Here is a 72,089-nt window from a genome sequence, read left to right on the forward strand (position 1 = left end):
CTCTAACCCTCTGACTGTCCAGTTTTTCTTTAGAGTACCTACTTGTCGTTGTACTGCACTGTGCTCACTGTGCATGCAACTGCTGTTGATCTTCCTTTCCAATATGGATGATCACATAGTTCCTAGAAAAGTTGGTTGGACTGATAGTAGTAGTTCAGACATTAGCTTTGATCTTTTTGCTGAGGAACTGGAATCAGACCTTCTACCCAGTGAAGAGGAAGAAGTTCCATTTGCAAGACATGGACCTGTTGTAGAGCCTGATCTTGAAGATTTAGCAACACAAAGAGACTTCTGAAGTCACTGTGTGATTGGCTTCCTGTTAGATTACAAAAAGTTCTTTGTTTCACACCTTCAACATCTGATCAACTCTGTATAGAGAATCAAAGGAGAAGTTTCTATTGTTGGAAGAGAATCCTACTTCTATATCTTTCACTTTGAATTTCTGGAAGACTTAATGCACATTTTCTTAGAAGGCCCGTGGGCAGTTGATGGAGCATTGCTGGTTTTGGAACAATGGAGGCCAAATCTGGTGATTGGAAACCTACAACTGGATTTTATCTTAATATGGGTTCAAATACACGGTTTGCCTTTGGAGTACTAGTACCCAGAATTAGCTGAAAAAAATGGGTCAATTGATGGGAATAGTGGAGAGAGTAGATTGGGAAGACAAAATTCCAAGGAACATACGGTTTATGAGAGTGAAGGTCAGAATTGATCCTTGGTTACCAGTGATAGCTGGTTTCATGCTCAGATTGGATGATGGTGATAGAATTTGGATTCAATGTCATTATGAAAGGGTCCACAAGCGTTGTACTAGATGTGGCCTCATTGGTTATACACGTGGCCAATGCACCCATAACATGGAAGAAGTGGAACTAATGCTATTCAAACAGAGGCAACGCATACAGGAGCTGCACTAGGTGCAATATAGATTTGATGCCTTACAACCCCAATTCACAAATGAGCTTAGGGCCTATCACAATCGAAGAAGGAGATGGACCACACAGGTTTGCTTTGGACATGTAGACCAAACACATCAATAGGTACCTTCTAATCCTTCTCAATCAGAACATCCTGACCCTAGTACTCCTAGCACATCACATTCACCACATGCAAGCACAATCCCAAACCCTATCCCACTAAATATCATCACAGTCTCACTGCATTCAACAATACACTTTCTAAACCTTAAACACAGTAGTCTGAACCTATCTAAAACAATGCCCATTTTAAATAATACACTTGCTCCCCCTACCCCAACAAACTCTTTAAACTCAGAGGACCCTAGAACAATCCCAAACTCAAATAACTTAGAATCACACTCTTTTCATGATAACCCCACACCCCCATCCCAGGATTTTCTAAGTAACAGAAATCAAAATGCCTCTTTTTCTTCCAAGCCAACATGGCAACCACCTCAGGAGTCAAACCTTCAATGGACCTGGATTGAAGGTAATGGACCTTATATTACTAAAGGATAGAGCACCAGGCCATACTTTGTAGCATCAAATACCAACAGTGATACCACAACAATCATGTTCAATCTAGATAGTTTGAATGAAGATAGACCTGAAGTCCAATGCCAGGGATGGGATAAGAGTTACATACCTGAGTCCCCTGACTCCTACATAAAGTCGTTGGTACTCTAGTGAATTGGGAGACTTTAGTGATGGGCCTTGACTAATTAACCCCCAAGAAGAGCAAAATGGGCCTGTTCAACCTAACCTGGTAGAAAACCCTTTAGATCCTACTCAACTGAATAGTGAAGGAGCAAGTGAAAGAAATCTGGACCCCTTTGAACTTCTGACCCTAGGACTTGGCCCTTCTTTATTTGATATAAACCTACCTCCCTCAATTCTAACATCAAACTTCTGGTGTAATGAAGGTGGGGACACATTGGTTGGAGACACATCAAAATTGAGCTCAAGAAAAAGAATCAAGAAGGAAATAGGAAAATTTGGGAGAAACATTAAACAAAAGCTACTATGTGGTTTTTTTTGAAAGGAAAGGCAACCACCTCCAAGATGTTTTTACTGTTTCTGATCATAGGACATCTTCTGATGTTAAGAGACCTGAAGGGCTTAGGGAAGTTGGCCTATAATAGCTTCCCCAGCAGCCATGAGGGTCTTAAGCTGGAATTGTAGAGGGCTGGGCACCACCTCTGCAGTTCTACAATGTCAAAAAAAGGCCCAAGAGTATAAGCCTGATATTATGTTTTTAATGTAAAGAAAGTTAGAAAAAGTCAAAGGAGCTGCAATTTTGGAGAAATGTGGTTTTTGGCATGGCTGGGATGTCCCTCGGGAAGGCATGAGTGGTGGTCTGCTACTAGGATAGGTGGGGAGTCAAAGCTTAAGCATTTTGTATAACTCAAAACATCTCCTGCATGCTGATCTCAAGGACAAGAAAGGTACCCCTTTATCCATTTCTTTTGTATATGGACATCCAAATAATGCTAAAAGAGATGAAGTGTGGACTGAATTAAGGAATAATAGGAATTTAGTTCACAAACACTGGGTATGTATAGGGGATTTCAACCAAATCTTATCTCAGGAAGATAAATTTGGTTTTAGTCATAGGAAAATAGAAGGTGCTGAGGTGTTTAGACAAACTCTATTTGATTTGGGTCTTTGTGATCTCAAAGCAAAAGGGCAACACTTTACCTGGATGAATGGTCATAGAGATGAATCATTTGTCATGGAAAAGCTGGATAGAGCCTTTGCCACAGTAGATTGGATCAACTCAAATCCACACTATGCTTTAAGGAACCTTCCTATCCTAAGATCTGATCATGGTCCCATTATCCTAGATTTTGAGTTTCAACAACCCTTTAGGAAAAGACCTTTCAGATTTTAAAAAATGTGCTTAACTCATGATGGCTGTAAAACTCTGATCCAGAATGCTTGGAGTTTTTACTCGCAGGGATCTAGAGCTTTTTAGCTTCAATAGAAGCTAAAGAATGTTAGGAAGGAGCTTTGTAGTTGGAATAAAATAGTTTTTGGTAAGGTGGATAAGGAGATAAGAGAAAAACAAAAGACTCTGCAGGATTTACAAAACTCAATCAAGACTGTACAAGACATTAGAGTGGAGAAAGAGCTTAGGGAGGATATTGAAAATCTAATGAAAATTAAAGAAATTATGTGGGCTTAAAAGGCTAGAAGTACTTGGATTATCCAAGGTGACAGAAATACAACATTCTTCCAAACTCTAGTCAAGCAAAGGAGACCTAGGAACAGAATTTTGCAAATTAGGACAACTGATGGGAGTAAATTAAAGGAGTTAGGGATATTGAGTACTACATATTGGAGCATTTCAAAAATCAATATAGTGAAACAAGTACAAAATCAGTACAAGATCTAATGAAAGAATTGGAAAACCTTAAAATCCCTAAGCTTGGTTTTCCCCAAAGAAATAATCTTGATAGGCCAGTGTCTAATGAGGAGATTGAAATGGCAGTTTTCCAATTGGAGCCCCAAAAATCCCCTGGTCTAGATGGGATACCAGCCTTCTTCTATCAAGATCTATGGAGCATAGTAAGGCAAGATATTTTTAATTATGTCCATGCCTTGTTCCACTTTGGTACTCTTCTAAAATCTCTCAACCAGACCTATATTACTCTCATTCCTAAAATCAAAACCCTGAAAGAGGTAGCTCACTTTAGGCCCATCAGTCTTTGTAATGTCACCTACAAAATCATCTAAAAATTTTTGGTATCTAGACTTAAACCCTTTATAGATACTCTTATTACTCCTTACCAAAATGCTTTTATTAAAGGTAGGAACATTACAGACAACATTCTCTTAGCACATGAGATTTTTGATATGCTAGGGAAAAAGAAACATCATAAGATAGGATATGGTGCTTTGAAAATTGACATGTCCAAGGCTTATGATAGAGTCAACTGGAACTTCTTAAGGCTGTTCTCCCTTCCATGAACTTTAGTGAAAAATGGATTGATTGGATTATGGAATGTGTGACTTCTATTCAATATTCTTTGCTTATAAATGGTAGCCCAACTAAAGCTTTCATTCCTTCTAGAGGTTTAAGACAAGGAGACCCTATCTCCCCTTATCTTTTTCTTTTCTATGCTAATATCTTATCCATTGCCCTTTCCAAGGATGAGAGTTAAAACAAGATCAACGGAATCATAGTAGGCAGAAATGGTGTACCCTTCATTCACCTGCTCTTTGTTGATGATTCCCTCTTCTTCTTCAAAATTGACAAGACAACCCCATCTAACCTAAAGAAGACTATTCCTTGATATTGTACAATGTCTGGTCATTGCATCAATTTTAATAAATCTGACTTGTTTTGTTCACTTAACACACCCCAGGAGGTTAAGGAGCCCCTTACTCTATCTCTTTAAGTTAACCTTGTTCTTAACCCCTGCAAGTATCTAAGGATAAACTTCAAACTAAAGGGTAACAGGGTAGTTGATTTTCAAGATATCATAGATAAAGTTTAAGGAAAGCTTCAAGGTTGGAACGCCAAAATTTTATCTCAGGCCGGTAGGACTACTTTGATAGCTTTTGTGCTTCAAGCAATGCCTTTCTATATTTTTTCTTGTTTCAAAGTTCCTGAGGCAGCTTGTAATAAACTTGATGCTATTGTAAGGAATTAACACGAAATTCCCAAACCTATGAAAAATAAAATAGAGAAAAACGCACGCCAAAGAAAAATAATCACACGAACAAGACAGTATTTACATGGTTCGGCAAATTTGCCTACGTTCACGGAGTTGCAAGGATTTCACTATTATCGAGAAAAAAATACAAAGAGTGGCAATACCATTTTTCTCTCTCTCAAAAACTACATAAAAAAACCCTAATCACCAAAACAACGGTTTATATATCCTGCGCACAGGATTCACAATGGGCTACAAAACAAGCCAAAAAATTTTCTATGGCTTGGGCCTATCAGCCCAAGCCTCCGCTCCATGGACTAAGTCTCAGAAAATCTCCCATTAAAAACCACGCAACATTATTTCGAGTTGGGTCGTCATCCAGATCAAATACGACTAGGCTCCACAAAGCCCAACAAATCTCCCACTTGGAGACTAGTTCAATCACCAACATCAACTGCAATCCTCCAAAAACAATCCCTCATCCCTACAACTCATCCTCCTGTCCTCAAGTTAGAAGACCAACTGAAGCTACACACAGCTTCAGCTTCTTAATAGTGACACCCTTAGTCAACATGTCTGTCGGGTTCTTAGATCCATAAATCTTCTCAAGTATTACCAGCTCATCTTCAACAAGGTAACAGATAAAGTGGTATTTTGTCTGTATATGCTTCGACTTTGAATGAAAAGATGAATTTTTAGCAAGAAAAATTGCACTCTGACTATCACTGTGTAGAATGCCCATCTCCTACTTCTTACCCAATTCATCTAAGAAGTCATGTAGCCAAATCATCTCATTTCTAGCTTCAATTGCTGCAACATACCAAGATATAGTTGTATCACCCAAAGGAAAAACAAACCTAGTAGTACTCTTTCTACTATCAATATTACCAGCAAAATCAGCATTTACATAACCCTGTAGTTTCAAACTTGCACCTGTGAAGCAAAGACATTTATCTGATGAACCCCTTAGATATCTTAGAATCCACTTGACTGCCTCCCAATGCTGCTTTCCAGGCCTACTCATGAATCTACTCACAACTCCCACTGCATGTACAATGTCTAGCCCTGTACACACTATAGCATACATCAAGCTGCCAATAGCTGAGGCATAGGGCACCTTGCTTATATGGTCCCTTTCTTCTTCTGTCTTCGGTGATTGTTCTTTGCTTAGTTTGAAATGACCACCCAAGGGTGTGCTCACTGGTTTAGCTTCATTCATGTTGAACCAATTAAGAATTTTCTTCACATACTCTAACTATGAAAGCTTCAATGTACCATTAGCCTTGTCTCTAATGATTCTCATACCAAGGATTTGCTTTGTAACTCCCAAATCTTTCATTGCAAACTGTTTTGACAATTGTTTCTTGAGATTATTAATCTCCTCAATGCTAGACCCTGCAATGAGCATATCATCCACATACAACAATAAAATGATGTAAGAATTGCCAAAGAACTTACCATAGCAAAAGTGATCAATTTCACATCTCTTGAACTCAATTCTATGCATAAAACTGTCAAATTTCTTGTACCACTATCTTGGAGCTTGTTTTAGGCCATACAAGCTTTTTCTCAGTTTGAAGACTAGATTCTCTTGTCTCTGAACAATTAACTCTTCTGGTTGAATCATGTAAATGTCTTCCTCCAAGTCACTATGAAGGAATGCGGTCTTCACATCTAACTGCTCAAGATGTAAATTTTCTGTAGTTACCATTCCTAGTACTAGTCTAATTGTTGACATCTTCATAACTAGAGAAAATATTTCTGAGTAGTCAATGCCCTTCTTCTTCTAGAACCCTTTGACAACTAATCTGGCCTTGTAACGCTTGCTATCATCATGCTTATTCTTTATTCTATATACCCACTTGTTGTGCAAAACCTTCTTTTCTACTACAATTCAATCAATTCCCATGTCTGATTCCCCAACAAGGAATCCATCTCATCCTTCATGGCTGACTTCCACTTACTTGAATTTTCATCCTGTAAGGCTTCATCATAACATTCTAGCTCACCTCTATCAGTCAACAGGAGATAATTTAGAGTAGGTGAATAATGTTGTGGAGGTCTAATGGTCCTAAAAGATCTACGAACTTCAGTTACAGGTGTACTCTAATCTACCTGTGAATCTACATTCTCTTTATCTTCTTCACCCCTTTCTGGACAGTACTTTCAATCAATTCATCTAAGTTGACAAACTTAGATTTCTTTTGATCTATCTCTGAAACATTTGGCACTTCAGTTGACCTATCCTTGTACATAACATGTTCATTGAATATCACATTTCTACTTCTGATGATTTTTCTGTTTTGTTCATCCCAAAACTGATTGCTAAATTTTTGATTACCATAGCCAATGGAAAAACATATTTTAGACTTTGCATCAAGTTTACTACGAGCTACAGAATCAATATAAACATAAGAAACATAACAAAAAACTTTTTAAGTAGGAAAACTTTACCTCTTTACCACTCCAAACCTCTTCAGGAAGTTTGAACTCCATAGGAACTAATGGTCTTTGGTTTATCAGGTAAGTTGCAGTACTAACAACATCAGCACAGAAAGTTTTTAGTAATCCAGCATGCAATCTCATACTCCTAGCACACTCATTGAGAGTTTTGTTCATGCGATCAGCCACATCGTTCTGCTGTGGTGTCCCAGGAATAGTCTTCTCCATCTTGATTCCATGTGCAACACAATACTCATTAAACCCTCCATCTATGTACTCTCCTCCATTGTCTAACCTCAAACATTTTACTTTTAAACTTGTTTTTGTCTCAACCATAGCCTTCCACTTCTTAAAAGTCTCAATTACATCAAATTTATTTTTCAGAAAATAAACCCATACCTTTCTGCTTAAGTCATCAATAAAAGTTATGTAATACCTTGAACCTCCAAGGGATGCAACCGGAGAAGGCCCCCACAAATCAATGTATACTAACTCCAATTTTTTAGCCTTTGGTGTCCTGCCAATTTTCAAGAAACTCACATTTTTCTGCTTTTCTAAGATGCATCTTTCACAAATGTCAAAATCAACAGACTTCAATTTTGTTTGTTTCCCTTTTGATAGCAACATCTTCATCCTTTTCTCACTTATGTGATCAAGTCTGTGATGTCATAGGCTTGTATCAGTACTTGCTTCAACAACTGCAATTGTGTCTCTTGGACTTAAGGACATATATAGAGTACCTGTCTTCTTTCCACGGGCCAATACTCTAACTCCCTTTGTAACCTCCAAGTACCACCAACAAACAGTATTGCATGCCCTTCATCATCAAGTTCTTTAACAGAAATCAGATTCCTCCTCAAGTTAAGAATATGTCAAACCTTCTTTAGTAACCAAACAGACCCATAGCCACAACATCCAAGGCTATACCATCAGCCAAATACATCTTACCAAAATCACTTGTAACATAGTTCTGTATGATTTCTTGGTGTAGAGTGGTATGAAACGAAGCTCCTGGGTCCAAAACCTAATCATCAAGTGGATTGCCTACTGTTAGAAGTAATGCATCCTGTACCTCTTCTGTTACAGCATTGACAAAATCATTTTCATTCTTTTTCTTAGGACTTTTACATTGCCTCTTAAGGTGACCCAAATCCCACAGTTCTATCATTGTACTTGTTGGTTTGATCTAAATTTACTTCTGTTTCAATTAGAATTTCTGGATTTTGATCTACCCTGATTTGAATTTCTGTCATTACATCTGCCTCTTGTCTTAAGGTTTAGGGCAGAACTAGATCTTGAGGTTTCACCTGCATCTCTTCTGCGAATCTCCTTAACTAGAATTAAATCTTGTATGTCATTGTACTTCCAGCTTTTCCTTTCCTGTAGAATTGCTTACTACCATCCTCGTTGCCTCCCAACTGTTTGGCAGAGAAGCCTAAACGATCAATGCATGGATCTTATCATCAAAATCAATTTTTATAGACGATAATTGATTTGTGATAGTGTTAAATTCATTCAAATGTTGTGCTACTGATACATTCTCTGCCATCTTCAAATTGAACAGTTTCTTCATCAGATGCATCTTGTTATTTGCTGACAGCTTTTCATACATACTAGACAAAGCCTTCATCAGATCTGTTATGATCTTCTCCTTTACAACATTGTGTGCAACAGACCTAGACAGAGTTAACCTGATGACTCCCAATACCTATCTGTGAAGAAGAGCTCGTTCCTCATCCTTCATAGTTGCAAGTTTTTCCCCTAGAAGCGGCAAATGCAACTTCTTTCCATAAATATAATCCTTGATTTGCACCCTCCAAAATCCAAAGTTTGTGCCATCAAACTTTTCTATTCCAAACGTCTTTCCTGCTTCCTCTACCATTACTCCCACTCAAACCTAGTCCTAAGCTCTGATACCAGTTGTAGAGAATTAACACAAAATTTCCAAACCTGTGAGAAACAAAATAAAGAAAAACACATGCCAAAGAAAAATAAACATATGCACAAGACAGTATTTACGTGGTTCGGTAATTTGCCTACATCCACAGAGTTGCAGGGATTTCACTATTATTAGGGAAAAATACAAAGAGCGGCAGTACCATTTTTCTCTCTCTCAAAAACTACATCAAGAAACCCTAATCACCAAAACAATGATTTCCATATTCTACGACAGGATTCACAATGGGCTACATAACAAGCCAAAAAATTTTCTATTGCTTGGGCCTATCGGCTCAAGCCTCTGCTCCATGGACTAAGCCTTAGAAAATTTTCCATTAAAAACCACACAACATTATTTCGAGTCAAATCGTCATTTGGATCAAACACAACTAGGCTCCACAAATTGCAACAGCTATAGCTAGATCTTTTTGGTGGGGACATAAGGTTGGAAATAGAAAACTTCACCTAATCAAGTGGGACACCATTTGCCAACCAAGAAACAGAGGGGGTCTAGGTCTGAAAAAGTTTAAAACCATCAACCAAGCTTTGTTAGCTAAGCAATATTGGAGACTACAGCAATCCCTAAATTCCTTCATTACTAAAACTTACAAAGCTAAATACTTCCCTAGGACTACCCTAAAAGATCATAAGACTAAACCTCATCACTCATGGATCTAGAGAAATGTGGCTAATCCAAGTCTAGCCTCTTTGAAAGAGGATCATTGGGTGATTGAAGATGGTCGTCAAATTTCCCTCACTCACCCTGACTGGTTCCAATGCTTAAATCATAATCTAATCAGAAACAACCTTCTTGGAGGTACAGTGGCAGACCTCATCAATCAGGGCTCAAGAACTTGGAATCAAACTCTAATTAGGAAACTATACTAGCCTCACATCAGTAAGGGAATCCTACAACTCCCTATTCCTAGAACCATTGGCTTGGAAGACAAACTCTTATGGAGACACTCTAACTCAGGAGAATACAAGGTCAGCAAAGCTTACTCAATGATTCAGCAAAAACATTGCTCTTTAATGGGGCAAGAAGAAAGAAATCATGTATTACCCCATACAGTTTGGAACCTTCTCTGGAAAGTTAAACTCCCTTATAAAATTTTGACTTTTATTTGGAAAATCTTACATGGGAGCCTTTCTATTTTTGAGACTCTAAATAAGAGGGGTATAAGAATCACTAACCTTTGCCTTATGTGTAATGAGGAGGAAGAATCAATAGACCATCTATTCTTAAACTGCCCTTTTGCAAAAGCTATTTGGCATGGCTCCAATCTAGAAGTCAGAACCTTAGATTTAGTTCATAACTCAGTTGATTTTTGGTTGTCTTCTTCCATTCTGCATAATGTCAACAGGGACAATGATTGAATGTTTTTCCTTTAATCCCTATTCACTATCCTATGGGCTATTTGGAACCATAGAAACAAGGTTCTTCATCAGGGTAAGTCTCCAAACCCAATGGAAGTTATGCTAACAGCACAATCCCTTGCTTGCAAGTATCGGGAAGCATTCCAAAATGATCAATCACAACATCTCAAATTTTCAAATCATCCTCACTAGGTGCCTACTAACTAGGGATGGCAAGTCATCATCATGGTAGCAGCTTTCAAAAATAGAAAAACTAAAAGGAGTGGTTGGGCTATGAAGTGAAAGCAATGGATGGTACTGTTATTCTTAGGGGTGGGGAGAGCAATGGAAAGAAGTCATCCTATCAGTCATCTCAAGAAGCTATGAAGGAGGCTATTTTCAAGTCCAAGGAGCTGGGATTCTCAAAAATGTTAATTCTCTGCAACACCAAGAGGCTTGTGCAGATATGCAATCAGAGGAGGAACCCAAATTGGCTCGAGCAAACCTTCATCTTGGATTTGGACATCTTCAACAATAAGGCCTGATCATTACTTCTCTTTTTGTGCCTAAGGAAGTTATTGCAGATATTTTGTACTTGGCCCATATCACTACTTGCTTCCTAGTCCATTATTGTAGGCTACGGCCAAACTTAACTCTATAGATTTTGTTTAACTACTTTCTTTAATGAATGAATGATGTTTTATTTAGTATCAAAAAAAAAAAAAAAAAAGAGAGTGCTTTAAATTGTTTTTTGTTGCAATATAATCCTACTAACTAAGGATATATGTTGGATCACTCACTTTGTTGTTGTTGTAATGTTATCTTATTGTATTATATACATATATCCAAGATGATGTTCAACTTTATAGCTAATTTCCATTAACTTTTAAAATGTAAAGCTTCTTTTGTATCAGTACCTTATCTTGTGTAATTCCCATTAGCTTTGTACTAATTCTTAATATCCGTGATGTTAAACCATACTAGCTAATTTTTATAAATTATATTGAACTTCATGTCTAATAAAGTATTTGTTCAACTTGAGAACGAAAAATATTAATGAATTTTTAGGAATAAATTAATGAGTTAATTCATTTCAAATTACATAGAATTTTTAAAGGATTTGCACAAGACTAACATAAATAAAGAGAAATTTCAAATTACAATAAAGACTAACAGCATAAAAAATAATGCAAGCATGACATTAAAATTAGATGATCTTATGATTCGCTATATTGTTGCCATAAGTGCTTCACAAGATTCGATTGGGGTTGAGAGTGAGTTAAAAAATATGATAGTGTTGATGCCCCAAAAATCACAATCACAAGCCCAACTCGGGGAACTAGATCATGGGCCTTATGTTAATACAAAGGATGCATTGTTCTATAAAGAAACTCTTGTAAAAGAGGTTGAAGAACCATGAAGAATGGGGTAAAAGCATTTTAGTAAATAAAGAGAGAAAATGGCCTTGAAGAAGGTGCAATGACCCAAGAAAATGGTCATCGAAAAGGGTCCTTGGAAAGTCCAGCAAAAATAGGGCAAGTCCAAAGGAGCCTACCAAGGAACCAACCACTAGGATCGAGTTCCTTGGTAAAAGAAGAAAGAAGGAGATGCATTGTGCTCCAAAAGGTATTGAAACCTTGGAATTAAAAATTGACTACTCAGTAGGAAAAGATTCGAAGGACCTCGGTCAGAGGGGGAAAGTAAAAAGAGAAAGATGCTTGGGAGGCTTTCAGAGTTCACCCATCTAAAAAAAAAAACATTTATACTACTTTTTAAAAAAATGAGCCAACAAGAGAAGTTGCTACCAACCTAAGGAACCTTCAAAATGTTTTTTTCTCAACCTTGAAGAATAAGTCATTTCCTTGTTGAACTCAAATGGCATCTGATTTACAACTTTTTATGAAGAGAAAATAATTAAAATACTTTTAGATGTGGGTTCCCAAAAGAACAAAACAAGAGTGGAAAGAGGAAAAAAGGCCCACAAAGCTCCTTCAAATTCATGGCAGGAAGCCATGGTTGATCCAGCGGATTAAAGACTACACTGTTTCGAGGAACCGAACCATACCCACTATAGAAGAACATCAAGTAGAAGAGAAAAGGGGAGAGACTCAGCATCTAAGATCTGCACAGTATCAGGAAAAATAAGCAAGAAACACCAGCTCAAGTTAAGGACCTTAGGAAGAAATATTGTGTGAAGAAAAATTTCAACTTGTAGAAATACTTGGGGGCTCCACACTGATCTAAGGTTCTAAATCTCACATGTCTTGTAAAGTCTCAAGGACGTACTTAAGTTTGTGAAGTTTGGGATTTATAGGCTTTGTGGACTTTTTCCTTAGACTCTTTAAGAAAAAGAAGCATTGTAGAAAGGAAAATCTATACTTATAGAACTTGTATTTATGAAAACTACATTGATCTAGGCATCCAAGTCTCACAAGTCTTGTGGATCCTAAAGGGTTTGTTGAAGTTTGTGGAACTTGGGATTTAAAGGTCTTGTGGTTCTAGGAACCAGTATTTCGAGTTCCATAGAAAATAATAAAGTTCATCGAAGCATTCACTTTATTTTAAACTTTTCTTAGTTCCTTTATTTATATATATGTATTGTTGTGTCTTGGGTTCCACGAATTTGAAGGCCTTGTGGCTCTGGGAACCAATATTTTGGGCTTCACAAATAAATAACAAAATCCATTAAACTATTCATTTTTCTCTCTAACTCTTTTAGTTCCTTCATATACATATATGTACTTTTCCTTCTTGGATTTTTGAACTGGTGTTTGCACACAGGTTGGTTTTGAGAAACGAATTTATCCTTTGCAGTGGAACCAAACCCAACTCACCCATAACTCTATTATGGCCTTGAAGAGCCCAAGCTTTAAAACTAGAGCATGGACTTGACTAATGACAAAATATCGGCCTTCAACAAATAGTTTATTGTTGGGAGATTTAAAAATATAACTGTAGGAAATTTGAAAAATATAGTAGTTGGGAATGAATAGATGAAGAATAAAGAAAGATTAAAAAAAGAATAAAGAAATATTAAAGAAAGAATGAAGAAATAATATTTAAATGAAACAGAAAAATAATAAAGAGTCTGTTAAAAAGTATATTTAAAAAAGTAGGTAGGTAAAATGTAAAAGATATTGTTCACTCTCCAAACAGAACAAAAATTGGAAGAAGTTGTTCGAGATGCTTAATGTTTTATAGGTTCACTCTTTACAATAGAGAGGATTTTGTGTTTAGGTCTCTTGTTGGAGATGCTCTAAAATTGCATTTTAAGCATAGTTTTTATCTTCCAAGTCGAATCCTATTGCTAGTCTTCCTTTAAAGGGTAAAACACCCATTGATGAAGCAGAATTTCACCTCGTCAGTATGTTCCTCATCAGTATGATGGATGACTTAGAGCTCGTTAGTATGTTCCTCATCAGTACTATGGACAACTTGGAGATCTTGTACCAAAGTAAGCACTAAGCAAATAATGACACCGGTTTGGGGCTTGCCAAAGACCCTCCAATGCTTAAATTAGCTTAAACTCTTTAGAAATTTGTAATCTGTAGAGTAATTTGTGTGTGTTCAACATGTCCCCCTTACTTGTCTCTCCTGGCTTTATATAGCCTTTTTATGAATAAATGCTAAATTTACTGGCCCTTCTAACGTTGTACCACAGCTGGAGGATTTATGGCCTAATAATGACTATTTATCCTTAGCCCTTTAACGTCTGTAACGGCCATTAAATGCGCATAATTGGACAGTAGTAATGGCTCTGTGCTCATTTATCATTTGGACATTAAATGCTATTTGGAACTAATGTGTTTACGCTCGTCCATACTTTTACTCGTCATTAACATGGATAGTTTGCAATATAGATGCGTGTTTTATCACTATCCATTAGTTATGGTTGGGCTGGAGGCTTAAATGCTCATTTAATAGTCATTTAACTTCCCCATTCAATGTTCTATAATAGCTATGTGATGATCAATTTGAGGTAGTTGTAACAACTGTGAGTTGGTGGCTGGAAAGGTTTTACGTCTATTACACTTGCTCCATTTAAGTGAGGAATTTATATCTGAGCATTAATATGTGCTTACGATTGTCCTTAGTAATGAGAGTCGTCCTTAGTAATGATGGTCGTCCTTAGTAATGACGGTCACTTTATAGACAACTATTTTACACTACTTGTCAATTGCCCCCTTTATTCCTTTGTCGTCCTTTGTTTGGATGAACATAGGAATATGAAAGGTTTTTGGTGGTTCAATCTCCCCTTCGTGTTCCGAGATTCTCGTCCCATCACATTTAATGCGAGGCGACTTTCTCATCAGGTGATTAACACGTGCCTTCTCTTCATTGGTTGCACGTGCGAAGTTTTCTTGAGCTTTCTGTGCACCTTAATTTTTGTTTTCCTTCTTAGAAAAACTGCTCGTTGGTTTTTAACCATGCAAATTTAATCATATGACTTACTCTCGTTTTGAGAATTTGATTGTCATTATGATTGTGCTCGTCAATTTTTAACCATGCGAATTTAATCATATGACTTACTCTCGCTTTAAGAATTTGATCATCATTATGATTGTGTTCGTCGGTTTTTAACCATGCGAAGTTAATCATATGACTTACTCTCGCTTTGAGAATTTGATCGTCATTATGATTGTGTTCGTCGGTTTTTAACCATGCGAAGTTAATCATATGACTTACTCTCACTTTGAGAATTTGAACGTCATTATGATTGTACTTGTCGGTTTTTAACCATGCGAATTTAATCATATGAATTACTCTTGCTTTAAGAATTCGATCGTCATTATGATTTTACTTATCCAAATTGAAACTTTTGTGACAATTTTATTCTTATCAAGATTTTTATCGTGTACTTGGTTTTACTTGTTGGACTTTCAATGACGGGCTTTCTTTTCAATTTTTTTTTTTTGTATGATAAATAGTACTCTCAGATCTTTCAAGAGAACGACATTTATTCATGTGGGGAAAAATGCCCCCTCATTCATTCCTGCTTAGAGAACAGTTTGATGAAAGAAAATTGAAAACGTCATCTAACTAGCGATAATACCTCTTGAAGTGCTCTACATTCCATGGACGAGGTAACTGTTTGCCATTTAGTGATTCAAGGTAACAAGTTCCTCTTTTGGAATACTTGTTGATCTTGTATAAGCCTACGTATTTTCATTGTCATTCTTTTGACTGGGGGAACGATCCTTCTTCTTCTTCTTTTTGTGTTGGAGCTCGTCGATTTCTTCCATCCTTCACTTGCCATCTACTCCATTTGTCGTTAATGCATCCTCTCCATTCATGTACTTCTGGGCTTTGAACAAGAGGTCTATCATTGTAGTTGGCGGAGTCTTCCCTAGAGAGAAGACGAGGTTAGGATTGTTCAACCCTGCTTGGAAGGTCGTCGTTATCACCTAATTGTTTGCCTCATCAATTTCTAACACTGCTTTGTTGAAGCGTTTTACATACTCTCTCAGGGTTTCCCCTTCCTGTTGCTTCACAGTTAGCAGTTATGAGGTGGACATCTTATGGCGTCGGCCCCCAATGAATGGTGGAAAAAAGAGTTGCTCAGCTACTCAAAGTTCACAATAGATGTCGTGGGCAGCTTGCTAAACCACACCCTTGCTGCTTCTCTGAGGGTTGCTCGGAATGATCTGCAAATTACCTCGTCTAGGGTATGCTGGAAGTTTAATATCATCTTGGATTCCCCTATGTAATCTAGGGGATCCTTAGTGCCGATGTAAACCTCCAGCTGTGGGAGACGAAATTTAGGAGGTAAGGGGCACTCCAAAACATTGGCAGTGAAAGGTGAGTCTGTCCTTTTGATCATGCCATCAAGATTTATTGCTGTCTTTCCCTTCATGGCATTCTTGACTTCGTCTAACTTTTTCCTCATGTTTTTCATCATCTGAGCATTGCCATGAGTCAATTGTGCAGTGTGCTTAGAAGTTTCTCTTCTACTATTTCCTGGACTATGGGCTTCATTGTCATTGTCATTGCGATTACGCCGTGACTGTGACGTATTTGTGCCATTTGAACGCACTCTCCGCTTCAAGTCTTCATTTTGTTTCTTCAATTCTTGCACATTGGCTGTTAGTGCTTGGATTTGCTAAGCCATCACCATCGGGTTCGGCAGCGCAGTTGTGGTAGAGCCCATCAGTTCTAAGGAACTTAGTCAGTAGAGAATTCAATGGCTTATTGATTGATAGCCTGTCGTTTCCCACAGACGGCACCAAACTGATGAAGTAGAATTTCACCTCGTCAATATGTTCCTCGGCGGTACAATGGACGACCTAGAGCTCGTCAATATGTACCTCATTAGTACGATGGATGACCTAGAGTTTGTCACTATGTTCCTTGTTAATACTATGGAAGACCTAGAGATCCTGTACCAAAGTAAGCACTAAGCAAATAATGACACCGGTTTGGAGTCTACCAAGGACTCTCCGATACTTAAATTAGCTTAAACTCTTTAGAAATCTATAATCTGTAGAGTAATTTGTGTGTGTGTTCAACATGTCCCCCTTACTTGTCTCTCCTGGTTTTATATAGCCTTTGTATAAGTAAATACTCAATTTACTGGCCTTTCTAACGTTGTACCACAGCTAGAGGATTTATGGCCTAATAATGACCATTTATCCTTAGCCCTTTAACATCTGTAATGGCCATTAAATGTGCATAATTGGACAACAGTAACGGCTTTGTGCTCATTTATCATTTGGACATTAAATGCTGTCTGGAACTAATGCATTTATGCTCGTCCATACTTTTACTCGCCATTAACATGGATGGTTTGCAATATGGACGAGCGTTTTATCGCTATCCATTAGTTATGGTTGAGTTGGAGGCTTAAATGCTCATTTAATAGTCATTTAACTTCCCTATTCAATGTTCTGTAACAGCTGTGTAATGATCAGCTTGAGGTAGTTGTAACAGATGTGAGCTGGTGGCTGGAAATGCTATATGTCCGTTACACTTGCACCATTTAAGTGAGGAATTTATATTTGAGCATTAATGTGTGCTTACGATCGTCCTTAGTAATGATGATCGGCCCTAGTAATGACGGTCGTCCCTAGTAATGACAGTCACTTTATAGACGACCATTTTACACTACTCATCACCCATTACTACTCTCTTTTGCTACATAACATCATGCGTCTTTCACGCAATCTACAGCTTCACAATTTCCTTAAACACTATTATCTCATAAGAGCATTTGTATTGGTGGGGGCATATAGTTAAAATTCTAAATTTAGCAACTAGATATAATAAAAGTGGCACAAAAAGTTATTGCATTGGTGTAGTTATAGCCATATCATTTGGTTGTTGTGCTACAGTGCACAACCAAAGATCGCTGTGCACCGTAGTTAAGAAGGTAAAAAAAAAAAACACTTTATAGACGACCATTTTACACTACTCATCACCCACTACTACTCTCTTTTGCTACATAACATCATGCGTCTTTCACGTAATCTACAGCTTCACAATTTCCTTAAACACTATTATCTCATAAGAGGATTTGTATTGGTGGGGGCATATAGTTAAAATTCTAAATTTAGCAACTAGATATAACAAAAGTGGCACAAAAAGCTATTGCATTGGTGGAGTTAAAGCCATATCATTTTGTTGTTGTGCTACAGTGCACAACCAAAGATCGCTGTGCACCGTAGTTAAGAAGGTAAAAAAAAAACATTTTTTTTATTAAAAGATATATTATTTTATAATGTTAGTGGTGGTGGTAGTTGTTTATTATAGTAGATATATTATTTTATTGTATTGAATGCTAAAATAAAATTACTGATGTTAGGTGTTTTGTAAAGTAAGTAGTAAAATAGATAAAATAATTTTTTGTGGTGTTAAATTATTAAATTTTTTAGCTCCACCAATATAGATAGATAATAAACCTGTGGTATTGCCATATTGGTCAATCTTATAGGCTGACTTAATTTTGAATCCGTCAAAGATGAAAATGGATTATTCCATCAACTTTTTAAGAGTAATATATACAAATTCAATAAATAAAAAAAGGAATTATATTATATTACATTTCAATTGGTTCAATTTCATTCTTTTCCCCTCTTTCAAACAAGTGAGGATATGTGTTTCACACTTCTCTCACCAATTCATCTCTCTCTCTCTCTCTCTCTCTCTCGCTCTCTCCACTCTCTTTCTCTCTCCGCCATTTCTGTTTAATTCTTGTGAAAATCTGAAGGTTCCATCGGCCAATTTTTCCCTTCCAAGCAAAATGGTAAAAACACTCTTCTCTCTCTCTCTCATTCGGTCTTACACGTGTAAATCTTTGATCTTTTTGATTCTGCATTTATGTTAGTCAACAATGACAATCTTTATTTGTCTTTTCCTTTAGAAAGTAAAGGCAAATATAAAACTCTCTAAGTTTTGAGTTTCAAAGTGCATCATTGATGGTGTTCTTTACATCTTGTTGATGTTGACTAGCTTTCTTCATCTATTGGTCAGATTATTACTTTACTGGGCTTTTCAGCTTCTGGGTATTTTTTTTAGACCGGTTGATTGTTTCTTGGATGACCCAGTTTTGTGCTTCATGTTTAATTTTCATATGAATCTTTATTTGGTCTTGAAGTAAGGCCAGGACCATAGGATCTTATTAGTTATCAACTGGGAAATGAGAACTGTATCTGTATTTGTGTCATTGTTCTTGAATTCTTGTGATGATGATAAGTGAAAATAAGCACAAAGATTCGATGTAGATAAAATAAATATGTAAGTAGGCACTTGCAATTTAAGCTGCTATTGAAGTTCATGTTCTTCACTTATAAAGGTGTCTCTTTGCTTTGTCTATGAGCTTTGGTCATTTGATTTCTTTAATAGATTTGGGGCACATTGCTTGTCCAGTGGATAGCAATAAAACTTAGGGACAGTTCCTTAGGTTAGGTTTCCCAATTGAATCTATTTAGCAATGCAGCAAAAAGGGTATAATCTTTTACAAGGAAAATTAAATATATTCAACTGTGTAATTCATTGGTCAAAAGCAACCGCATAGTTGGATTTAATTGGGGAACCTAAGGTACAACACCTAAAGACTTGTACTTTAGTTTAACCGTGTTTTATATGATGTTGAGTTACCTAAATTTGAGATTCAGCACCATAGAACAGTGATGATTTTGGTTTAACTGTTGAAGCATTTAATTGTTATTTATGATGCCCTCTAAGGTAAGTGGTTTTGAAAGTTTTAAGGGGAGCTGTTAAGCCTGTAAAGGGTGATAATAACAGGAGGATGATGATTGGAGAAGATGATGTTGTATCTTCTTTAAAGAATATCTACTATACAGATTGAGGAACATTTAGGTTTTAATTGATAGATATGTTAATAGGGTGAATGTTTCTTCGAAGTTGGTGTTTTGAGGGCTGCGTACGGAATATGTTGGATCTGAAGTTGATGTTTCTTCGAACCTTATTTGAATGGATGGTTGCACCCAGTTTTTTTTTTTTTTTTTTTTTTCCCTAATCTTTTTGGATTTGGTTGATCATTGCAATTTTAGAATTTAATTGTGGATGTACCTATAGTATACTCCCTGTTGTTTTCCAGCAGTGGAAGCTAAAGTGTTTGTTTTGATGAAATGAATGATACTATTATGTTCCAACATAAAATTCTGTATCATCTTTTGGTAGACCTAATTCTAACTTTTAGTTTTTGAGTCATTTTTCAATCAGATGATCACTCGCTATTGGATTGCTTTCATTGTGGTGCTTTCATGTCTTCTTGGAGTTTTAGATGCTAGCGCAGGTGATGCCGATCCACGTTATAGGTAATTTTGCTTCCATTTTCTCCTAAAACTTTTTTGAAGGTATAATGGTGCTTGCTGAGCTCCAATGTAAGAGTTCCCCCCTTACATGCAACCGTGCCCTTGTTTTTGTGCATTTCGTCCATGCCTATGTCCTTAACCATGTTATTCTCTAGATTTAATCAGAATAACAGGGTTGATATTCTCACATGCTGTCATCAATCCTTCAGAACATCTGGCCTGACCCTTCTCCAACCAGATGACTCAAATTTTTAGGAAATTGCTAAAAACTCAAGTATTGGTTGGCTTGATTGCCAACTAAATAGAGCATGGGGAGACCAAGCATCTTTTATGGAATAAATTAACTCTAGTAATGGAAAGATGCAAGAAAACTATCCCAGACACTTAAATATTCCATTTTTGCTTAATTACAAAGATTAGCTCTTCCTCTATTTCATGAAAGGTAGTGACATAAATCGAATTGTTAACCGCATTAAATGATCGACCTTACTGAGTGAAGAACAAAAAGATGCATTGGGATTTGATCAAAGTGTATCCACTTCTTTCTTTCTTTCTTTTTTTTTTTTTTTTTTTTGGGGGGGGGGGGGGGGGTTGTGGGAGGAGAGGATGTAATATGCGTCCATGATTACTAATCTTGCAACTGGTTTCAAGTATCAATTATACTTATTTGAAGAATATTTTCCCCGTTGATAATTTACTTATTTGAAGAATCATGCATACCATTTACTGAGGCTAAACAAACTTTAAGTGGAGTGATGCATTTACTTTTTAGTTTTAACTGTCTTACTATAGGCATCCACAATTGCTAATCTTGCAACTGGTTTCAAGTTTCAATTATAATTATATTTGAAGAATCATGCAAACCATTTACTGAGGCTAAGCAAACTTTAAGTGGAGTGATGCATTTACTTTTTAGATTTAAATGTCTTATTAGGATGTCAAGTTAGTGGTTGCTTTTATGAAAATATGTATATTCAGCTTCAATCTATATCTAACTAATAACTGGCTTATTCGTCATTGCAAGACAGGTGGTGGGGGGGTGGGGGGTGATTGGCTAGAGCCAACTCAAACAATTTCAATGGTTACTTGTGCATGGTTGCATTTTAGTTTGTGCAGATACAATTAGGAGAAGCTAGTTTGTTCAGATGATGTGTCCTCTGCCTTTTGTGTTTCAAAATCTATCAATTTCTAAGTGATTTGCTTTTATACACAGAACGCTCAAGGAATATACACTATCTCCATAGTTTCTGATAATTTAATAAAAAATAATAATAAGAGGAATAGGAGAATGAATTTTGTCTGTACTGACTAGAAACGTATAAATCTGATCCCCTGATTGCTTCCCCTGTTCACTCTCCGGCTATTGCCAATCCTTGATGAATAGTTTAGCTTTAGTACTTGGGTATAGATATGAATGTTCATTGCCTCCAAATCGGTTCTGATTCTCTAAAATCCTTGAAAAAGTTGGTAAACTATTTCCTGTGCTTTCTTTGAAGAAATTTGTGGGTTTCTTGTTTGAAGCATTTGTAGTGGAAGGTGGGACAATTGATTTCTCTTTAATGTTGTGGACATTTTATTTTCTTTATTTGTTCCACTCTTTCTTGTTTTGTTTTTTAATCCTCATTTGAAGATGGACTTTGCTGTTCTCTTTGAGGACAAATGAAATCTTCTGAAGTGACTTGAATCATGTAACTTACAAAAATTATGTGCTAGTAATAAGTTGTGTGGTTCTCTTGGAAGACTGCCAAGTTGCCAGTTAGGTACTTAGATTTCGTATGACAGTTTAGAACTGTTCATTGGACTGGATGAAGAGAATATGAAGAAAGAGTGAGTACTCTATTGATGTTTGAAGAAAGAAACAGGTGCTGCCAGTAAAATTATGGAACCTGTTTTCTTGAAGAATAACCCTTCTTTGCCTTGTATCCATTAGTCTACACCACCAACCTCAACCTCAACTACAAAGTCGACCCTTCTATGTGAGTTCGTCAAGCAGTGAAATAACCGCATATTGGAGTCCCCTTCCTGCAGCCATTGCGCCCTAGACTTCTATCACCAATTGATTTCCTCTAAACGTGCCACCCTTGCTAGTTTAGATTTTAAATCCTGCATGTTCATTCTGTTCTCCATTGATAGCATTTCCCTCTTTTCCTTCCTATCCAGTGGTCTTAGTTCTTCCAAAAAATTCTTCTTTTCCACATTTTCAAGGGCTTCTCCATTCCACTCTTGAAGATCATCCTTAAAAGCCCATAAATTTTTAGTTAGCACAAAGCAAGGCAAGCCTTGAAAACTGTAACACTCCCACTATGTTCGAACTGAATCTAAAAAAATTTCCATCTTTCAGCCACATGTTCTTAAAGTGGAGGGGCCCCTTTCCCCTGAGAAGACCACTTCAATCCTGTTAGAATTATGGTTTATTCACTTAACCATATTTCTAACAAATCCAACAGCAAAGGGCTATGACCCAAGGTAGCTCTTGGTAACAATCTTTGAAAATCATCACTAAATGTTCTTTCCACTCAATTGAGATCAAGAATCTATCAGTACAAGGCATAGATGGTCTTTCCTGGTTATGGGACCAACTATGTATGCCTCCTTTTAAAGATAAATCCACTATATTCATCTCACCAATAAAACCTGAAAATTCCAGCATAGTAGTTGTACATCTATCAGCTCCATTCCTCTCACTAGGAAATTGTACAATGTGAAAATCTCCAGCTAAGCAACAAGGGGCACCAACATTATATGCTACCTCTTTCAGCTTGAACCAAGATTGCCTCCTCTCCCTATTATTGTTGGGACCATATTCTCTTTTTTTGTTTGTGTGTGTGTGTGTTTTTTTTTTTTTTTTTTTTTTAAAGTATCATTGGGACCATGAACTCCAGTAAATAACCAATCAAAGCCATCTTCTACATTATAAAAGAGACAAAAGATAGAATAAGGTCCCTGCCAGGAGCCCTGTTTCCCAAAACTCGTCTTTCTCATAACACAAGGATCCCTCCTGCAGTTCCATTGTCCCCTAGTTCCTCCCACTCTACAAAAGGGCCTCCCCAAATACTCCCCACCAAACCATCTGACACACTATCAAACATGGTTTCCTGCAAGCAAATGATATCTCCCTTCCAATCTCACAAAGAGTTTCTCTCTTCTGAGGGTGATTCAACCCCTAACATTCTAACTGATGATCTTCATCTTCATTAATGAAACTGTATTAGCCCTGCTCACCTTTTGCTTTCTGATATCTTGCTGGTTCACTCCTAGCATCATAGTATACTGATGGTAATGGGATCGTAAGCTCCCTCAATCCTTTTGTGGAAGAACTTGAGATTTTTTGCCTTTCCTTTTTTTTTTTTCTTGATAGGTCACGAAAAATTTTATTAAGAAAAAAGAGCCAACCCACGTACATTGGGGATGTACTATGGGAGCAAAAATCAAGAACCAAAATTACAATGATCAAGTAAAACAATAAGGGAAAAACAAGAAAAATGCGACAGAGTCATACTTCATCTGAGTAGAGTATGAAAGAAAGAAGACTTAATCTCTAACAAGGACAATTCGCATCCCTCAAAGAATCTAGCATTTCTTTCACTCCAAATACACCACATCAAGCAATGTGGCACAAGTCTTCAAAAATCTATATTGTGATGTCGCTCGAATTTACCTTGCCTAGACTCAAACAGCTAAATTACCTTATGTGGCATAACCCAATGAAGTCCAAACAAACAAAACACCAAAGACTACAGCTCAAAAGCTGCAAGGCAATGAAGCAGAAGATGATCCAACGACTTGCCACATCTCTTACACATATAACACCAATAGAGAACAATGATATGCCTTTTGCAAAGGTTATCAGTAGTAAGAATCTTACCTAAAGAAGCTAACCATGAAAAGAAAGCCGCCCTTAGGGGAACCTTTGATTGCCACACCAACCTCCAAGGAAAAGAGAGAGTATAAGGGTAGAAAAAAAGATAAAAACCTCCAATCTCAAAACCTCCACTCCTTGCTAGCTTCCAACAAACTTTATCAGGACCAACCCCCAGCACTTTCAAAGAATAAACAGCGTCCATAAATCGATCAAAAGATTCTTCCTCCCAATCTTGCGGTGGATGACGAAGATGAAAATTCCAATGAATCCTCCCACTAGCCCAACACATAACCTCCGCCACCAAAGAGTCCTTTGTCCTATTGAGACAATAAAGTTCTGGAAAAGTCTCTTTGAGAAAACTTCACTCTATTACCATCACCCACATCATACTGTAGGAGTTTATAGAAGTTCAACCAGCCACTTCTAATAAACCTCCAAAGGCTAACACCGTACGCACTAGTCACCTTTTTTGTGCACTAACCACTCTAAACATTCCCATATTTTGCCTCTATAACCCTCCTCCATAACGCATCTGTCTCTAAACCATTCCTCCACAGCCACTTGCCCAACCAAGCAGAGTTAAAACTTCTCAATCGTCTTATACCTAACCCCCAAACCTGTATTGGCTTACAAACCTTAGCCCGTTTCACCAAATGTAATTTAGAATCACCACTAATACCACTCCAAAGAAAATCTCTCCATAATTTCTCAATGCGATTAGCAACCTTTCCAAGTATAGGAAGAATGGAAATGAAATAAGTAGGTAAGGAGGAGAGGGTACTTTTAATAAGAGTTACCTTACCCCCCTTAGATAAATAAAGTCTCTTCCATCCTAATAGTCTTCTCTCCATCTTCTCTAATATAGGATTCCAGATTGACTACTCCTTAAATTTAACGCCCAGAGGAAGTCCCAAATATTTCAAAGGAAGGGAAGAATGCTTACAACCCAACAGCCCCACCAACACATCCAAATTATGTACCTCCCCAACTGATACCAACTCTGATTTCCCCAAATTAATTCTTAAACCTGTCTGTAATTCCCTTTTGGCTCTCTATCAAAGCTATCCATCAATTGGCACCCCAAGATACTCACTGAACGATCAGTTTTTCTCAATACCCATTTCGAAACCTCTAATTTGCCAAGACCTCCCATGCCCTACAAGTAGCACCCCACATCAGTAATCGGGTCCAAACACAGTAACCATTCACACATGCATGCAAGGATTAACTGCAGAAAATTCTGACTGAAGCATCATCCCTCATATATTACCACCAGATTTCTTCCTTGACTCTAACATTTATCTAGAAAGCATTAATTGCAATCCTCAATGAGAAATATCATTTTTTTTTCTTCTTTTAATCACATGTGCACCCAATGGGTTTGGAATCCATAAGCTCACCCTGGCCATTTTTATTGGCCAGAAATATCAACTTCTATGTGATATTAAGAATGGTTTTATAACCAAAAATTTTTTCAAATTCTGATTGCAAGGTGCTTATACCATTTTAGGATTCTTGAGCAATGCAAACCGGAATGTGTTTACAGTGTGCTACTGTATTATAGAAAAAACAATTTCATACATTTTTTTTTTTGACTGTCTGAGTTTGATATACTTGTGAATCCGCATTCAGACACAAGGTCAGATCAGTTTAGGGAAAATGGCTGTGCAGATTTAGCAAAGTTCTTTTCCACCCCACACTTGAGCATGGCATCAAACTGATAGATGGTGTTCCTCACATATCATGAGCATCAAACTGATAGATGGTGTTCCTCACATATCATGAGCATCTGAGCATTTCATTAACAATTGCTATTCTTCATGCATTTCATTAACAATTGCTATTCTTCATGACAATTTATTTTTTTTCTAACATTAAGACTAATTATTGTTTCTGTCCTTTTTTTCTATCTATGCTTTATAGAACTCTTTTGTTAACTCTATCCTTGTTTTTAAAAACATAAAACTTTTCTTTAAGTTTGTTAGAATTATGTGGTTAAATGATTAAGGGTCCGTTTAGATACAGCTGAAAACTGAAAACTGAAAACTGAAACTGAAAACTGAAAAATACTGTAGCAAAATAATTTTTAAATGTGTAAATAGTACTGTGAGACCCATTTTTAATGAAAAAGTTGCTGAAAAGTGAAATTTGTAGGTCCGTGAACAGTACACGATGTGCATTGATTGGCTGAAAAAAGTTTGAAAAGTCCAACTTTGCAGCTACTGTTCATTGAACAGTGCATGAACAGTAGCCGCAATCTCAAAAATGCGTGAAAAAAAAAAAAGGAAAAACGCAGACGCACGTTTCAGTTTCAGCCGAATCCAAATGTAGCTTAAATTTATACTTATTAAAAAAATGATTAAATATATCATTTCCTAATAGCTTAAACTTTTGGGACAATTGGTAATTTAACACAATATCAGAACAGGAGGTCCTGAAGACAATTTTTAAGTTTTTGGGATATGGTAAATTTAATCATTTAACCACATACTTCTAACTAAGTGTAATGTATCCAAACCATTTGTTACCTGTTGAGCAGAAGCCTGCTAGATGGTAATTGATATCCTGGTTATTTTAGCAGATTTCCTTCTTATCTTGCATTATTGTTCCAATGGCCATGTGTTGTAAATAGCTTCTTTCAATAATCTTTCATATTGAGAGCCAGTTCACATATTTCAAAACAGACTATCTACTAGCCTTTATTTCTGGATTATTTCAAATGTATATTATTATTAATACTTAATACTACTTCTGATCAGCAATATAAATGAGATGCTGAAGCATTGAAGTGTTTCTATGGTTTTTTTTTCTTCCACTCTTTAGATGTTTATAATTTTTCATTGCTCTACAGTTAAGTTGTACAACTGCCTTGAGTATGAGTTATTATAAAGATAACTGGCTCTTTACATTATGATTGTTATATTATAGACAAATTTTCCCTTTTCTACCTATGCAACTGATATATAATTTTTTATTTTTTTTTATTTGATATTTAGAGCTTGTGTGAAAAAATGTGAAGAAACTGGATGTATTGGGCAAAGATGCTTTCCACAATGCAAGTTCTCTTCAGAAGGTGTCTCCATTGAGGGTCCATGGTACATGCAAGAACCCTTGTACATGAGGTGGAAACAATGGGATTGCCAAAGTGATTGCCGGTACTATTGTATGCTTGACAGAGAGAAAGAACGAGAAGCATCTGGTAATGGCCCTGTCAAGTATCATGGTAAATGGCCATTCAAGCGTGTATATGGGATTCAGGTTTGCTTTCAGAGTACTTATTTAATTAATATATCTTCTATGGGTTTGGTTTTAGACGTTATTCAAGTTGTATGTTGACATGTTACACAATCAATTAGGAGCCTCTTTCTGTAGCTTTCTCTGCACTCAACCTTGCAATGCATTTTCATGGCTGGCTATCCTTTTTCATCCTTCTGTACTATAAGTTGCCTCTGAAACAAGATAAGAAGGCATACTATGAATATGCCAGTTTGTGGCATATCTATGGGCTTTTGTCGCTGAACTCCTGGTTTTGGAGTGCTGTTTTCCATAGTCGGTAAGCACTTTCGGTCTTCATTTTCTTTTCTCTCTTCTTTTTGTTTATTTTTTATATATTCCTAAAATAAATACATTCCTGCGTGTGTTTTGCTTTCCTGTTCAATCACACTGGGAAGGATTTTCTGGCTTAGCCACCCTTGAAGTAGGATGATGAATTCCTAGCTACCTGGATAATCTGTCTAGATATTTTTACTTTATTGAGGCTTTCAGTAGTCAATGCAGAAATAAAACTTGGTTGAGTTGGGATGACCACCATAACTGTTATACATCAAAGTGACATGTATTAAAGACATCACTGTCAGTCCTACATAAATCTGATGTGCCTACCTTGTCAAAGCTTCTAGAATAGAACTGTAGGAGTTCGCTCATTAAATTGCCATATATTCATGATGGTAATGCTAGAAAGATGGATGCAGTATATAATATTGTCAGGGTAAGAACTTTTTTTTTTTTTTTTTTTTGATAGATAACTAAAAATTTTATTAATAAACAAAAAAAAAGAAACCAACCCAAGTACATTGGGAATGTACTTTGGGGGCAAAAATCAAAAACCCAAGTTACAATGATCAAGTAAAAGAGGAAGAGAAAAACAAGAAAAATGCGACAGAGCCACACTCCAACCAAGGAGAGTGTGTAAGAAAAAAGACTTAATCTCTAGCAAGGACCGTTCACATCCCTCAAAACAGCGAGCATTTCTTTCCCTCCAAATACACCACATCAAGCAGTGCGGCACAAGTCTCCAAAAATCTATATTGCGATGCCGCCCAAATTTACCTTGCCAAGATTCAAACAACTCAATAACCTTAAGAGGCATAACCCAATGCAGCCCAAACAAACAAAACACCACTGACCACAACTCCCAGGCTAAAGGACAATGAAGCAGAAGATGATCCACTGACTCTCCACACCTCTTACACATGTAGCACCAATCAATAACAACAATACGCCTTTTGCGATGGTTATCAGTTGTAAGAATCTTACCTAGAGAAGCTGACCATGAGAAGAAAGCTACCCTTGGTCAGGGTAATAACTTATATTGGGTTTTTTTTTTCAAGTGACATTTATAACTTGCTGTTAGATTTTCCAAAAGAAAATTGAGCAAATATCATTGAGAGGGTTTGTAACTTTGTATCAAATGTTTGATCACTCATAAGAGAAGAGGAACGTAAAAGAAACTTCACTAATTTCCCTACTCACCTACCATAGACAAAATGGCAGCCAGGCTTTACATCAACAACATGCAGTGGTGTAGGTTTTCGGGTTTTTTGCTTTGCTTTCTCTCTTTTTCTTTTTCCATATAATCACTGACTATTATTAAGGTTCTGTTTAACTGCAGGGATGTGGATTTGACAGAGAAACTGGACTACTCATCTGCAGTGGCATTACTTGGGTACTCCCTCATTCTGGCCATCCTAAGAAGCTTCAATGTGAGGAATGAAGCTGCCAGAGTCATGGTTACTGCTCCACTGCTTGCTTTTGTGACCACCCACATATTGTACCTCAACTTTTATACCCTAGACTATGGTATCATCACTATCTTTTACATGCCCATCTTCTGGGCATTAAAGTTAAATTTTAACAAACACCATTTCTTCATATAATTTTATCTTCCTGAAAGATATTTGTTTACCTTGAGATATCAGTATATAATTGCTCATCACTTGTAGTTTTTCTCGACAACTGATTTCACACATCCTTCTTAGCTGTTTAACTAGGCTTAAGTCTGATGGTAAGTTTATAGTGGAAATGACATATTCCTACTGGGTTTTAGCTACTGTTGTCCCTTTACAAGGGCAAAGGGTGCTTCTAGTACCTCCTTTGTAGTAATCAAATTTATAGCACACATGGTGTGGGGAAAGAGGGAGAGAGAGAGAGCGTATGAATGAAGTGCACTTTTAACATTCATTTCCTGTTTTTATTTTTTTATTTTCCCTGTGACATATGGTTTTGACTTTTTGTTGTGACCTTGACACTTTTATTCAACACTTGGCAGGGTGGAACATGAAAGTGTGTGTTGTCATGGTTGTGGCCCAGCTTCTCCTTTGGGCAATTTGGGCTGGCGTCACCCACCATCCTTCTCGCTGGAAGCTGTGGGTGGTGGTTGTAGCTGGTGCCCTTGCAATGCTCCTAGAAATATATGATTTCCCTCCATATCAGGGGTTTCTGGATGCTCATGCTCTTTGGCATGCTACTACTATCCCCCTAACCTACATTTGGTGGAGTTTTATCCGAGATGATGCTGAGTTTCTATCCTCTAACGTGCTGAAGAAAACAAAATAGTTTGTTGTAGACATGTAAGTATGAACTCAAGGCTTTGACCACACTAAGTCTTGTCTATGTTGAATTTTTTTTTTTTGGTTAGAACAGGAGGATGCTTAGCTTGAAATCCTACTGGGGTAAAAAATCATTTTTTTTGTTGGGATTGGACTGTGTAATGGAACACAAAGTTGAGCAAGTTGGTGATTCAATTCTTTATTAGACACTGCTGCAAGTGCAACTCCTGGATAGTGTATTCAGATGAAAGTATTGTATGAGATCTCAATAGTGCCAGATATCATCATCTTGATTGATCTCTAGTTAGACCCAGGGATGGGGGATTACATGTGTCCATGCTTGGTCAGGTGCTCAAAGAGTCCAAACACCTCATCATAAGCAGATTTGGGGGTTTGCTTTTAGTGTTTTGTGATATGTGGGGTTTTCCTTCTGCTGAATTGAAGTGAATAGCAGCATGTAAAACATTTTTGATATATGGTATGGAATTTTTCTTCTCTACTATATTCAAAGATAAAGATTCAAATTACCAGGAAATTGTATTAAGCTGAACTGCTCTTTCATGTGGAGTAAGACAACCCCATCACAGAAAAGACTGATTGTAAAACAAATTACTTAATAGAGAACAAGTAATGGTGAATCAATTTCAAGAAAGGAAGAGAAGAATAAAATAAACTTTCAACATACAATCCTTAGAAATTAATTTCAAGAAAGCAAAGCTTTGAAGGATGTGGTGATGTCGATGACAACTGTGGCCATTGGTGGTGTTTGGTGGATATGGTAGACTCAGTTCTTCTAGCTGTAGCAAGTAGCAATGCCTGTTTGGACCATTCTATGATATGTGATGCATTGAGGTTTTTTTTTTTTTGAACAGTGGATATACATCTCTTTAAAACCTCAGTTTTCTGAATATAACTATAATTTTACCAACTTTCAATGAAATAAGCTAATAATTTCAGTAAAAAGCTAATCTAAATACATAAATATGCCAAAATCTTAAAGTTATCATTCTAAAAAGTTGTTTCTCAAAAAAAAAAAAAAAAAAAATCATTCTAAAAGTTCAAAAGTCATAGCATTTCAAGCTTAAATTCCCAGAAATAAATAAATTGAATATGAAACTCACTGTCAGAGTTTTAAATTATACTAACATTTGACCACGTAACTAACCTATGATTTATCTACGTAATCCATGATCTAAAGGTTTGATTGTTGGACAAGTTTCAAGAACCTTTTTCCTTGAGGTCAAGGAATTAAAAGATATTAAAGTAAACTAGTGATATCGTATTTCTTAAGGCGTGTTTGGGATAACTGAACACACACAAGAAACAAGAAATTAATTATTTTTTATAAATTTGATTTTAAACAAGAAATTAATTATTTTTTATAAATTTGATTTTTTTTTTTTATAATAAAATTTTGATCTTAAAAGTCATAGTCATGATTGTGGTTGAATCCTAATTAGAAGTTGTGGTTTAACCAAGTAATTATCATTCTTTTAAGACTTGTGGTAAATTATACAAGGATCCGGTTAACGGGTGTCTTTAGGATATTTGTTAATTGACCATTTTAAGAAAGTTTTTATACCACATTCATAGAAGAAAAAAAAAATCCTCTTTTTCTCATAAAAAGTTTTTAAAAATAATTCCTAAATTAATACTCTTAATTAAAGTATCCGATAACTTTTCCCATTATATAATTTTCCTATATTTTTTGGTGATTTCAAATTTAAATTTAGTAATTTGTCCACAAGATCCCTTCTTTCAAGGGAATGCAATGAAGGACTTTTGTCTCATAGTATATATAATATGAGACAAAAGTCCTTCATTGCATTCTATATACTATGAGACAAAAGTCCTTCATTGCATTCCCTTGAAAGAAGGGATCATCTCCAATCTAGTTAAATAAAGTCTTGTAACTTACAAAATTTATGTGCAATTTCCCTGTACGGTTTCATGACTGTTTAAGAGTACTGTTAAAAAAATAAAAAATAAAAAGTACTGTTCATTATACACAATGAAGAGGGCATGGAGAAAAGTGACATTTCTAATGTATTTACAGATTTGGAAAGCTGCCTATGATATCCAAAAATATTTGAAGAAAGGAACAGATGCTGCTAGGAAAGTTCTGTAACCTATTTTTTTTAGAAGAATAAAACTGTTCCTTACATTGTATTTTATGTTTTAAATCTATAACCCAAAGGTTTATTATTGTTGGACAAGTTTCAGAAGCAGAGGTCAATGAATCAAACTAATGAGGTTCTTAAATTTTTTTTTTTTTTTTTTTTTTTTTTTTGTTTTCTTTGTCATAAAACAAGTGTTACTTGCAACAATTTGATGGTACACACTTATAGCTAATAGGTTTGTTAGAAATTTCTCGCATTATACTTTGACCTTTGGGGTGCACGAAATTGGACAAATAAACAGAAGGTATGAGCCTTGCGTGTGTGTTTGACTGTTTGTTTCTCCCCCAAAAAAAAAAAAAAAAAAAAAGAGTAATAAAATGTACAATCTTCTTTACCAAAAAAAAAAAAAGAAAGAAAAGTACAATCTTAGCAATCTTTCAATGAAGATAATATTGACTCTTTCAAGTAAAGGGGTAATTACGCTAAACTTACATGTGGTTTGGGTGAAAATCACTTTACCTATTTGTGGTTTGAAAAGTATCACTTAACCCACTTGTGGTATGTTCTGTTTGTTTTCTGTAACCCATCTTTGTTAAAATCAAGGATAAATAGATATTTTTGCTCAAATTTTATGTCTCTCTCCTCTCAAAACCAAAAAATAAAAAATAAAAAATAGCACAAAAATGAAGGAGAAACAAGATCAAAAAGTGGTTTTGGTATACGATTTGGACATCATCTTTAACCACTTTTTATAGATAGTATAACCCCCAATCAAAAAAAAACCTCACAAGATCTCAAATTTCTAAACCAAACCCACAATTGCTTTTGTCCCAAAATCACTATAACTGACCACGATCTAAAATGGGTATCACTGAAAAATACATCATTACAATTAATTTCACAAAAACGAATATTTTTCAACCAAAAAAAAACCCTATTCCTAAAAATCAAAGCTTTAACACACGTAGCTTTTTGACATCCAAAAATAGCAAAAGATCTATGAACACAACACTCCCATATAATAACAATCTGAATGATGAAAATTCAAAACCAAAACAGAAGTAATCTGGATCTTCCTCAGCTTCTCCTTCATCATGTACAACAAGTACATCCTCAACCGCAAGCTCTACAACTAGCCGTTCCCGATCTCACTTATCATGATCCACATGTCCTTCCGTTCCTTCCTCGCTTACCTTCTTGTCAAAGTTTTCAAGGTCGTGGAACTCCCATCCACCATGACTCTTGACCTTTACCTCAAATTTGTAGTACCCATTGGAGCTCTATACTCCCTTTCCCTCTAGTTCTCTAACTCCACCTACATCTACCTCTCTGTCTCCTTCATCCAAATGCTCAAGGCTCTTATGTCGATTGCGGTTTACTCCATTGGGGTTTAGAATACAGGGAGAGGTGAAAACAAAGGGGGTCTTTAGAATATAGGGTCCAAACATACGAGTTTTGAATACAGGGAGAGGTGAAATTAGGAGTTTTGAATATAGGGTCCAAATATTAATTTTCACAAAACCCTCCCTTTTGATCTTGTTTCTCTTTTATTTTTGTGCTATTTTTTGTTTTAGTACTTGAACAAAATTTGAAACCCTAAATCGAGAATAGACACAAATACCTTGATTTTCTTTACCGAAACTACCTTCCCTATCTTTGATGTTGTGAAACTTGTGTTTTCTCTCCCTCCAGACACTCTAAACCACGAAGAACACGTTGATCTCACCACAAATCTCTCTCTCAAAAAGTTTTTGAGTTTTGGGTGTTTTGATTCGCGTTATGTTGTGTTTTGGGGTTAAGAGGTGTTTTTGTAACGGCTGGGCTTAAGGTAGGTTACGGAGATTGACGGAAACATACCACAACTGGGTTAAGTGATACTTTTCAAACCACTGGTAGGTAAAGTGATTTACACCCAAACCACGTGTGGGTTATGTGTAATTACCCCAAAAATAAAAATAAAAAGATGATATTGACTCTTTGGGTGCACGAAATTTGAAAGGAAAAAAAATTAAGAAAAAATAGGGTACATAGGACTAGAAGTATAATATTTATAGGTTTCTTATAAATTTTTGTCTTAAAAAAAAAAAAAAAAAAAAAAACCCTAGTTTATAGGTTTCTTATAGTTTTTTTTTTTTTTTTTTTTTTTTTTTTTTTTTTTTTTTTTTTTTTTTAAGTTTAAAAAAATTGTACTTAAAAAAAAAGGAAAAAAAGCTAAGCTTCTTTTATTAAAAAAAAAAAAATGTTTTTAGAAAGTACAGTTCCAAAATTAGAGGTGTCAATTCGTGTTTGCGTGTCGGGTTCGTATTGTGTCACTTCATGAGTATTCGATGATATAGGTCAACACTAACCTGACATGTTTATTAATTGAGTCAAGATTCCTTAACCCTAATACGACCATTTATTAAACGGGTCAGTTATGTCGACCTGTTTATCAGATTTTATCAAAATAAAAAAAAAAAATTATGAAAAAAAGAACAAATAAATTTTTTTAATATAAAATTCAGAACTAACGAGTAATTGCATCACAAATAATCATTCAAAATTAAAACATATCACAATATTACAAATAATCAATCACAATATGTCAAAAAAAAAAAAAACCACAACAACTAATAAGTTTATATACCTAGAGTTTGAAGGGTATATTGGTAAAATGTCATTTAATTAAACGGGTCAGATGGGTCAAACGGGTTCTATATGTTCAACACTAACCCAACCTGTTTATTAAAAGTCGTGTCAACTCGAATATGACACAAACCCATTAAGTCTCAGCCCATAATCTGCTAATTTTATGTCGTGTTATGTCAGGTTCGTGGGTTGTGTCCAATTTTGCCACCCCTATCCAAAATACTAAAATAAACATATTTGATTCTTTTTCAATTATCTAGATCTATCAAATGTAGACAATCAATAAATACAAAAATAAATTCTTTTTCATAAAGCCAATTCTACATTAAGTTTTGCATTTAGTTGCTTTTGGTACTAAGATTGGGTTGTTATTGTTGAGATAATAAGGTATTCCAAAATTATGAATAAAATTTTTCTTAAAAAAATGTCCCAATACCACAAAAGGAATACTCCAATTCTTACATCTTGTTTGAGTTTGGGATAAAGAAATGAAAATGAAGGATTTCTAAAGAATATTTTATATGATCCCTTGTTTGGAAGATTTTTAGGTTTCATTTTGGTTAAAAAATTGAAAAGGTAAGAGAATATAAAATATAGAGGATAGAAAAGTATGAGCAAAGAAAAAGATCTTATTTTTCTTCATATGTTTGGTAAAAATTATGAAAATGTGTGATTATATAAAATATATATAAACTAGAAAGAAAAAAATGAAAAAATAAAAAACTATAAATTTTATGTATTTACAATTATGCCCTTATATAAATCCCACTCTTTATAATTTTATTATTTTCCAATACACTCTAAATTATGGGATAATAATAATAATAATTATAACTAGTTGCTAACCCGTGCAATGCACGGAAAATTTTCATAGTAATGCTAAAAGATAAGCACATCAAATGCATTTATGTCAATTTTGCAAGAAAAATAATTTTAGTGCTAATAGTGCTTTAAAAAAAAAAAAATTTATCTCACAAAGAAATATACATAATTCTTAATTTGGGTAGGGCGACCAAGGTTGAAAGTAAAAAATATGTACATGGTGTGATTGTCATGTATTTCTTGATATAAAATAATATATAATTGATATAAAATATAATTGTTACCCCAATGTCACCAACCATAACAATACAAAGAAAATTATATAACTTGCAAATTCAAGAATACTATATTTTCCTATAGAAACTGGTAATAGAAATAGAAATAGCTATCATCTGAAGCTTAGATAACAGATTACCAATGTAAATCCCTACACTATGTTAGAGCATCCATAGCAGTGGAACTAAAAATTTAGCTATTTGGCACCACAAAAAGTTACTTTATCTATTTTACCTACTCACTTTACAAAACATCCAACAACAATGGATCTATTTTAGCTTTCAATACAATAAAATAATATAAACATCACAATAAAATAATATATCCACTCCAATAAAATAATATATCCACTACAATAAACAACAACCACTGAAACTGCTATTGCTGCCACTACTGACGCCGTTGCCATTGACTCTTCCACCGCCGCCACCAATCATAAATTATTCTATAGTTTTTTATTTATTATTTACTAAAAAGGAACCAAAGCCACAACCACAAAAATACACAATCTCAAACTACGTCTACAAATTGCATAATACAGACTTAATCCACATACAAGTCTAGAAAATTTAGGTTTACAAATTGCACAATTCAAATCAAAACCCTATCTTTTGCCCAGAATTTCCTAAGCAAATGACAAAATGAACCTTCTCAATAACAAATTTTCAATTTCACAGTAACGGATTTGAAGTAACTAACCTCCCTCCTTTTATGTGTTCGAGTCCGAAGGTTTGACACGTACGGTGGCAGAAGAGGCAGCATTGTCGAGGAAGGAGAGGAATTTGGAATTCGCTGGCTCTTGATCATCAAGAAAGAGATCCTCTTGAACTCTAAATGCACCGTGAGCGCACACGATTGCGAAGCCGAGCATCAACACTGAGATAAGGAACGATCTAATGGTGGTGAGGAAAATGATGACAACAATTAAAAGCGAAAGACCGATCTCACAATCAGAGAACGTGCAGCCGAGAATGACGAGAGGTTGATCGTAAAGTCTAGGCAATGAGGAGAGAGAGAGAGAGAGGCTGAGAGGGGAGAGAGAAAGTGAGAGACAATTTTGAGAGAGTTTGAGGGAGTTGAGAGAGTTTTGTCTGAGGCTCGCACGATTGGAGAATAAAAGAACAAAAAAAAAAACAAAAAACAAAAAACAAAAAAACAAACGAATAAATATTATTTTAATCGGATGGAGAATAAAAAATGAATTTTTCTTTTTAGCTCTCAGCTACGGTGCACAGCCATATATAGCTGTGCACTGTAGCAATGAAGGTAAAAATTTTACCTTTAGCTCCACTATTGCAACACTCTTTTTTATATGTAGTGGTGCTAAAAATAACTTTTTAGCAACACTATTGCTAGTGCTCTTATATATGTAAACCTTATATATATATATATATATATTATTTTATTTATCAAACTATTTACAATTTCATACTAAACTTAGGCAGGAAAAAGAAAAAGTAAAGAGAAGTTCATAAACAAAATAAAAATCACCAAGAAATTATTAGCTCGTCGATCCCCACTCCTGGTCACTCTTTCTAAAATCTAAACATCTCACACTAAATTATGAATCTATGTTCTGTTATGAAGTGAAGTAGTTTATAATATATTCTTTATAGAAAGCTTCAGGTATCTTTCCAACCAAATTGAAAGCATAAAAGTTAAATAAGGAATAGGAAGGGAACCCGAGTCTCACGATTCTTTACTGCCACAATAGCCGAATAGCTCACTTAAACAGAGACTTCTATATAAGCGGTGTCTCCCTCTGTTAATCTTTTAGTGTGTTATGTTTTGTGGAGGAAGAACGTTGTATACTGCTAAGATAATTGCTAGAGTTTTGAGATAGGAAGAGAAGAGTCCTAAACATGAGTACACATTATTTTGAAAATAGCCAAAGTCAATTTTTTTTTTAATCTTAAAAAATATATTTTAAATGTTGTTTTTTCAGAACAACTTTTGAAAATACCCTGATTTCAAAGCACTTAATGGCTACAACTACCTGGTGTCTTCACTTTCATATCCATTGTAGGGTTAAGGGCCCAAATTATATATTGGGCCTTGGGTCTTGGTCGAGAGCATGTGTAGTCCGAGGAGAAATGAATGGTAATGAATGGTTTAAACCTAAGACTTAATGAGCAAAATACAAATGGGAGTGTGGTTCGAGGAGGAATATCTCCTCGGACATGATAAATACAGCTCTAATATGTATCCCTACAATCAGGGTAACCTTCCAAGAAGCTCTAGTGATAGGGACATGCATCATGAACATACGAGAAGGAGGGGAACCTAAAAATATCTAAAGGATAGCTGCTACCACTCCATTGAATGCACTGTAACTACTTTTCTGGCTGCATTTATGTGGAGAAGACCCCTAAACAGTACTACCTTGGCTACCATAACTTACAGAAACCCAAAGAGGGTGTCTGATGGGACAGATACTCAAGTAAGGGCTCAAATGATCAACAAGTGTAGAATCAAGATGGTCCAAAGAGAGCTATATAATGTAAGAGACCCTCCATAAAGAAGGGATCAGAAAAAGAAGAGAAACACTGTAGCAATTAGGAATCAAACTTGTAATAAAGCTTCAAGACCAATTTATAGGAACCAATCTCCTCGAACGTTGCCGAGGATATCTTTCCTTAGTATTAATTTGTTATTTTCCTTTCTTTGTCATTCAGATCTATTTACTCACTGTTTAATTCATTAGAGTTTAGTTTTCCAACCCATTCTCTATAAATTTATTGTTTTGGGTTTTTTGGGCCCAAGTCTATATAACTTTTGAGCTAGGAGTTTAAATCAGGTCCTTACATCCATAATATATATATATATATATATATAGTATTAAAAATTCAAGAAGTAATGAATAAAGGAACATGTTCTCTGAGAAAAGGTTCGATTGGATAAAAAGGAGGCAAAGGAGAGAGATCAAGATGTTGTTGGGTGGGTTTTTATTTACTCAATATTATCATGTACGGTTACACTACCTTATCCCCTCTTCCCCACAATATATTTAAAAAAACTTGTAGAAAATATTACAATTAAAAAAATAATAATAATGATGTCGAAAGTTTTGGAGAGGTCAACAAAAAGTGTATAATAATAATAATAATAATAATAATAACTTTTTTACTATATTTTAGCTGCAGTAAATTAGATTCTTTAATTAAATTCAAACACATGGTTGTATTGAATTTTATTGTCCTTGGAAAATAAAACAGTGTGTCTATTTCATTGGTTAATACAATCATGTGATTGAATTTAATTGAGAAACCTAATATACTTCACTTAAAATATTATACCCAAGTTTTGTATTATAATTAATAATAATTTATATAATAAATCTTTCCAAAAAAAAAAAAACTCCCCTCACATGCTCGACCCTCTTGTACCTCACCAATTACTTTGTCATTCACTATTTAGTCTAAGTTTTTTTTTTTTTTTTTTTAATTTATTATTATTATTTTTTTATTTAATAAAGATAATCACCATTGTATTTAGTTTTTTAGCAATAGTTATTAGTTATTACACACACTAACACATACATACCATACACATACATATATTTATTTTTAATTGAAATCGTGACTTGAATTCACGATTTAGTTTAAAATATTTATGTGAAAACGTTTTAAACTGAAATCATGATTTCAAGGTGTGTGTAAGAGTTATTACAGATAGTTTTTATTGATTTATTCCTCAACCTCTATTGCTTTCTCCCTCCATTGTGAGCACCATAATTAAAGACAAAGTGCAAAGCAAGATGATGTATAAAGACGAACCTCATCATGATCCCAGTCGGCTATGTCTTAGTGTCCGTAACCTCTCTTCCTTAATTTGTCTTAAACATCGTTGGTATATATATATATATATATATATATTAATTTCTGAACACTTTAAATTTTAGTAATCACTTGATTAAACCTCTTTTCTTTTTTTCATAATTACCTTGTGTTTTATTTTTATTTTCTGAATTTTAATTATTTTTTTGATGAGCACGACGAAGCTATGAAGGCATACTGTGAACTTGATTGGCGAAATTGATACATTAGGAATGGTTACATGAGGGGCAAAATCCTCAAGGAGTTTTCTTTCCATTTTCTTCTCTCTCCTCTTTCATTTTTAATACTTTGAAAATATTTGATTGTACTATTTTCTATTCTCTCAATTTTCTTTTATACTAAACATGGGAAAAAAATTAATTTCTCCTCATTTATGTATTTTCATTTTCCCATCTTCCTCCTTTTTCACCAGAAACAAACACCTGAAATGAAACAGATAGGAGGAAATGTCCATTCCATTCCATGTTCTCCTAATGTGAAATATTGATTGTCTTTAAAAACCCCACACACTTGGCTTAGTGACCACTCGTGCCGTTATAGGACTGGCATAACAATTGTGGCTCATAGATCCTTGGCTTGCAAGAGCTAGCAAGCAGAATGCTACTATAGTAACATCAAGATAGAGAAGTCATTGTAATCACACCCCCTACCCTATTCAAGAAAAAATATTAAATAGTCTTATATCAAATAAAATAAATATGCAAAAATATTATATTAAATAAAACCAATCTTATGGAAATAATAAAAAAATAGAATAAATATAGGGTCAAATCAAGTTATAGTTTGGGTAACTTTATATAATTACTACTTAATGACTTTTTATTGTATTACTAATATTTTGAAATTTTCACCATTGGATTACATGTTTTTTATGTTCTTAACATGCAAATGTTATTTTATACTTGATCTATTAACTCATTTTTTATGCATATTTTTAATATATAAAATTTGAAATTTAAACATTTTATATATCAAATAACTATTGATCTTTGGTCATCTCAAGATTTTACAAGTGTTGATAGTATAAGAAAAAGATGTAATAAAATTGTGGATTTTCAAAATTCACATTCAATAAAAAAATATTGTGTAATGTAATATTACTTAAAATTAAATTTGGTGTAACTTAAATCCAAATTTTTATTAATAATATAATAATATATAATAACTATCCTTGTAGTCAAAAAAGTTTGTTTAGTTTTTGTTTTTGTTTTTGTTTTTTTTTTTTTTGAGGGGAAAGAAAGTTTGTTTAGTTAAGCAAACTATTTTCTTTCTGAAAATGTTATTAATAATATAGCATAATATGAGTTATTAATGACTCGTTATAATAACTAGCCTTTTTTTTTTTAATTAAAAAAATGTGTTTTTATTTTATATATACAATTTTTATTTTGAAAATCTAATTTATAACTGGATAAAACAATTTGAAATCAACAAGAGAGTGACCCTATTTTTTAGACAATGTTTTAGTGGGAGTTAGAGTTATATTTTTACCAGATTGTTTTTTAGTTTTGTCTCTATTTAAACATAAGGATGTACCTTTCAAAAAAAAAAAAAAAAAATGGATGTAGGAGCTTTTTTTTTTTTTTTTTTTTTTTTTTTTAAAATGAGGGTCCCAAACAAGGGAAACCTCTTAAATAGTAGTATAGATGAGACATGATTGTAATATTGTTATAAAATAACTCCTATTTTTTATCCTTAGCGGGAGAAGATAATTTGTACATAAATTATTCCTATAAAATAAGATGAGGAAATACAATATTAATTACAAGCTCTTAATCCCTCTGATTACTTATAATACCTCCAACAAAATTATGTTACATTTCGTTAATTTTTCTCACGAATATCCAAATGAGACTTATTTCCATTCTCTTATCACTTTAATATTTCATTCATGAAAAAAAAATTATAGAGTACTTCAAAAATATAACAAATACGTATCCTCTCTTCTCACATGAATACTCAATTGACTATATAGGTTTTTCCATGAATTTAATTAAGGGTCCAGTTAATAGATTCCTTTAGGATATTGTCAATTGACAATTTTAGAAAAATTTTAATATTACTTTTAGTGGAAATATAAAAATATGTATAAAAAAAAAAGTTAGTTATTTTTTTCATAAAAAGTTTTTAAAAATATTTCCTAAATTAATACCCTAGACTACGTTTGATTGGAGTGAAAATAGGGAGGATGGAAAATGAAACAAAGAAAATAGGAGAGATTTTGGGAGAGAGAAAATGGAAATTACCCATCTACCTTTTTCCCCAACCCCTAAATTGAATGACATTTTTTTTTTCTCCTTCATTGTTAAACGTTTGGTTGTTTTTTTTATTTCAAAAATAAAAATTTTAATTTATAAAATATTTATAAACAAAATTATGAAATACGGGTATGAGTAAATTTATACATACTTTATTTTCTATATTTTCACTTTTCTACCGTAAACTAAACACAAATGAGAGATTAAAATATCTTCTATCCGTCTACTTTTCCATCTCCTTCCTATTTTCTATCCCCCAACCAAATGAACTCTTAGAGAATCGGTTAACTTTTCCCTTTAATTAGTATGATCTATTATTACGTGAAGTGAATACATATTTATTATACTCCAAAACCATTCTATAATTACCTTACATTAATTTTCATTCATTTACAAACTCAACTTGAGCAGTTAAAGTGATGCAAATAATCATAAAAAACCTTTAGGATTCGTTTGGTTGGAGGAGTAGAAAAGTGAGAAGATAGAAAATAGTGGGAGGATGGATAAGTGGGAGGATAGAAAATATTTTAATTTTTCACCTTTTTGTTTGGTTGGGAGTGGAAAAATGGAGAGATAGAAAAAATGAGTTTATATAAATTTACTCATACACCCTTATTAAAAAATGATGTCCAATTAAAGCAAAAAAATGACAAGCAACCAAAAAAAAAAAAAAAGCAATCACCCAATTTATTAAAAAATAAAAATCATGTCCCAAAAACATGTCTAGTTAAACAAAAAAAAAAGAAAAAAAGAAAAAGAAAAAGAAAATAACTATCAGACCCACAACCCGGAAAAAAAAAAGAAAAAAAAATAGAGGCAACGTGCCACCCCTTGCCAGGAAATCAAAAAAAGAAAAAATGATAGGAACTGCACATAGTATTTTTTCTAATAAAGTGCTCCATTTTCTTCCTTCAGTTTTCTCTCTATTTTGGACATAAAATTTTTTAGTAGGCCTAGAGAGAAAACATCTAGACCCCATCATTTATTTTCTTTCCTCCTCATTAAATTAAACACACTCAAAAAAATTTTCCTTCTCATTTTCTCTTTCATCCACCTTATTTCATCTCCAAATAAACACACCCGTAGTCTTTCTCTTTTAGATTAACACGTGGGAGAAGTGAGTTTCTAGCCGCAACCAGTTTCATAAAGCATACCATTATCTAAACTCGAGAGCAGCCATAATAGGAGTATTTAACAAATAGATTACATGGGCTAGTAGTAAAAAACCCACTAAAACTTGGTGCAGAGCCCAGCCCAAATGGAAAAACCCTAGCTGAAGAGCATATACCCTAGCACTCCTAAATATATTCTCTTCTAAACACATCAATTTGTCAGCCTCACATTTGCAAACTGCTGAGCTGAGGCTGCGCTATCTCCCAAACCCTCTCTTGCTCTCTCTCTCTCTGCGTTCCTTAACAGAGCAATATCACTTTCCTTCTCTTTTGCTCCAAACCCCTGGTTTTTTTTTAAGGTCAGTGTTTCATTTCTTGTACTAGATCACTGACTCTGAAAAGGAAATGGATCTCAAATTTTCCTTTTTTGGGTTTTGGTATCTAAATATAGCTTTTATTTCTGCTTTTCTGATTTACTTTTTCTAAGATCTGGAACTGGGTGTTTGATATCTTGTAGTTTCTATATAAAGATAAGTTTTTTTATGCTTGATTTGATTGTTTTGCTCATATGGGTCAGCTGGAACTAGCTTGTATTTGTTAGCTGACATGTTTATAGATGGGTGTGCTTCGTTTTTTGATGTTGAATATATTGTTTTATAGCTTTTTGTGCATCTGGGTAGTATCAAGTTTAATCATCTATAGCAGTGGATTCGATTTTTTTTTTTTTTTTGTGTGAATATTTGTTCCTTTATTATTATCAATAAGTGTTCGTTTATGGTTATCAAGTTCAATCATTATAGATGAGTTTAATGGTTTCGATTATTTTTGTTAATATGTGTTCTTTTATTATTATAACTTGTTCATTTATGGTATGTCTTTTAAAAAAAAAAAGGAACTACGGTTGCTGATTTAATTATTACATGATCTATTGTTTTGGGATTGTTTCCATTTAATGAATTTAGGGGTTACGTATATTTATGATGTGAATCTAATATCGGATTATTGTGGATCTTAATTGGAAATTATTTTTAAAAAGACTGCAGTTTTAAAATAATTTTTTATTTTTTTATTTTTTATTTATAGCATGGAGAGCGAGAATCAAGCAAATCTAATGTTGGATTATTGTGAATCTTAATTGACAATTATTAAAAAAGATTACAGCAGCTTTCGTAAAAGAAAAACAAGTTTGCGAAACTTCTTTTTTTATTTTTATTATGGAAAGTGAGAGTTAAATTGGCAAAACATTGTTTTGAGATCATGGAGACTTGCATAAATAATTTCTCTCTGATGCTTTTATTGTAGTAAAGTGTTTGTTTCTCTTTAGTTTTTTATGGTTGCTGATGAACAGGAAGGGTACCGGTGTAGAGCATTTTATGCAGATTTATAATTGAATATTTGACTGTTTTGGTGGGCAGGTGTTCTTTGATTCTTCAAGAAATTTTTGATTGTGTCATTTAAAGACTAGTCAAGATGGTTAGTGCCCTTTTGCTCGTCAGGCTACTAAATTTTCCTTTTGTTTGCTTTGTATGGTCTGAATTGAGAAATATTCTTGATACTTGCAGGTGAAGTTCACAGCTGATGAGCTCCGCAGAATTATGGACTACAAACATAACATCCGTAACATGTCTGTCATTGCCCATGTTGATCATGGTATGAGGTTTCATGCATATTTTGCTTCTTACTTTATAACCTGGATGGTGCCCCATTCAGGGCATGCTGCATGTTGATCATGGTATGAGGTTTCACACATATTTTACCCATATTGATTCATGGGACTCTGTCAAGGGAGTAAATTGTGTTTATGTTTTTCCGTCACTAAGAGCAATAAAAGTTGTGTAGTGGTGACACATTAGGGATGTATTGCATATTGTGCATACGTTAATGGCATTTTCATGTTGTGCGTATATGTATGGCATATGAATCTAATTACAGTATCCTTAAGGTTTTTTTCCCCCTGGTCTTTTTACGCATCTTATACCAGTTCCTGGTCCTGAATTCTCTTAGATGTTTGTGCATTCGCTCTTATTATGTCTTCGATGATGGTTCATGGTTGGCATAAATTGCTATACTTATCTAGGAGTCACTTTCATTGGGTTGATACAAATCCTGAGTTATTCTTTTCCAATGTTGCAGGGAAGTCAACACTTACCGATTCTCTTGTGGCTGCTGCTGGTATCATTGCTCAAGAAGTTGCTGGTGATGTCCGTATGACAGATACCCGTGCAGATGAGGCAGAGCGTGGAATTACCATCAAATCCACGGGTATCTCCCTCTATTATGAGATGAGTACTGAGTCTCTAAAGAGCTACAAGGGAGAGCGTAATGGAAATGAGTACCTGATCAATCTCATCGATTCCCCCGGACACGTTGACTTCTCATCCGAGGTCACAGCTGCTCTTCGTATTACTGATGGTGCACTCGTGGTCGTTGACTGTGTTGAAGGTGTTTGTGTCCAAACAGAAACTGTGCTCCGACAAGCCTTGGGTGAAAGGATTAGGCCTGTCTTGACTGTTAACAAGATGGACAGGTGTTTCCTTGAGCTCCAGGTTGATGGAGAGGAGGCTTACCAAACATTCCAGAGGGTTATTGAGAATGCTAATGTCATTATGGCTACCTATGAAGATCCCCTCCTTGGTGATGTCCAGGTCTACCCCGAGAAAGGAACTGTTGCTTTCTCTGCTGGTTTGCACGGCTGGGCTTTTACTCTAACCAATTTTGCCAAGATGTATGCTTCCAAGTTTGGAGTTGATGAGTCCAAGATGATGGAGCGCCTCTGGGGCGAGAACTTCTTTGACCCTGCTACCAAGAAGTGGACAACTAAGAACACTGGCTCTGCTACCTGCAAGCGTGGTTTCGTTCAGTTCTGTTATGAACCCATCAAGCAGATTATCAACACTTGCATGAATGATCAGAAGGACAAACTGTGGCCCATGCTGACAAAGCTTGGTGTTACCATGAAGTCTGAAGAGAAGGACTTAATGGGGAAGGCATTGATGAAGCGTGTCATGCAGACCTGGCTCCCAGCAAGTAGTGCTCTCTTGGAAATGATGATCTTTCACCTTCCATCCCCTTCCACGGCCCAAAGGTATCGTGTTGAAAACTTGTATGAGGGTCCCCTTGATGATGCTTATGCTACTGCTATCCGGAACTGCGATCCAGATGGGCCTCTCATGCTCTACGTATCAAAAATGATTCCTGCCTCTGATAAGGGTAGGTTCTTTGCTTTTGGCCGTGTCTTTGCTGGCAGGGTCTCTACAGGTTTGAAGGTTAGAATTATGGGTCCAAACTTCGTCCCTGGTGAAAAGAAGGACCTTTATGTTAAAAGTGTGCAGAGGACTGTTATCTGGATGGGGAAGAAGCAGGAAACTGTTGAGGATGTGCCTTGTGGTAACACAGTTGCTTTGGTTGGATTGGATCAATATATCACCAAGAATGCTACTTTGACAAATGAGAAGGAGGTTGATGCACACCCAATCCGAGCCATGAAGTTTTCTGTGTCACCTGTTGTCCGTGTGGCTGTTCAATGCAAGGTTGCATCTGACCTTCCCAAGCTTGTTGAAGGTCTGAAACGTTTGGCCAAGTCAGATCCTATGGTTGTATGTTCTATTGAAGAGTCTGGAGAGCACATCATTGCTGGTGCAGGAGAACTCCACCTTGAAATCTGTTTGAAGGATTTGCAGGATGATTTCATGGGTGGAGCAGAAATTATTAAGTCTGACCCTGTTGTGTCCTTCCGTGAGACAGTCCTTGAGAAGTCTTCCCGTACTGTAATGAGCAAGTCACCCAACAAGCATAACCGTCTGTACATGGAAGCACGTCCCTTGGAAGATGGGCTTGCAGAGGCCATTGATGACGGCCGTATTGGTCCAAGGGATGATCCTAAAGTTCGTTCCAAAATCTTGGCTGAGGAATTTGGCTGGGATAAGGATCTTGCAAAGAAAATCTGGTGTTTTGGCCCTGAGACCACTGGACCTAATATGGTGGTTGATATGTGTAAGGGAGTCCAGTACCTCAATGAAATCAAGGATTCTGTTGTTGCTGGGTTTCAGTGGGCTTCTAAGGAAGGTGCACTGGCTGAAGAAAACATGAGAGGTATCTGTTTTGAAGTCTGTGATGTCGTGCTTCATGCTGATGCCATCCACAGAGGTGGTGGTCAGGTAATTCCTACTGCCAGGAGGGTTATTTATGCTTCCCAGCTGACTGCCAAGCCCAGGCTTCTTGAGCCTGTGTATCTGGTGGAGATTCAAGCTCCTGAGCAGGCACTCGGTGGTATCTACAGTGTTCTTAATCAGAAACGTGGACATGTGTTTGAGGAAATGCAGAGGCCTGGTACTCCACTCTACAACATCAAGGCATATTTACCCGTCGTTGAGTCTTTTGGATTCTCAAGCACTTTGAGAGCTGCAACCTCAGGGCAGGCTTTCCCACAATGTGTCTTTGATCACTGGGACATGATGTCTTCTGATCCGTTGGAAGCTGGTACACAGGCTTCGCAGCTTGTAATAGACATCCGCAAGAGGAAGGGTTTGAAGGAGCAGATGACACCGTTGTCTGAGTTTGAGGACAAGCTATAAACATTTAATCTTAGTATTGTTGATCATGTTGGTTTACTTGAGCAAGACATCAACACACATCAGCAGACAGGTAAGATTGCATGGGGTTGTCCCCCTGCCTCGTTTTTGTTTTCTGTTTTTGAAATGTCATCATGTTTTAGTAGTTCCTGGATCCCTATGGGAATAAACACTCAGTTTTATTATTATGTTTGGTTGTAATGTTCCATTCGAGGACAATATGTAACGTTTTATTGTGTTAGATCGTTCTGTTAAACTATTCCATTTGACGGTGGTTGAGGTTTTCTATTTCTGTTTTAGAAATGGTGGTGTAAGTTATTTTTTTTATTAGGCGTGATAAATAGGTGTTTCTTGGATGCAAATTGACTTATATTTGGTTGAGTACGCCATATTTTCATTCAACCTTGTCATTGATGGGGAGCATTATTAGGCTGATTAATACTGTTCATGTTTGTGATTGACACCCTTTTTAAGTTTAACTATCCTCTGCACTGATGGATTCTTTGATGTTGTTACCGACTATTTTTGAAGACTACAAATTAGTTTCTTGGACTTCTTTTCTTTGTTAGTCTTTGTTGTGATTTCAAATAATTGTTGGTTATGTAATTTTTGCTTTTGGCTACTTGCTTTTGTTGGAACTTAATCTATAAATTCTGTGAGTTACAGTTGAATATGAGTAATGTGAATCTGATTGTTTTGATTTGAAATTGTCAGTGGTGAAAAAGCCATTGCTGGATTATTTATGGTTGATTAGGGTGGAAAAAAAAAAAAAAACAGAAAAACATGTAAAACTGAAACGAGTATTTAGTGTCTCTGGGTATAAATTAATGCAAGAAGAGAGATTACATTTTAATCACATCCAGCCAATTAGGTGTTGCCAATTTATATTCTTTTGTTCTCCTCGGTACTCCATTGCTCTCAATTAGGTGGTGCTAGGTTAGCAATCTTTTGCATGATTTAAGGGCAAAAAATATTGTACACAGGCTCTGGTACATGGCACTTGTATTTTCTCATATTTTGTTGCCCATGAATAATGCAATCGGGACAGGATTTGAAAAATGTTGAACAGTGTTGTGGTTATGGTATTAAGTAAACTGTTACTTTAAACATTGAATGGGCATGACTAAGATCTTGGCCTCGTGGCCTGGCCTTCAAAGAAAGTGCTAATGACTGATGATAATTTTATTCAGATACAGCAGTCTTACAAAGACATTAATCCTAAGAGATAAAATTTATATCCCAATCAAAGATATAATTCTAAGATAAATCTTGAGAGAGAATGATGATCATTGACATTTTTATCAAAACAAATAATGCATATAGCATTCCGGACCCCCTTAGAGCATCTCCAGGATTTCATATCTCATCATTTCAAAAAACTATTTTATTAATTATACCATATCATTTTACAATACACTCAGCATTTTAAAATTCTATTTTTTTTTTCAAGTTTATGTAAATATTCTTCTTTATTATATTTTTACCGTTTCTTTTTCTCTTTTCCTTTTTGTCTCTCTCCCTCAACCTTTGGCGCAAGAACAAACAAGAAAAAAAAAAAAAAAAAAAACAACCAGCAAGGTCTCTCTAGGTCTAAAACATCACCACCACCGTAAAACCATTGTCACTCACATCCCAGCAAACCCACTATGCCACTAGCTAGCAACCATCACGCGATCGCTATGCCAACCACTAAAACCCATTAAAAAAACCACCAAACCCACCACCAACAACAACCACCGCAAGAAACAGTCACCACAAAAACCACCAAGAGAAAAAAAAGAACACAAAGAAACTGCCAAAAATCACAACCAACAACCACGAGAAACAGCCACTACAAGAACCACCAAAGAGAAAAAAAAACACACACACACAAAGCCGAACCCAGAAACCCATGGCAAAACCATAACTCCCATGGCAAAACCACCACATTAGCGATTTGCAAAACCCACTTTAAAAACCACCCACGGCAAAACCATAAGCCCCACAGCACCGGCGACTGCACGGACTCAACGTGTGAGCTTCGATCTGGCGTGAGTTCCGATCTGGCTTGGTGATTCGGAGAGAAAAGTGGGCTTGGTGATTCGGTGAGAAAGAGAGAAGCTTGACAATGGCGAGAGAGAGAGAGAGAGAGAGAGGGGTTGAGAAAGAGAGAAGGAAGAGAGAGAAAAGAAAGAGAAAAAATGAGAGGAGAGAGAAATTGCTCGGTTAAAACAGTTTGAGAGTATTAAATTATTTTATTTATTTATTTATTTTTTATCCTATTCAGCTACAGCACTATCTTACATTTGAGATGGTACTGTAGCTATATGTCAAAAAAATTTTGGCTTTTTCCCATTTGGCCTTCCCGTTGCTGGGATTTTTTGGGTCTATATGCCAAATGTATCTTACATTTGGCATATACAAGGCCGGCTGGGGATGCTCTTACAGTCAAATTGGGAAGCTAACCCATCATTTGATCATTGACATTTATCTCAAAAAAACAATTTATTTAGCATTCCTGGCCCTTAAAGTCAAATTAACAAGCTATCAACCACTTATTGGTGGGATTAATGGGGGCGGAAAGTATTAAGCCTTTTGATTTTTGCAAAATTGTTTTCCACTTGATATTGGCTACATTTATCTCAAAAAAACAATTTATTTAGCATTCCTGGCCCTTAAAGTCAAATTAACAAGCTATCAACCACTTATTGGTGGGATTAATGGGGGCGGAAAGTAATAAGCCTTTTGATTTTTGCAAAATTATTTTCCACTTGAAGTTGGCTGCACGCATGGGTTGTGTGATGTTGAATAATTTGATTTTGTGGAGTTTCCATGGTCTTATTACGTTCGGGAAGACGATGCTCATGATAACTTCTCGTGATCATAGCCATGATGAGCAAACACAAGTGTTTTGCTTTGCACCTGCATCCAATATTTCAGTGGCGGAGAGCCATTAAGGGCTAAGTAAGTCTGGTTCCACAACTTGGCCACATGGCTTTTGTAAGTGGTGGAATTGTAGATTCATGTGAATCCATTAATTTTTTTCTACTATTTACATCTTGACACATAGGCAAGCTATGGTTAAAGTTGCGAAAATTGTTGTGAGAGTAAACTTATTCTCAAGGGCTAGGAGAGCCATGAATGGCCAAGTAAGTCTGGTACCACAACATTGCCATAACTTGGTCACGTGATGACTTGTGAGTGGTGATGTCACGCCCCGAACACAAGAATAAAGACAAGCACATGACAACTGCTGCACACTTATAAAGTAAGTACCCTACAAGTGTGCAAGGCCTTCTTAGCAACTAAAATTTATCCTCAAAAATTAAATCAATTAAATCCAAAATACCTCAACAATTTCTTATGAAATAGACCTCTAATAATTTTATAGGAACAAAATCCAAATCTCATGTACATAATGCCAATTGGCCAAAAATATAAAACTATTAGAAGACCATCCAATCCCAAAATCACTAAGCTTCTTTTCCTGCTCACAACATAACATCAAAACTCTCAAAATTTGCTATTCTTCACAATCTGAAACTGGAGGGGAAAAAGGGGGGGGGGGGGGTGAGTTGACAACTCAATAAGTAACCAAACTCTTAATAAATTCTATCAAGCAATAGATCTGTAAAGTAATAAGATGTAATATGGGTCTTCAAAAGTTATAACATACTACGTTTTTTTTTCAAAATAACTGAAGAAGATTCATAGTCTTAAAATAATAAGTTACACAAAGATCACATATTTTAATCTTATAAATATATCATAGATGGTTTAGAAAATAGTCAGTTTTCCATATACGAAAGTCTATAACTTACAATGGGTTCCAAAACACATAAGCAGTTTTAGTGACTCAAAATAGTTCAATTACATCAAACATTGCCAAATCACATATGTAGTTTTAAGGACTCAAAATAGTTCAAAACTTCAAATGTAATTCATATTCTTAACAATCTTATGACTATGGTCACGCTATATCCCCGTGACTGGGCATCAGAGTACCAATGAATAACCCCCATTGGCTGGGTATCAGAATACCAATGAATAAACCCCATTGGTTTGGGTATCACAATACCAATGAATAACCCCCATTAGCTGGGTATCAGAGTACCAATAAATAACCCTCATTGGCTGGGTATCAGAATACCAATGAATAACCCCCACTGGTTTGGGTATCAGAGTACCAATGAATAACCCCCATTGGCTGGGTATCAAAATAAATTCATAGTCAGATTGTTCATAATCATATAAATGAAATCATAGTTTCTAACAAAAATATATCTTATTCAAGCTTGTATATAAAAATCATATACTCAGTATTAAAATATATTTGTAATAATCTTTTACTTGAAATCAGTAATACATTAGAAATAAAAATTCTATGTATCAAAGTCAAAACATAGTCAGATTGTCTAAAATCATATATATCAAAGCATAGTTCGAACAAAAACATATCTCATTCAAATACATATATATAAAACTATATACTCAGTACTCAATATATTTGTGATAATTCTTCATTCTTTACTTTAAATCAATGTAGCTAAAAAAATTAAATAAAATATTGACAATTATAAACAAATTTCAGTAGATAAAATACAGTAGTATAAGCAAAATAAAACCAATTAGGATAACGTTACTTACTTCCAAGAGCCATAACAAAATGACACCAAAATTAGTAGTTCAACCTAGACTTGGGCAAGCCAAGACTGTCGATGCAATCCTTTCTCAATTCTGAATAAGAAGCTAGAGCAAAGGGTCGGTAAATGGGCAAGGCCTAGAGTTGAAATTCGAGGACAAGCGATTGTGATTTTCTGCACCCTTATTCTAGTGATGGCACACTATAATATCTACGAAAGTTTGGTGCCCAAATATTGATCCCATAAGCCAGATCTCATTCAATCACATCTCTTCCATTTCACAAAGGTTATCCTCCAACTTGAAAGGGTTGTCAAACATATCACGCTAAACACTATCTGATTAGACCACTCCAAGAAAATGATTTCATATTCCAACAACCATTATTTTATTCACCATCCTCTTAGAAAACATATCCAGGTTTTTTTTTGAGAAAGTGAGAACAAGAGAGAGGGTTGTATAGCCAAGACGTGGTTCAATAGAAATTTTTAATCAAGAATGTTAACTAAGCACGAGGAGTTAAATAGTTCGGCTGGTATATATGGATTGGCTAGGGTTTTTTTTTTTTTTTTGACATAAGGTGTATATATGTATTGCTAGCCCCAATATCAAAATTACTAAGCTGCCCCTATATATATATATATATAAAACTCCTTTATTTATTTATTTTGGAACCGGGTATTACAATCTCCCCCACTTATAAGAATTCAGTCCTCTGAATTCAATCCAAAGTGAATGAAGCCATTATGCTTCCACTGCATAAACACCACTATAAGATCTCTTAATCAATTACCCATAGTTTAAGAACAACCTAATTACGAAAAAAAAATGATAAAATTTTAAGGTACATATATCTCCGGTCTAAGTAGTTCATAAGTTCCTTTCAATATGATAAAAGTTCTAGGCCCATTCGTTTAGATTAACCCCAATAACTGATTTCCCATCAATTATTAATTTCAACAATATTTCAAGGCCTAAGTAGTCTCCAAAAATTACAACAAGGGAAAATCCACAATTGTGAGATTAACCATAGACCATTGAATGCCGGCATCCATTTAATTATATACCTCAAAATTAAGTAGTGCATCCAAATTAAAGTTCCAATCTTTCATAAGTTCAAACTGATTTACAATATACGCGTATATCTTTTCTTCTTCAAGTTTTGGTAAAATAGAAATTCCAAAGTCTCCATAAATAATCAATTGAGCATTGATATAAGGGTTTGTCATCAAACCTCTATCTTAATCACAAATTATCTTCGCAAATAAGCAACATTTATTCACCTTTAACCTCTAGATGATACTTGGGCTAGTGCTCATTGAAGAGTTGGGTTCCTCATAAATATATTTCCTATTATGAAATCGTAATCTTTAAGTGTACATCATCTAGAAGGGAAAAGTCCATGAAGTATCTCAAACCACTATTCTTTCTCTTTTCTTTTTTTTTCTTTTTACCTCACAAATAATATTGTCCTAGCAGCCTAGAACTTAGAGTACAATGCAATTTATAATCATTAACCATCTGCCAATATTAAACAAAAGGAACCAAAATTGACAATAATTCAAATTCTAATAGTCTTTTAAAACAAACTCTCTTGCCACCCAAGTCCATCAATATCCAATCAAAATATGGTTCACTAATCCAATTCTATAATACCACAAACATTTCTTTCTACACACTTCATGTTCTATTGAGTCAATCAATTATCTCTTATCAACTAAAATCAAAGAATTACATTTCTAGCATCAAAACTTATTTCCCAGAATATTAAACAATCTTCCAAGTCCATAGAAAAGAAATTGAGGACCTCAAACTTCTAAGTAATAGAACATGTCTCAAAAACATGTAAGGACTACCTCACACATAAATTACAATATGTTAATCCATGCAGATCAACCCTATCAAGAACAATGATCCAAAACAAAGTCAGTCCTTATCATTGGAATTGAAGGAGATGCATCGATATTATAACTATACAACTTTAAGTACCCTCAAAATTATGTCATAACATGTAATATAATTAATGTAAACTACAATAACCACAAATTGATTTTTCCTTCACACTACGAAATTTCCGCCAATTTCTTAACTCCATATAAACTAAAATCAATGACTTATAGCTCTAACTTCAAACCCTAACCCCTAAATAATGTTCTGCAAATTTCCAATTCGCCAAAAAAAAAAAAAAAATGATCAAGCACTAAAAAAAAAAAAAATGAACAAGCACTCCAAATTCTGAATAGGGCATATAGTAAACTATCATTCAATAATTAAACCTATGAGGATCTCTTACCAATCAATCTAACCTTAAGTAGGTCGACTATATATTAGGCAAAACCATCAAATGAGTTTTCAATAGATTAGTCACAAAACAGCAGGAAGAATTCCCTTGCTTGTTCTTTTCTCACTCTCTTTTCCTTTTAATAAGAAGACAAAGTTTTAATAATCAATCTAATCAATTGCAAATTTTTCAAGAATAAAAATATACCCACTTAATACTAGTATATGATCATAGAAGTATATCAGTTAAAATCCTCCCTTTTGTATTTATAAGTCACGTATGCATGACTGTGTAGACATAAGTATCAAATCCTTCAAATTTGACATAACAAATCATCACATGATGGAACCTCACTTACACTTCTCATCAAGTCATCAAAAGAACACTATCTATGGCTTAATAACCTTCATAAACAATGATTATAACCGAAATCCCTAGTACACAAACCTTATTCCAAATCAAATCCTAGTATAGAGTCTGCAAGATCATAACCTACGCTCTGATACCATTAAAATTGTCACGCCCCGAACCCAAGAATAAAGACAAGCACATGACAACTGCCGCACACTTATAAAGTATGCACCCTACAAGTGTGCAAGACCTTCTTAGCAACTAAAATTTATCCTCAAAAATTAAATCAATTAAATCCAAAATACCTCAACAATTTCTTATGAAATAGACCTCTAATAATTTTATAGGAACAAAATCCAAACCTCATGTACATAATGCCAATTGGCCAAAAATATAAAACTATTAGAAGACCATCCAATCCCAAAATCACTAAGCTTCTTTTTCTGCTCACAACATAACATCAAAACTCTCAAAACTTGCTATTCTTCACAATCTAAAACTGGAGGGGAAAAAGGGGGGATGAGTTGACAACTCAATAAGTAACCAAACTCCTAATAAATTCTATCAAGCAATAGATCTGTAAAGTAATAAGATGTAATATGGGTCTTCAAAAGTTATAACATACTATGTTTTTTTTCAAAATAACTGAAGAAGATTCATAGTTTTAAAATAATAAGTTACACAAAGATCACATATTTTAATTTTATAAATATATCATAGATGGTTTAGAAAATAGTCAGTTTTCCATATACGAAAGGCTATAACTTACAATGGGTTCCAAAACACATAAGCAGTTTTAGTGACTCAAAATAGTTCAATTACATCAAACATTGCCAAATCACATATGTAGTTTTAAGGACTCAAAATAGTTCAAAACTTCAAACATAATTCATATTCTTAACAATCTTATAACTATGGTCACGCTATATCCCCGTGACTGGGCATCAGAGTACCAATGAATAACCCCCATTGGCTGGGTATCAGAATACCAATGAATAAACCTCATTGGTTTGGGTATCAGAGTACCAATGAATAACCCCAATTGGTTTGGGTATCACAATACCAATGAATAACCCCCATTGGCTGGGTATCAGAGTACCAATGAATAACCCTTATTGGCTGGGTATCAGAATACCAATGAATAACCCTCACTGGTTTGGGTATCAGAGTACCAATGAATAACTCCCATTGGCTGGGTATCAAAATAAATTCATAGTCAGATTGTTCATAATCATATAAATGAAATCATAGTTTCTAACAAAAATATATCTTATTTAAGCTTGTATATAAAAATCATATACTCAGTATTAAAATATATTTGTAATAATCTTTTACTTGAAATCAGTAATACATTAGAAATAAAAATTCTATGTATCAAAGTCAAAACATAGTCAGATTGTCTAAAATCATATATATCAAAGCATAGTTCGAACAAAAACATATCTCATTCAAATACATATATATAAAACTATATACTCAGTACTCAATATATTTGTGATAATTCTTTATTCTTTACTTTAAATCAATGTAGCTAAAACAATTAAATAAAATATTGACAATTATAAACAAATTTCAGTAGATAAAATACAGTAGTATAAGCAAAATAAAACCAATTAAGATAACGTTACTTACTTCCAAGAGCCATAACAAAATGACACCAAAATTACAAGTTCAACCTAGACTTGGGCAAGCCAAGACTGTTGATGCAATCCTTTCTCAATTCTGAATAAGAAGCTAGAGCAAAGGGTCGGTAAATGGGCAAGGCCTAGAGTTGAAATTCGAGGACAAGCGATTGTGATTTTCTGCACCCTTATTCTAGTGATGGCACACTATAATATCTACGAGAGTTCGGTGCCCAAATACTGATCCCATAAGCCAGATCTCATTCAATCACATCTCTTCCATTTCACAAAGGTTATCCTCCAACTTGAAAGGGTTGTCAAACATATCATGCTAAACACTATCTGATTAGACCACTCCAAGAAAATGATTTCATATTCCAACAACCATTATTTTATTCACCATCCTCTTAGAAAACATATCCAGGTTTTTTTTTTTTGAGAAAGTGAGAACAAGAGAGAGGGTTGTATAGCCAAGACGTGGTTCAATAGAAATTTTTAATCAAGAATGTTAACTAAGCACAAGGAGTTAAATAGTTCGGCTGGTATATATGGATTGGCTAGGGTTTTTTTTTTGACATAAGGTGTATATATATATTGCTAGCCCCAATATCAAAATTACTAAGCTGCCCCTATATATATATATATATATATATATAAAACTCCTTTATTTATTTATTTATTTATTTTGGAACCGGGTATTACAGGTGAAATTGTGAATTCATATGAATCCACTATTTTTTTCCATAGCTTAATCTCACCACATAAACGAGTTGTAGCCAAAGTTATGAAAATTGTTATGGTAGTAGACTTATTCTTAAGGGCTTGGAGGGGCATGTTCTCCCAAATAAAAAATAAAAAGAAAAAAAACTTTGGTATACATAAAAATAAATCTTGAGTAATAAAAATTAAAAACCCTTAATATGTATTTAAACTTATGGAAAAGTTTAAAGCCTTACTCTACACAAAGAATAAGCAAAATTAACCATTTGATCATATTGGGAGAGAACCATATAATACCCGGATGGATCTCAGCAATAAATATATCATTTTATTATTATTATTAATTACGTAATTGAGGAGATGATAGACAAACCATTGATTGTTTTTAATGACCCAACAGATTGCTAACAAAATTATATTCATGTCACACAAATTTCCATTGGCAACCTACCTAAGGAAACTCTTTAACTTTAGTGTGCAAATAACAAATGTGTGCCCCAATGGTTGCAGTATTTCCCCAAATCCATCTCAACTGTGGTTCTTCGGCATCTGAGCTAGTCATTAACCCTATGATATTCAGGCGCCTTGGCGATAAAGGCTGCATTGTCAACTATGGGCAACCTCTATTGCTAATGGTTCTGTTGTCTCTTTTGACCATAAGTTCGTTAGTGAATTGATTATTTTTAGTAGTTTATTTGTATAATGTGAGACAAAAAGCTAAAAATTAGCTTATTTTTAAAAAGCTAAAAATTAGATTGTTTGAAACGATTATGTGAAAAGGAGGAAAGCAAGAGACAAGTAGTGAAAAAATATTTTTCTTCCAAATATGTTCATATCTTTCTGTCTTGTCTATTCTCATCATTAAATTGTGCATTTCTCAATAATAAGTCTTATTAAGCTAAGCATTACCAAACTCATATCCTCTTCGTCGAAGTCAAAAAATTATTCTTTTGAGCGATTTCTAATCTCCATGAGCAAGAAAAAAAAACAGATTGTCTGATTATGCACTCATTGTTTACGTCCTTGATAAAGAAATGCTTCACTTTTGCAGGGACTTTTAACCTCTACAAGTGCTTCCATATTGATGACTTGCCACTACCTTATAAGCCACTTCGTTGTTGCGTGGCTTCACGTTCAATAAGCATGCCATAGGTGCTCAACGCGGTATAAAATTTTTGTTTTACACCCTCCAATCTCAATGTGCCATATCATCATTTTACAAATAATCAAATAGGGTTTGCCACACACAATCATCCTCACTGATGCCCATCAGAAAATCAAAACTTAGCAATGCAAACTCAAATCCAGACAGTCTTCTACGGCCTTTGCTCCAACCAGCAGCGGCCCATCTGGCCATCTTCATCGAAGGCGAGTTCTTGGGAGGTGGAGGACAAGGAGGAGCATGGCTGAACTCTATTTGTAGTTTGTCTCCTTCTTCATCCTCAAAACCTTCCACGTTGTTTTCTGTATGCCTATTTTAAAGTATGAGTTTTTGTTTCCAATTTGCAATAAGGGTGGTAAAGTCAGGCTATTGTGTGAATGTTTGTTACTGGGTTTGTTTCACAAAAAATTATTTTCAATTCTTCACAGGAGATATGGGATTAAAGGGTTCTTGGTAGGGATGGTCAGCGTGTGTTGCATTTGCTAGGAAATTGATATCAACGAAGCTTTCTAATCCCAGATTTGACTTTTGCGTTCTTGGCAGGGCATGATGGTCTTGATATGACCCAAGAACTCGCTGTTGATGAAGATGCCCGGATGGGCTGCTGCTGGTTGGAGCAAAGGCCGTAGAAGACTGTCTGGATTTGAGTTTGCGTTGCTAAGTTTTGATTTTCTGATGGGTATAAGTGAGAATTAATTGATTGTGTGGCAAACTCTATTTGATTATTTGTAATTATTTGTGAAATGATGATGTGACATATTGAGATTGGAGAGTACAAAACAGAGGTTTTACACCATGTTCTTATTGAATTTAATCTAATAATAATAATTACTAGTCTCGTTACATGCCTGCCACATGTGGAATGAAACTCTTTTTTTCTTGTGAGTTTAATGTCATATTTTTCAATTTGAATTTGTTTATTGTTAGTGATGTTATACAAGAATGAATTTTTAAGAAGCTAAAATTTAGGACTTTGTCACTCTAAAAAAATAAAAATTAGGATTTTGAAAATGAGTAAATTGCTGGATTTAGTGTGTGCTAATTTTTAGGAAAAAAAATGTATCAAATGTGTGAAATATATATAAATAGAGAGTATTTAGCAAAAAAGTTTCTTGAGTAGTTTTTTGTTTTTGAATTTTTTTTGAATTATAATTTTAACCCTATTTTTTTTATTTTTAAGAATAAAGATTATCTAATTAGATCAGGTGCATTTTTGACATTTTTTGAACTCATAACTGACTTTCTGAATCATCTTAATATATAGAAGAAAATAATAATAATAACAATAATAATTATTGTTATCTATATATATATAAAACCGAAGCCTCTGCTGGTACCACAATTTTCCTATAGGGTTTGTGGAGTGATCATAGTGCAAAAATTGGACTTATGCTTAAGGGTATTTTGCTCATACAAACTTCAAGGCAAGATTTGAAGAAGATGCTAAGTTCAAGGTTAAAATTTTGTTAGACAGTTTGTTTGCCTCTTCTTCATACGCACTTCTTAGAACAGCAAATACTCTTGATACAAAATTCTCTAATGTCTTGTTATTAGAATAATGATTAAATAATTAAATTTATTATTTTCAAGCAGCCTACACTTGCAGAACAACCAATAATTTATCACTAACGTGGTGCAATGCTAATAAATCAATGAACATATATAGCACAATGTACTGGCACCACAATTTTCCACGTCAGCACAATATTTTAAAAATAAAAAATAAAAATAAAAACATTATAACACCTCAAAACCCTAGCAACCTTACCCCTCTCTCAAGTTAAGAAATATAAAACCACAGTTAATTTTCCACGTCAGCACAATATTTAAAAAATAAAAAACCGAAGCCTCTGCTGGCACCATAATTTTCCACGTCAGCACAATATTTAAAAAATAAAAACATTATAACACCTCAAAATCCTAGCAACCTTACCCCTTTCTCAAGTTAAGAAATATAAAGCCACAGTTTCTGCAAACTCTCTCTCTCCAAACGTAAATATCAAATTCAATCCCTTTAATTTCTCTTTATATTTTTTAGGCTTCTATAGAGTTATAGTAAGTTATGCTGATTTTGTTTTTTTTGTGTGTGTGTATAGATGGTCATAATACTCCGGTATTCCAAGAGAAGTTTGTGTTTTCGTTAATTGAAGGCCTTAGAGAGATAAGTGTTGCAGTTTGGAACAACAATACAAAAGACGATTTCATTGGCAACAGAAAGTAATTACTTTGTCTCATATTTTTGTTTTTTGAATTGATTTTGTGTGCTTTTTAGACCCTTTTGGATCAATTTTGTTAATTGGGTGTTTTTTTTTTTTTTTTTTGATAGGGTCCAATTGGGGAAGGTTCTTTCAAAGGGTTACGACGACCGCCCTTGATGTCTGTATACTAATAGTGGGGGGTAAGTGCTATAAATTACTAACCCTTTTAAGTGTATAATCTGTTTCTAAAATTATCTATAATATTTTGTCCTCCGAAAATTTTATCTCTTTAATTTTAGTATATTGTGTTTCTTAAGTTATAGACAAATTTTCTTTGTTTCTTATTTTCAATAATAAATCATTTTATTGCAATATCGGTAATTGTTTGAGAAATCCAATATGTTCATATCTTTATAGAATAGAGAATAGTAGAAGCCAATTTTATTACAACTACTTAAATTGAGTTGACTTAATTCCGTACAATTACAAAGTATAGTATGAAAGATAATAGAATTAATTGTTATAATTTTTATTTTCTTTCCATGTTTTTATTGTTGATGAGAAATTAAGGCTCAGTTGCACAATATGTGTAAATTCTTCAGAAGGCTACTTTAAATAGTAAGTCAATGTGTCTCTTACATTTGGGTATTAGTTAGAATTATTTTCAAATGATTGTACCAATAAAAGTGAATGTGTATAAATTTTGTTTAACTATCCCGTGCATCGCACGGGTTAGCGACTATTATTATTATTATTATTCTGTTCTAACGTATAGGAAAATTTCCTTAAGTTAGTTTTAATAATTTAAGGAAAATATTTTATTTCAATAAGTTATTTATTATAATTAATATTTTTATTAAAAATTTTCAACCAAGATCTTTTTATTTATTTTTTGTTAAATAAATTAAAGATTACACGTTAGAGTAAAATAATAGTTTTAAAAACCATAAATTGTATACAAATCAATTCACTTTTATATGACTCAAAGTATACAATGTAATATAAGAGAAATATAATAATAACAGTACTAAATAATTATTGTTTCTTCTTTTGTTTATGGTTGACAAAGTATAACAAATCACAAACTTTTAATCATAAAATCATAGCATCTTTATTCTAATAGAAAAAGAATAAATAGTCCTGCATTTTTTTATCCCTAACTCCTTAAATGTCATCCTTCCAAACAAAACAAAAAATCTCTAAATACAAGGTTTCCAATTAAAAAAAAAAAATCGCTAAATACAAATGAAAAAGATTTTTTTTTGAAAAAGTGATTTGCTTATAAATTTTTGAAAACATATGTTTGAAATACTCCTAAAGTTAATGAATTATGTTAAAAGCTTTGTAACTCGATTGACATCTCATGTTATTTTCAACTAAAATGTCTATAATTCAAATCTCCCCTTATCTATTGTAACTATTGAATTATTAAAAAAAAAAAAATTAATGAATTATATATTATAAACAATATTTGTGCTTTAAGTGAGTTTTGAACCATTTTCTTTTATATTTGGAAACCTATTGGTGTGGTGAGTCTGGTGACCCAATAGAATTATTCAAGGAATCTTTCATGACGTAAAAGAATTGTTGATAAATCATGCTGGATATATATATATATACATATATATATATATTAATATATATATATATAGAAATAATAAAAAAGAAGAAAAAAACCCTGGATAATAAAATTTAAAACACGTTAATGTAGTTTCATTACTCTAAAAAGGGTATTTCATTAGAAAAGAAAAGGACTTAGCTGATTTTTATAAATTAGATAGCTTTTAATGTTGTCAATATAGTACCCACTAGCTGCAAGTTTCATTCTTCTCTTAATACTTTCTTTTTAAGAGAATGCTAGCCTCTTCACCCCGGTTTAAAGGCTTTTTTTTTTTCCTTCTTTTATTTTGGTTGCAAATTTTTAGAAATTGAATCATTGTTCCTGTTGGTAAAGTCTATTATCATCACTGCCTATATCAAAAAATTAATAGGTATCCTAGCTTGACGTAATTAAAGAGAAATCACCATGCATGTAGCATAAATCTAATTTATTATTTTAATAATAAACTTCAAACATAATATACCGCGTTTTTTGAGGGAACATGTCAAATTTTTATTGACATTCCACAATTGAAGGGGTAACATAAGTATAAAAGTAAATCTACAAACATAATTTAAACTTTTCAGTCAAGAAAGGAAACACCTATTGCTGAACTTTAACCCAAAATTCAATATATAAAGATAGTAACCACCGCACATTCTTGGTGCGTTGGTCACTCCACAAGTATAAGTGCTTGTGGGGTGTGTGTGGGGGGCAAAGGCTGGGGTTCAAGTCTCCAGGAGGGAGTTTCACACACATATACACTTAGATTAGGTTATAATATTAGTGAGTTCTATTTAGTTTCAATATTTTATAATGTATAAATTGTGTTTCACATCTCCAACCTTATGAAGTTTGACGAGTCCAAACAAATTCTTATAAGTACACTTTGGTGAGATTTTTTATCTTCAAAAAATTGGCATAACAATTATCATGGAATTTATTGTAGCATAGGAACTATAAAGCAATCTGCTATACACAGTCATGAATTTTGATTGGGTAAAATACTATTTTGGTTATGTAAATTATAACATCTGAAATTATGTAAAGCATCTACATATCAACTTTATCATGAATAATTGTTTATACAAAAGAAAAAGAAAGGCTTTAAGGTATTACTTTTACCTTCATGTGATCATGACCAAAATAAATGAATAGGGAAAACCCAATAAAAGACCATATGGGATTCCAATTCGGAAGCCAATGATTTCTGATAGCAGAGAAAGGATCTTCTTCAATTAAATCCTCCAATTCCTACTTATAACCGCTATTCCGAATCCAATAATTCATAGTAAACTCAAAATTGTTTTCTTGCATGCCAACAGGAATTTGGATAACTCCAAGTTCTAGTTACTAAAATTGAATAATTGCATGAGAAAATTTTCGTAAATAGATACTGTCCTAGGCAGCCTCATCGCATATCCCACTTATCATAGTCTTTATAGGTTGTATGTGTACAAAAAATTAAGAGGAATTGATCAGTAAGATTGGACAAAGATGTGTGCTAATGGATTATGAAGAAGATGATAAGAAAGAGATTTTTAAAAATAAATAAAATTATAACTTTTGAAGTAGTTATGGAAAATTTTGGTTGTGACGTGTGTTAAAAACGTTTGGCATAATTTTGGGGGGAATTAGAGAGCAACAGAGGAATGAGACGATTATAGTTTTATTTATTTATATATATTTTTAATAATTTAAATAACTGCAAGCTAGCTGATTGCGGGGAAAAGTAGGCCAATTTTGAAGGGCAATTTTTAAAGGAAAAGTTGGAAAGTTTTATAATGCAAATTCAAAAAGATACATCAAATTCTTAAGGAAATTCTTTTATAGGGCATGTTAGAGTTTGTATTTTGTACTTTTGCAGTATTCTTTGAATTTAAGTCTATGTTAAATTCCAACTCAAAAAAAAAAAAAAAAAAAAAAAAAATTCTATGCTAAATTCTTTGCATGGGGTATCTATCTGTAGAAGTGCACCAAAGATTACTAATCTTCTCTTTGCTAAACCTCTGGACAATGCATAAACTTGGAAAAGTCTTCAGTGTATTTCAGTGATAACACCACTGTTAGCCAAAAGCAGGAGGCTTTGGGGATTCTAGGAGTGAAGGAAGTGGCTTGATTCGAATCATATCTGGGTTTGCCTACTCTAGTTGGAAGGGCAAAATACCATACCTTTTCTTTCATTAAAGATAGGGTGTGGAAAAAACTACAGGGGTGGAAGGGGAGAGAGCTGGGAAAGAAGTTCTCATCAAGGCAGTTGCTCAGTCTATTCCAACGTATACAATGAGTGTTTTTCAGCTTCCATGGAAATTATGTGAGGAGTTAGATGGCTTATGTGCTAGATTTTGGTGGGGCCAGGTAGGGAATGAACGGAAAATTTATTGGAAAAGTTGGGATAAACTGACATTGTCAAAGAAGGATGGTGGAATGGGGTTTCGGGACCTTAGAGCGTTTAATTTAGCTATGTTGGCCAAGCAAGGGTGGAGACTATTAAATGATACAACTTCTCTAGTCTATCAATGCTTTAAAGCAAGGTACTTCCCTAGAACTTCAGTACTTGAGGCTTCAGAGTCACCTAACTGTTCTTTTGTGTGGAGGAGTTTAGTGGCAGCCTTACCTATTTTAAGATTGGGACATTGTTGGCGATTGGGTGATGGACTTTCTATTAATGTCTATCGAGATAGGTGGATTCCTGAGTATCCTACTAATAAGCCCTTTTTGTCGGTGAGGGATGATGAAGAGGAAGTATGGGTGTCAAGGTTGATTAACCAAGACCTCCATGTATGGCGACGAGATTTTATTATGGCTCATTTCAATCGGGAAGAGGGGGAAGCTATTTGTAATATACCTTTAAGTCGAAGGCAAGTATCTGACTCTATTTTTTGGAAGCATAATAAGGATGGTATTTTCACAGTGAAGTCAGCCTACAAGGTTGCCAAAGCTCATCTGAGGAAGGTGGATTGGACTGAATCATCATCCGGCAGTGGTGGTAGTCGGGTGTGGGCTGCTATATGGAAGCTATGGATCCCTAATAAGATAAAGGTGTTTGGGTGGAGGGCAAGTCATGATATTCTCCCTACTAGAAGGAATCTTAAGAAGAAACGGATTTTAACGGATGATGTGTGTCCGTTATGTGGCTTATTCCAAGAATCAACTATCCATGCTTTATGGGAATGTACAGTAGCGTAGGATGTTTGGCATGATAGTGTAAGGGCGTTGCAGAAGTGTGGGACGGGTCAGTTTGATTTTGTTGCTCTATTGGAGTATTTGCTGGACCGGCTGGATAGAACAGAGGTGGAGCTGTGGTTGGTGCAGGCATGGCTGATTTGGAACCAGCGGAACAGAGTAGTGCATGGAGGCAAATTAATGGAACTGGGCTGTTTGAATAGGCGTGCATCTGAATTGCTTGAGGAGTTTCAGCAGTCACAGGTGAGTTTATAGGCGGCTGTGGAGGTAGGAACGTCTCAGCAGGCGGTGCAGAATGATGGAACGCGCTAGATACCCCCACCACAAGATGTGTACAAGCTCAACTATGATGCTGCGGTGTTTGAGGACTCTGCTAGCTCTGGGTTCGGTGCGGTGATCAGAAACTATACTGGAGAAGTTATGGCGGCGATGACAGTTAAAGGTCTGGTAGTCCAGGGAAGTGATATGGCTGAACTACTCGCATGTCGTAAGGTGCTAGAATTCGCCATTGATGCTAGTTTCACGGTGCTTGTAGTGGAAGGGGACAGTGTTAATGCTACAAGGTGGATTGCTTTAGGTACGGAGAACCAGTTAGCTATTGGCCATGTTGTTGGAGACATCCGGCATCTGGCAGGAGCTTTGGAATGGACGTCTGTGAGCTGCACTAAGAGAAATGGTAATAGGGTAGCACATGAGCTTGCTAGGTTTGCCCAAAAGGTTAATGTTGATTTATTTTGGATGGAAGAGGTTCCATCAGTTGCTATTGAGTATGTAAACATTGATGCTTCCTTGATTTAATGAAAGTTTGATTTCAGTTTCAAAAAAAAAAAAAAAAAAAAAAAACTGCAATTTATGTTATTTTTGGAAGGAAACGGGTTACGTCTAGTGTCCAGTGACACTGGACCTGCAACGATTGTAACATGTGTCCATTTTTGGACACATGTCATTATATCTACCGGTCTAGTGCACTAGATGCACTAGACATAATCCGCTCCCTTTTTGGAAATAACAAAAAGTGGACATCACAAGTTTTATTTTTTTTAATATATAGAAAAGAGATATAATAATTTTTAATACATTATATTATAGGAATTCAAAATAATCCTATTTAATTCAAATTCAAATAAAAAAAAAAGATTTTTTAACTCTTCAAATGAAGTATAAGGCTTTGGATTCCAAAATTAAATAACTTTTTTTTGAATTAAGTAAGTTATTAGATATTGTACCGTGATGTTACAATTCTTCATTTCACATAAATGATGGATCATATTATAAATTTAATTAACACACTAATCGTTTATTTATTTTTTTGTTAATAGTACTCACTAATTATAAAGATAAAGTGTTTCGTTATATACAACAAAAAATAAATCATTATTATTATTATTATAAAGATAAGGTGTTTCATTATATACAAAAAAATATATATTATTATTATTATAAAGATAAGGTGTTTCATTATATATAACAACAAAAACTTTATCAAAATCAATCTTTGTATTTCCATGTTTTACTATTTGGACTAGCATTATGTTCGTGTGATGCACGACTTAATAAAAAAAAAAAAAAATCACATGTAAATTAAATGCCTTGATAAAAAATCATATATAAATTAAAAAATATATTTTGATGTTAAATATAGATTATAAAAAATGAAAAATTATTTTAATTAGAATTGAATGTAAAAAAAGGGGGTTTATTTATGAAATACTCTACTAATTAAGCAGTGAGAAACTTGAAGCTCTAAATTAATTATTCTAATACATAATATATGTAGTGTGTTTGAATAAAATATATTGTACATCATTAGGCAACCAGCACAACATGTGTGTATTTGTCTATATATATATATATATATATATATGAGAATTATTTATCAAAAGAAAATAACTCATGATTTAGAAAGCAAGCCAACATATGAATCTACCTTTCTTAAAAGAGTTTAAAAATTTGTCCTTCCAAATTCATAAAATGCAAGTTCTAGGCTTCTAGCTCATAATAAGAGTAAGACAACACAAAGTATAATCAAAATGTCCTATAAACAATATAAGACGCAATATATATGTATACACATACCAAAGACATACACTCATAGAATATAACATTTATAGATTTATCTAAAGGCTCTATTTATTATTATCATTGAATTTATTGCTCCTTACTCATGAATTAGAATGTAGCTTTGTGAAAAAAAAGTGGAAAAGAAAAGAAAAACATACTTGTGTAGCTAGAGGAAGACACGTTTCCTTGGGGATTTAGGGATTCACAATTTGGTGTGAGTTTTATTCCATGAAAATGAAGATATATTATAGAAGGAGAAGATAAGAATAAAGAAAAACCTATTACATATAAAACACAATTTATGTAATTACATATTTTTTTCCTGATAAAATTATATTTGTGGTAGTAGTATTATATATTTGTGGTAGTAGTGTTACTTCATTATCTCTAAAAAAATTTAATATCCACAGTTAAGTTTTTGTATTTATCTAAAAAATTAATAAAACAATAGAGAAAAAAGTTGATAAGAATAATTTTTTTTTGAGAAAGTTGATAAGAATAATTAGGTTGTGTTGTTTCTTTCTCAAAAAATTACTGCAATTTTTTCTTTTAATGTTATTTAGGTCCTTTAGGATTGTAAGGGCAAGTTTTGGTTCCTAAGCCCAAAAGATAGAAGGATTCAGGCCCAAAGAGCCTAACATAATAAATTTTTATAAAGTGGACTGAAAACTAGGTTTTGGTGAATTGGAAAACACCCATAATAAATTTAATATTGAAATAAAACAAAGGAAAATAGGTTTTATGCGAAGAAATCCTTCCTCGGCAAAGTCCGAGGAGAGTAGTTCTGGAGTATATTCTTCGTAAATTCGATTACAATTTCAGTTCTTTGTTTTACAGTGTTTTTCAGATTCTCCCATGAACTCTCCCTTATCCCTAGAGGATCTCTCACATTATATAGCCTCTTTTAGCTAATCTTGGCCTTCTATTTGTTAATTATGTAGACCACTACTCGAGTGCTTATCCCATTAGACGCCCTCTCCAGTCTTCTGTGAGTTGCGGCAACTAAGACAGCACTGTTCAGGGGTCTTCTCCACATAAATGTGGCCAGAGGGTTTGGTGAGGTGCAATAAATGTGGTGGCAGCTACCATCCCTCCAATCACGTCAAGGCTAACCCCCTCTTTGAAGCTATTCCTCTACCGTGTGGCCCCCTCTGGTAATGTGCCATTGACGTGGCCATGGCTCGCCTCTCCAACTTTTACCGTCTGAGTGTATGGACTCCTTGGCATTGTATTGGTCTCCTCGGCCTTGGGTATGACACGTTTCACTATTACCTTATTAAATTTTTGTAACCCATAAGGATAGTTACAAAGCTATCCCAAAAAAAAAAAAAAAAAAAAAAAAAAAAAAAAAAAAAGGAACTATATATATACACATAAAAAGAGGGAAAAAAAAAAGGTTGTGTTGTTTCTATCTAAAAAAATTATTGCAATTTTTTAGTTGATAGAGTTTAGCTTAAACTCAAACTTATGCCTTCCCTCTCATATTGTCCGTTTAATTTTTAAAATTTTTTTAATGTAGTTTTTTTTAGGGATTTCTTTTAATGTAGTTAAGGTCCATTAGGATAGTCACAAAGCTATCCCATAAAAAATGAACTATATATATACACGTGAAAAGAGGGAAAAAAATTGATATCTAGAATTTGGATTGTAATCAAATTAGGATTTTTATCAACTTAGAAATTATAGGAGAAGAAAAATTATATATATATATATATATATATTTTTTTTAAGAATCTAAAATTCTAAAAAAATTTCTACAATTTGGTGAAGCTGCTTGACGCAACCACGGCTTCTAAGCTCAAATTTTATTATATAGTATATGATTTAATATCACCTTGTCATATTTTTGTAACAAATAATAAAAAAATTTATATTATATTTTTAAAACAAGTAATAAAAAATTATTTTATATTATACTAAAATGAGACAGTAAGTACTTTTTTTTTTTAATTATTAAGAAAGTAAATGAAGAAATATATGAAGCCGTATGATTTATGACCTTCATTGAGTTGTTATATATTTTGTTTAATAGCGCAACGAAAAATATAATATATAGAAAAAAAAAATACACGTTTAGCCCTTAAAATTTAAGATTGTTTTTGTTTTGGTTCTTTTACATTTCAAAATTTTCATTTTAACCCTTCAGGTTTGATTAAATCTTTTATGTGAAATTTTAATGTTCATGAATTCCAAATAGAAACTAAAATAACCATAAAGGGGCAAAAAACCAAAAAAATAAAAATAAAACTTGAAGAGTCAAAAATTAAAATTTTGAAATGTAAAGGGACAAAATGAAGACACACGTGCGCGTGCTAACTAGTGGTATGCCTGTACAATGCATGAATTAATTAACAAAAAATGAAAAAGGAAAAAGCATTTTACAAAAATTAATGAAACTATCATAATAATTAAATTGTGAGTAATTTAGAACACTAGATTAACTATCTTAATACATACATATATTGAATCACTTAGATGTTTGCACAATATATTGTAAGCCAGTTTATTATATTAAAAAAAAAAATTATGATACGTGACTAAAAGGAAGGACAAAGTTTAGTTACAAAATTGATTGTAGATTAAAGTTACAACCTTATTCAATAAAATAAATATCATTACATATTTTGAAAATCTAATCGTTGAATTGCATGTTCTTTACACTCATAATATATCTGTCAAATTTTGTGTCAATCATATATTTTTTACTATATGATTTATAAGCTTATATTTTATGCATAATTTTAAATTACAAAAACTTGTAATTTAAAAAATTTATTGATGACATAGCTATTGATCTTTAATTTTCTAGAATTTTTTCAAGAATGGAGGACATAAAAAGAAGATGTAATCCAACGGTGGATTTGTCAAAATTACCCTCCAATAAAAAGATATTGAGTAATGTTGTAGCCTTAAGGTACAACCAATTTTGTAGTTAAAGTTTGTCTTAAAAGGAATATTAAATATAATTTTATTTTAAAAAAATATAGTGGTAACAGAATTATAGTTGGTGTATAATTTTAAATGTCTTAAAACATATATAATAGTGTTTTACTAATTTAAGCTAGCATAACCATTAATAAGATAAATAGAACTTTAGTTGGAGTATAATTTTTTTTTGAATAAATTGCAATTTACACCCCTAAAGTTTGGGGGTGTTTGGATTTTATATTTTGAAGTTTCAGAATTTGGAATTTACTCCCTGAAGTTTGAAGGTATTTGGATTTTACACCTTAACATTTCAAAACTTGGATTTTACCTCTTAAAGTTTGGGGATGTTTGGATTTTACATTCCAAAATTTTGAAACTTTAAGGTGTAAAATCCAAACACCCCAAAATTTTAGGAAATAAAATCCAAACATCCCTAAAATTTAGGGGATAAAGTCAAAATTTTGAAACATTAGGATGTAAAATCTAAACACTCTTAAACTTCAGAGGATAAAATCCAAAATTTGAAACTTTATGATTTAAAATTTAAATATTCCTAAACTTTAGGAATGTAATTTACAATTTACCTTTTTTTAAAAAAAAAATTTGGTAATAAATTTTTAATCAAAGTAAATTATAATAAAAATGATTAAGATCAAATAATTTAATATGATTAATTGTTTAGTCAATTGTCACAGATACAGGACAAGCGCTTAACTTAACTTTTATTATATAGGAATTTATACATATATATATATATATATATATTTTCTTTGAGAAAGAATTTATACATATTTGATAGTATATGATACATACTTACTGTAACACCCCAAACCCATACTAAGAATTTAGATATATGACTTGTCATATAAATACAAAAATTAAAATAATAGAATAGAGCCTAATTAAATATCCTCAAATAAGAACCAAACCATCAAATCTTTACTATAAAATCCATCAAACTAAAACTTTAACAATAAAGACTCCAAATACAACCTCATATAGTTTCACGAATACTAAGCTCACTATTCTTAGAAAACACCATAACATAATCAACTAACTAACATAGCTACAATCTTAGTCTTTAGTCTATGGCTCCAACGATCATCCACCAAAAGAGATTCCATTGCTCTAATCTGAAAGGGTGAAGAAGGGGGTGGGACTACATAACATGAGGTGTCTCTCAAAACAGAATAATAGTATCAATGGAAAAATATAATCTTTACAAAACACTTACATATAGTTTTAACACTAATATAATATATTATGTAAAACTGTCAGGAAGAAGACATTAACTATAACATTGTAATAAATAAATAAAATAGTAACCACTTTAGTTGGCTAAAATACACTATATAGATAGAAACAATATAATATAGTAATAAACAATTTTTTCCACTTATAAAGGCCAATAACAATAAAATAATAGTTTGATATAGAAAACATTAGTTAGATAAGACATAAACTGCTAAATACTCGGCAGGTGATTCTTATGGGAAACAATAACAATAACCTCAAAGAGGAAACACTAGCTCCAAAGAGCAAACAATAACACTGGCTTCGAAGAGCAAACGATAACACTACACCACATCATAATAATACTACTTCGGTCGAAGACCAATACTTAACCCTGTGTTGGCAAAGGTTGCTGACTGTCTAGCTAACCATTTGAAAACATTCTTACTTTATTATAATATTGTCAATACCAATCATATATCATATAATGAATACTTTCTCAAAAATATAGTTTTGAGTTATTCTTAACAATTTTAAAATAACACACAAGAATGAATAAAATTCAGGTATGTATAAAGCATTGACAATTGTATGAGTTTTTGAAGTCCTAAGATAAAACCAAACTTCACTTCAACTATTTGAAGCAATGTTAACTAGAACCTAAATAAAAGATCAGATGACTTA

At 34.0% G+C, this 72,089-nt stretch overlaps 3 protein-coding genes across 5 annotated transcripts; all 3 read left to right on the plus strand.

The window, feature by feature from the left end:
• Positions 1 to 18,421: 18,421 nt before the first annotated feature.
• Positions 18,422 to 30,322, plus strand: LOC126720693 (uncharacterized). 2 transcript variants are annotated; one of them, XM_050423443.1, is made up of 6 exons: positions 18,422 to 18,596; positions 20,039 to 20,133; positions 26,989 to 27,250; positions 27,349 to 27,545; positions 28,884 to 29,071; positions 29,541 to 30,322. In XM_050423443.1, the coding sequence occupies exons 1-6, from the start codon at positions 18,594 to 18,596 to the stop codon at positions 29,825 to 29,827; spliced, it is 1,032 nt and encodes a 343-aa protein (XP_050279400.1). In that variant the 5' UTR covers positions 18,422 to 18,593; the 3' UTR covers positions 29,828 to 30,322. The 2 variants fall into 2 exon arrangements, with proteins under 2 accessions (XP_050279400.1, XP_050279401.1); XM_050423444.1 differs by lacking the exon at positions 18,422 to 18,596 and adding an exon at positions 18,732 to 18,855.
• A 12,746-nt stretch (positions 30,323 to 43,068) lies between these two features.
• Positions 43,069 to 47,731, plus strand: LOC126720694 (elongation factor 2). Of its 2 annotated transcripts, XM_050423445.1 has the most exons (4): positions 43,069 to 43,231; positions 44,288 to 44,345; positions 44,435 to 44,522; positions 45,006 to 47,731. In XM_050423445.1, the coding sequence occupies exons 2-4, from the start codon at positions 44,343 to 44,345 to the stop codon at positions 47,444 to 47,446; spliced, it is 2,532 nt and encodes an 843-aa protein (XP_050279402.1). In that variant the 5' UTR covers positions 43,069 to 43,231; positions 44,288 to 44,342; the 3' UTR covers positions 47,447 to 47,731. The 2 variants fall into 2 exon arrangements, with proteins under 2 accessions (XP_050279402.1, XP_050279403.1); XM_050423446.1 differs by lacking the exons at positions 43,069 to 43,231; positions 44,288 to 44,345; positions 44,435 to 44,522 and adding an exon at positions 44,598 to 44,604.
• Positions 47,732 to 64,280: 16,549 nt separating this feature from the next.
• Positions 64,281 to 65,981, plus strand: LOC126721458 (uncharacterized). The gene is made up of 3 exons (XM_050424494.1): positions 64,281 to 65,054; positions 65,187 to 65,426; positions 65,496 to 65,981. Exons 1-3 carry the CDS (start codon positions 64,281 to 64,283, stop codon positions 65,979 to 65,981), a joined length of 1,500 nt encoding a protein of 499 aa, XP_050280451.1.
• The last annotated feature ends 6,108 nt before the right edge of the window (positions 65,982 to 72,089 follow it).

This window comes from Quercus robur, chromosome 4, assembly GCF_932294415.1.
Source record: "Quercus robur chromosome 4, dhQueRobu3.1, whole genome shotgun sequence".
NCBI classification, from domain to species: Eukaryota; Viridiplantae; Streptophyta; class Magnoliopsida; order Fagales; family Fagaceae; genus Quercus; species Quercus robur.

Excerpts from the sequence above, each read along its gene's own strand:
- LOC126721458 (XM_050424494.1), top strand. The coding sequence starts at position 64,281 with ATGAGTGTTTTTCAGCTTCCATGGAAATTATGTGAGGAGTTAGATGGC. Across the intron at positions 65,055-65,186 it reads TAAAGGTGTTTGGGTGGAGG|GATGTTTGGCATGATAGTGT; the intron begins GCAAGTCATGAT and ends ACAGTAGCGTAG. Across the intron at positions 65,427-65,495 it reads AGGAGTTTCAGCAGTCACAG|ATACCCCCACCACAAGATGT; the intron begins GTGAGTTTATAG and ends GGAACGCGCTAG.
- LOC126720694 (XM_050423445.1), top strand. Across the intron at positions 44,523-45,005 it reads CATTGCCCATGTTGATCATG|GGAAGTCAACACTTACCGAT; the intron begins GTATGAGGTTTC and ends CCAATGTTGCAG.
- LOC126720693 (XM_050423443.1), top strand. Across the intron at positions 27,251-27,348 it reads AGCGTGTATATGGGATTCAG|GAGCCTCTTTCTGTAGCTTT; the intron begins GTTTGCTTTCAG and ends ACAATCAATTAG. Across the intron at positions 27,546-28,883 it reads AGTGCTGTTTTCCATAGTCG|GGATGTGGATTTGACAGAGA; the intron begins GTAAGCACTTTC and ends GTTTAACTGCAG.